The sequence below is a fragment of the Acinonyx jubatus genome, chromosome B1, assembly GCF_027475565.1.
Source record: "Acinonyx jubatus isolate Ajub_Pintada_27869175 chromosome B1, VMU_Ajub_asm_v1.0, whole genome shotgun sequence".
NCBI lineage: Eukaryota > Metazoa > Chordata > Mammalia > Carnivora > Felidae > Acinonyx > Acinonyx jubatus.
In genome coordinates this window covers 192,741,004-192,813,092 of record NC_069382.1, presented here as the reverse complement: position 1 = coordinate 192,813,092, position 72,089 = coordinate 192,741,004, and positions in this window count along the sequence as shown.

Sequence of the window (72,089 nt, the reverse complement as noted above, 5' to 3'; positions counted from 1 at the left end):
TCCTTCCAGCGTGGAAGAAACAGCTCAGAGGGGGCTAGGTCTCTCCTAGGTTTTAAAATCATCATACCGCAACATAGAACCCACCTAGCCCTATCCCCTATGAATCTTTGCCATTAGATCAAATTGTTACAAAGACTTCCCAGATCAGTTTTATTGTTGTCGAGTTTTTACATCCATTATCTCGTGACTCTGGGTAATAGGTAGGATCAGCTGTATTCCTTGTAGTTTACAGAAAAGGAAGCACAAGTTCAGACAACATAAATATCGTGCACAAGGATGAACAGTGGATAAATGTGAAAAAAAAAATAACAATGGAAACCAAGGTTTCCTGAATCTCATCTCAGGATACTTGTCTGACTTCTAGTCTGATGGGACCACTTATGGTAAGATAAACAAAACACTCATAAATAAAGTCTTTACAGCAAATTCCTGATCATTGTGATCCCCCCAGTCTCTGTATTTTCAGTACATGTTTGTCAATCACAAGATGGATTGTAATGCCTCCTGTATTGTTGAATTAAACTATTCTTTACTACCTCATTGTTTAACCTTAATGTATGAATGCCTTATCTCTAGGTGAGGGATATCAGACCCTAGGCTTTGAGCTTTGCTTAGAATCTGGAGTCAGACCAACTCCATGCTCTGTCACGTAATAATAAGCATGCTGGGTCAACTTTCTTAAGGAATCCAAACATGGGATATTTATTTAAAAAAAAATAGAAGAGATAATCATACTCTTATCAGCAGACATTGTGAGTGTTAACTGAAACACAGAGAGCAAAATTACTTAAAATCATTTAGAATACGTAGTAGGTGCTTGAAAGTGACCCATGCCTTTACTATTATAATTAATCCCATAATTATACACTTGAGTTATCCAAAGACCAAAGGATGATAGTGTTCTTTTATACTCTTCTCATGGACTAGCCAGCGTATGCCTAAATTAGGGGCTGTCCAACACACATGTGTTGACCGAGTTCACATAATGTCCAGTATGAGGTGTGGCTGGTCGTGTACTTTTACAAGGCAGTTGGGAATCGAAAGGAGGGACATGTCACAAATCTGTAAGAGGGCAAGTGGAGCAAAAGTTAGAGGGGCTGCCTAAAAATGTTCATCATTTGTAAAAAGAAACCAAAAATGAAAAGTAAAGAAACCTACACAGGCTAACCCAAAAAAGTGGAAAAGTGTTTAAAAGGAACAGCAGACTTCAGAATAATGAAACATGGGCAGGAGCCAAAAGAACATAGATTATAGCTAGAGAATCTCAAAGAATGTGCTCTTTTTCTTTTCTCTCTCTCTCTGTCTTCTCCCCCTCCCGTCTCATTTCCATAGAAAATATAGCAGATTACAGAAGATTAGGAGAGATTTCTAAATTACTTTCTAATTCTTAGACTTTGGGATAATCAACACCATAATTTGGACTTTTTTTGGAGTGGGAGCACCATATCGGTGTCATAACAGCACACTTTTCTGACATGCATCTGAAGAAGTGAAATTCAAATGATTTTTAAACTGGCTCAGTGTCTCATATCATTTTAACCTCAGGAAAATCGACTATTATAGATCCTTTACCTTTGTTTATTATCCGTTCTCATTCTTAATGTGAGCTTCCTATTAACATACGTGGCAAAAATGTACACAATTAGAAAGTAAAAATTGCAGAGGGAAACAAATGATAAAATGCCAGCTGTTATCATCAACATTACGCGGCTCTCGTGATGGAGTCACTGATAGGGAAATGTTATCACAGTTGTAGGCCCTAATTCATCTGAGGGATGGGAATATGAACACGAGTTACTATTAAGTGCATGAGGTGGGAAGGAGAGTTTATCTGTCTCAAGATAAATATATAGGACCACAAATGAGGAAGGTATGCTGCTCTTAACATTTTTTCGGCCCATAAAATATTTCAAGTCCTCAGCAAATGACCTTTAATCTGGAGTTCCCTATGCTGCTTTCCAATTTTTCAATAGTTATATTTATTACAACACGACTGTCTCTTGTATTACTGGTGTTCTTTACAATTTACAAACTCTCTTTACATAGTTACCTCCTTTAATCCTCATAATACCCTGTCAGGATGGCAGGTCAGGGTGACAGTCATGAGGGCTGCTCAAGGGGAGTCTGGCTTTTACTTTCCTTCTGGGCACAAGGCAGTGTTGTATTTCATTGTCAACTTGAAGTCTGGTGAGATCCTATGAGTATTTTTGGCCCGTGAACCAAGAAGTTTGCTTCTCTACATTCTCCTTTCCTTCTGGTAACATTCAGGACAGTAGCTGCTTTGTCAGTGGCACTCTGAGACACCACAGTGATCAGCTCCATCATTACATGTCCCACCATGGACATGCAGCGTGAACAAGAGATGCACATCTAGCATTGTAAGCCACTAAGACTTCGGGATCATTTGTTACTACATCATGACGGGTCTTTTCTGACTGATACAAAATGTATTATTTCCCCCTAGTTTAACAACTATTTTCTAATGCTTGCAGATGTGGCTTACTCACAAACTCGAAGCTAGAATCATTTGAATTAACATTTCCTCTTCTACTACTACGTTGAACAAAATGTGAAAACTGGAAAAAAAAATATTAGGTACCAAAATAACGTGAATTTTCATACGGTACTATCATCATGTGTACTGTTTTCTAAATGTTTTGTGTTACATTTGGCTGGAGGTGGGGAAGCGATTTGAAAAGCATGGAAATCCTTGTGTTACCACTTAATTTTCGCCTCTGCAGTCAGAGTGTAAATACTTCTATGACCTTATTAACTCTGCCATCTTTGGAAGAAGGTGGAAGAGTGCCACATGGGTTTTGACTGTAAGGTGATAATAATGTAGTGGAATTGCGCACGGGTTGGGGGTCCTAAAACTACTTCAGGGCTGCCTCCAATTTTGCCTTCTTAAGGTTCCCTACAACACGAGTTCAAGATGATCAAACTTAGTCTCCTGTCTCCGCATATTACATTAATCAATACAAGAAATCTATTTGAATCCTGAATAGATTCAAATACTCCTGAAATAGAGTGAAAAGAACAGAAAGCTTTATACAGTTATTAAATGTCTGCTAAATTTCTGCCCTTGAACTTATTCACCATTGATCTAAGTAACAAATACTTATGACCCTTTTACAGATGGATACATGGGCCTCCATGACAAAGATGAACTTGTTTTAAGTTTGCACAACGAATCAGGGAGGGAGCAGGAGAATCAACACAGGGGGTCTTGGGCCAAGATCAGTCCCAACTGCTTGTTGCTGCTATGCTATGTGGCTTCCCACTCGATGCAGCTTAGTGCATTGTCACCAATATAATAATAGTAGAATTAGGATTGATATTAGAGACTATCATATTCAACACTCTCAATTTAGAGGCTAGGAAACTCAAGGGAACAGAAGTGAAACGTGATCGTGCGCTTAATGAAAAACAAAATTCAGATAACACAATTAAACTATGAGATTTTGGTCAGAGAAGCTGTTGCCAGTCTATGTATTCCAACTGTGATGTGCAATTAATACAGGAATTGAGGGGCGCCTGGGTGGCTCAGTTGGTTAAGCATCCGACCCTTCATTTTTGGTTCAGGTCATGATCTCATGGTTCGTGGGCTCGAGCCCCGCGTCAGGCCGGGTGCTGACAGTGCAGAGCCTGCTTGAGATTCTCTCTCTCCCTCTCTCTCTGCCCCTCCCCGGCTTGTGGTCTCTCTCTGTCTCTCAAAATAAATAGATAAATAAACTTTAAAAAAATACTAGAATTTAGGGGCTCCTGGGTGGCTCAGTCCATCGAGCATCCGACTTCGGCTCAGGCACGGTCTTGCAGTTGGTGAGTTTGAGTCCCATATCGGGCTCTGGGCTGACAGCTCAGGGCCTGGAGCCTGCTTCAGATTCTGTATCTCCTTCTCTTTACCCCCTCCACCAACTTGTGCTCCCTCTCTCTCCCTCTCTCTCAAAAATAAATATTTTTAAAAACTACTAGAATTTAGAGGCTCACATATGGCCATTAGGGCTGGAGGGGCACAAGTCAGGGGATCCACTGTTAGCAATCTCAGCTTGCTCTGCTTGGGGGCTAGGGATTTCTCACAGGCTCCCCCCATAAGTCACTGAGAATCACAGAAACTTGGAAGAAGGGGCATGGAGCCTGCAGCCTCCTTCTGTGATATCAGATTGGCAACAGACAGTCCAGCACCATGCTGGTCTTTTGTCTGGTGTTCCTTCAACTGTGCTTGCTATGTCCCAGATTTTCTTTCTGGGTAGGCAGGCATGCTCAAAAGGGGTCAGTTATGTGATGATTCCTTGGTATGAGTAAGATTAGTATTACAAAATGATTCCTTTATACAATAGAAAAGCAGGCAAAATGCATCTATTCTGTTCACAATAAGAATGTGGGTGGCCTTTACTGGTGGGTGGGGAAGGGTAACTGGAAAGTCAAGGAAGCTTCTGGGGTCCTGGCAGTGTTGTGTGTGTGTGTGTGTGTGTGTGTGTGTGTGTGTGTGTTTCAACCGAAGATTGTTTAATCTGGGAAAACATATCAGGTTGTATAGTTATTGAGTATATAGTTATTTTTTTAAATATGGATGTCATATGTCAAGAATATGTTTTCAACAATAAGACAGGCATCAATTAGCGTTGGTCGATTATTCAGGTTGACATTTACAAATCTGTGCTTAGGAATTGGCCAGTCTGCGGATAGCTCAGGCTGCCCACAAGAACCAGAAATAATACTTTGTGGCGTGCCTCACAGAGCTTGGCATCCAGGCCAAATAACCTGATTTCCAATCGTAGCTTCACCCGTGGGTCCTGAGTATGAGTGCCCACGGGGTAGTGGAAACGTAGGAAGGCTCTGGAAGTAAGGCTGCTTGGGTCTGGTTTCAAGTCCAGAATGTGTATTCTGGAGCAATGACCACGTCCACTCCCTAATCCACAACTGCTCAGTGTTCAATTAGGCCACAGAAGAATCAAGTGAGATAATGCATCAGAGGAGTTCGGCAGGGTGACCAACATTTAGAAATGATAGTTCAAGAAATGATAGTTCTTCATGCTTCATTCAAAAATGAAGTCTATGTGAGAAATTCAAAGAGTTCACATAGCACAACAAATGGCATATTGACATTTACGGAAGCAGGAGTGTGAGTATCCATTCAGTTTGTATATATAATGAGGATGTACATATACGAGCTTCTGAAGAATGGCATCACTTGAATCTTTGGTGCCTGGGTGGCTCAGTTGGTTAAGCGTCTGACTTTGACTCAGGTCATGATCTTGCAGTTTGTGAGTTGGGGCCCCTACGTCAGGATCTATGCTGACAGCTCAGAGCCTGCTTTGGATTCTGTGTCTCCTTTGCTCTCTGCTCCTCCCCTGCTTGCAATGTCTCTCTCTCTCTCAAAAATAAACATTTAATGAAAGAAAGAAAGAAAGAACAAAAGAAGAAAGAAAGAAAGAAAGAAAGAAAGAAAGAAAGAAAGAAAGAAGAAAGAAAGGAGGAAGAAAGAAAGAAAGAAAGAAAGAAAGAAAGAAAGAAAGAAGAAAGGAGGAAGAAAGAAAGAAAGAAAGAAAGAAAGAAAGAAAGAAAGAAAGAGGAAGAAAGAAAGAAAGAAAGAAAGAAAGAAAGAAAGAAAGAAAGAAGGAAGGAAGAAAGGAAGAAAGAAGGAAGGAAGGAAGAAAGGAAGAAAGAATTTAGGGAGGTAGATATATCAAGGATGTAGAAATAGTTTTTTACATGGTATTTCTTATTTTGGCCTCATATATTCCAAAAATGTAATATTCTATTTACAGTGTAGGTATTTACTATAGTGCAACTGTGTTATATGCTCACAAGGGCAAAGATCACAAAACTGAAAAACAGGAGGTCCCTGTATCCCTTAGTTTTTCTCAATTCATTTTACTTTGAATCTATTTCAACAGATGTTCATCGAGCTTCCCTAATATGCCAGGCCCCACACTGGCCTCTGGGAATGCAGAAGGAAAAAACAAAAAACAAAAAACAAAACTAAAAAAACCACAAGGCCTTTGCTTACCAGCCCTTGCAGATTCTGGCAGACAGGTTGCCACAAGGAAATAGTCAGCAGTCAAAGTGATCACGCACACACTACAGTTAAGCTGAGAACACCTTGAGGATAGGGGACTATCACCCTCCTGTGGAGTCAGGGATGGTTTCTTAGAGATAAAATTTGACCCCGGTCTTAAATGGTAAGTTGGCATTTCCTGGGTAGAAAGGGGAGGAAGCCTTCCAGAGAGAAATAATAGATTCAAGAAAGTACTCACCTTCTGTGAGCGTTTTCTGTGTGTGGTCATAGAGGTAAGAGATGAGACCAGAAACATACTATTTTATCCAGATGATGAAGGAGTTTTCACCTACCTCTCTACCTTTAATCATGCAGAAGACATTTACACGACTTCAGAAACTTTCTGTTCCTGCTTATTTTCTTCGTTGTAATTATCCCCAACTAACAAAATACATATTTTACTTTAAAACAAAGTCTCACTTTTTATCTGTCTGCTCCCACAAAATTAAAATTCCATGAAGGGAGAGATTTTTGTTCATACGTTTCTGGTATGGAGTTTTATTACATTCTAGTGCCTGGAATGGGGTTTGTCTCATCATTAGTTCTTAATAAATATATGGTAAGTGTCCAGATGAGATTTTTGAGGTCTTTCTATTTACCAAACACAGTTCTAGTTTCTGGGAATACACATATGCTTATGACCTTGGGGCTGCCCTCCAGAAGCTTAAACTTTACTCAGCAAACAAGCATGGAAACAGAAAGTACCGATATAAATAGGACAGGGGCTATAATGGTGAATTAAATAAAATGCTATGGGTCACTGAGAATTTTAAAATACCTTTAAGCCTATTTAAAGATATTTAAATCTATTAGGAAAAGGGAGGAAATGCACATTTCTAAGCAAGTAAGGAAGGCTTGACTTTTAATTGCAAAGTTACTAACATTGTGGCTCACAGACCAGTACGGGTCCTTAGCGAGTTAAGTACAGAAATTGAAAAATATATGGGGCGCCTGCGTCGTTCAGTAGGTCAAGCAACCGACTTGGACTCAGGTCATGATCTCTTGGTTCGTGAGTTCGAGTCCCGCGTCGGGCTCTGTGCTGACAGCTTGGAGCCTGGAGCCTGCTTCGGATCCTGCCTCCCTCTCTCTCTCTCTGCCCCCCCTCCGCCCCTCTACTCTTGCTCTGTCTCTCTTTCTCTCAAAAATAAATATTTTTTTAAGAATTAGAAAAAAAAAAAAGAAAAATGTTTACCTTGCCTTAGCCATTTAGCTTATCACCACCACTGGCTTGATCAACACCTGCAAAAGGCCAGCAGGCTTGCTTCTGGAGAATGGGGCCGGGAACTCACTTGTGATATTACTGGTTATGCGCGATAGGACTGGAGATTAAAAGGTACAGGATTTCTTCAAATGCCTGTTCACTGCAGCCAGTCGGAAGTGCACTGCTTTAAAAAATGATGATCCTGGCAGCCTGTCGGCAGCATGTGAGAGTCAGAGTCAGCTCCCCTGGGCAACCCGGAGCACTTGCGGCCAAGAGAGACGTGAATCCAAAAGCGGGCAGCCCCCCGTCGTGCTCACTGCCCATGTGTTCTGCCCCAGTGCAAAACCAAGGTCACTGGAAGATGCTCAACAGTTCTTTGTGTCCAGGGACAGCCGTCCCCATACGAGGCACATACTGAAACTTTAGTGAGTGTTGTGGTGCTGAAATGAGCATATGCCCAAAGATTCACAAGGCTAGGAAGACACTTTGGATGTGTTACATTAATAAAAATAGCTAAGCCTTTTATAGAAATAATCTCTGCATATGCAAACACACACACCACACATTAATATTATTATATTTGCATAGAAAAATACACTGAGCTTCAGAGAGATGCATAGCCTGCCCAAAGTCAAATACCTGGAACGTTATGTGCCTGTGCATTGAACGAGACCTTCTAGCCTCTGTGCCTGGTCTGTTAACTGTTTGTATTGGAAAAAGACGGAGAGTTTTCCCTTTGGTGTGAATGCAAACATTCCTCATTTTCTTCTTACCAAACAAATATAATTTTTTTTTCTATCAAGCCGAGGGTAGCCAAGATGGCAAAGAGAGAGTGATGGCATAAAGACGTTTCGTAAGAAATGTCCACATTACCTAGATGAACCGAGCAAAAAATCAACTTGCTCCTGGTCTCGGACTGTCAAAAATCAGTGGTGCTTTAGAACGACGTCCTTTTGTTGTTGTGTTTGGTGTTATTTATTTGTTATTTTCTTTCTCTTGGCCTTTACAATGTCACAACTGGCTGGTTTTCACCTATTTCAGTGAGGGATCCTTTTGCTTCCTTTGCTTCCTAATCTTGCTCTGTTCCATCCCTCCATGTCAGTGCCCTCCAGGATTTGATTGCTGGGTCATGATTCCTGGATTTAGCAAATACAAATACAGGATGCATGTTTAAATTTGAGTTACAGGAGTGGCTGGGTGGCTCGGTCAATTAAGCAACTGACTCTTAATTTTGGCTCAGGTCATGTTCTCATGGTTTGTGGGTTCCAGCCCAGCATCGGGCTCTGTGCTCACAGCTTCAGATCCTTGCCTCCTTCTCTCTGTCCCTCCCCCCTCTCAAAAATAAATAAATCGTTAAAAAATTTAAAAAGTAAATAAATTTGAGTTATAGATTAAACACACACACACACACACACACACACACACACACACATGCACACACACGCACAGGCACCTGCACACACCCTTAAAAAAAAAAGTATATCTAGTGGAGGGCCTGGGTGGCTCAGTCGGTTGAGCATCTGACCTCGGCTTAGGTCATGATTTCGTGCATTGAACGAGACCTTCTAGCCTCTGTGCCTGGTCACATGAACCTCGGCTTAGGTTCATGGGTTCAAGCCCTGTGTCAGGCTCTGTGCTGACAGCTTGGAGCCTGGAGCCTGCTTTTGATTTTGTGTCTCCCTTTCTCTCTGCCCGTCCCCCACTCGTGCTCTGTCTCACTCTCAAAAATAAATAAACATCTTAAAAAATTTGAAAAAAATTATGTCTCATGAACGTCGGACATACTTATACAAAAAAGAAAACTTATCCTGAGTTCTCTTGTCTTATGTCTCCACATGTCTTTACTAGTTGAACTCCTTGTGTCTTAATTTATTCTTTAAGCAAATAATCTTCAATTTTCCCCTCACATCTTCTCTTTTATATATTCAACTCCCATCTTGACATCTGCACTTCTGAAAATCTCACATTCAACCTACCCTAAATCAAACTTTTCTAATCAAATCCTCCCAGGTACTACCAAAGTCATCTCTTTACAATTTTCCCTAATCAATAAATGGTTCCATCATTTACTTAGATTTTTAAAGCAAAAACATATTACCCATTCTTGATTTTTCTCTTTCCATCAGCCTCCAGTATCTAAATCATAATTAAGTCTTATTGGCTTTAGCATCAAATTATCTCCATTTCTCTCAATCTTCACTTCTGTGTCCCAGCTTCTGCAATTACTCTATCTTTCCCCCTTGACTGCAGTGGCTTACTAAGTGGCCTTCCTTCCACTCTTGCCCTGCAATAATCCATTCTCCACAAATTAGTGAGAGTGATTTTCAAAAGCTTTCTACTGAAGTGTAATGGGAAACCAGCAAAGTCCTTATACCAAAAGGGTGCAGCTCAATGAATCTTCAAAAACTAAACATATTCCTATACCAGCACCCAATTAATCTACCTCCCCAGACGCTTGCTATCCTACCTTCCTGTCACCATTGATAAGCTTCCCTCTGTGTTATTTATATAAAGGGAGTCATACAGCAGATACTCTTGTGTGTTTGCTTTCTTTCATTCCACGTTATGTTTGTGAGCCATCCATATTGTTCATGTAGTCATAGTTCATTTTCATAACTGTGCAAGAACTAGTATTAAATTAATATTCCACAATATTGTATTTTTCTTCATAAGCTTGTGGTATAACTGAAACAAAAAAAAATGACTGTAAGCTGCTTGGTCTTTAGTGGGCACTCAATAGGCAGCAGGGATTACTATCATTGTTCTTGCGTTACAAAAAAAATAAATAAAATGTGATCAATAGAAGTCATCTTGAGAATTTGGCAAACACAACATTTCAGCTGAATCTCATTCCATTTTGACTGGCATTAAAAAAAAAAAGGTGGGCCAGGAGAATGCCATAGATGTAGTAAACTTAATTCTCAAGATGTTTTTGACAGAACTGCTCCTGGCCTTACAGGAGAGCTGAGAAAATATGCATCGGGGAATGATATCAAGAATGGTTTTGTAGCCTTTCAGCCACACTGTTGGATCCTGAATATTGGATCTATGTTTCTTATCATTCTCTCTCCCTATAAATCTGATGAACGATGACTCATTCTCCAAGATTCCATTATGTGATGCTCTCCTCCTTGAAACACTTTGAGACTTCTTTGGTTCTTGAAGATTTAAATCCAAACACGTGGCATGGCCCACCAGACTCTCATTAGCTTGACTCCCACCTTCTATTTTCAGTTTCATTTCTAATGGCACCATACCCTTTTGGATAGCAACAGCCATACCAGACCTCTTCCATTGCCTGAAAATTCCATAGTGTTCATGCTTTCTCACTTTGCACACTTAGATCCCTTTGCTTGTAAAATCTTCCTCATCATCCACCCCAACCTGTCTCATGCCCCCCTAATTCCTATGTTCATCCCTCAAAACTCAACTCGAGAATCTCCTATTTACTTCTGACCACTGATACCTATAGCTAGAACTGACCTCTCATACTTTTGTTTTCTTGCTTTTCTGGTGTATACTATAATCATAGCATCTGTAGTGACCCTCTATGTTCTTGTTGACTTAAATATGTTTCTCCCCAACTAACTTATGAGCTCTCTGAGGTGGAGGTTATGTCTTAATCATTTCTCTATAACAGCAGCTAGCAAAAAGTCTCAGACATAGCAGTTTATCCGTCAATGGCAAATGAGTGAATGGATAAAGGTCAATAGACAGGAAGGCCCTAGAGGTTCATTGCATAGATTTGTTTTAGAAGTTTATATATTTCATTCCATTATTTTTCTGATGCCTTTGGAGAAACCAGAGAAAGCATGAGGTCAAATTTGGGACTGACCAAAAATTTTAAATGACAAAGTAATAGAGAGTAATAGAAAATAGAGAATAGAAATAAAAAGGAGAACCACTTGGTAGTCCTGGTCCACTGACAGAAAAAACAGTATGATTCAGGAAAAAGTTCTGCATTAGGTTCAAAGAGTTCTGTGCATATCTATGGGTTCCAGAATACAAAAGAACAGGACATATGCACACACCTGAGGACTTTCAGGGGACTACAAAATTAACACCAATAAACTGTGGGATACAAACTCTTTCCAAACCATGAATAGGTTATAATAAATGCAATTAAATGATCCAAAGAAGATAAGTGATGCTTGTATCCAATACTGATGGGAATTATTGAAATCACTTGTTTGTTAAAACTCACAGTCGTATTGTTTGATTACAAATTATTTACTCTTACTATACAGCATGGCAGAGATATAGTTTATTCAGCTTTCAATTTTCACTTTGCATCTTAGTCATTTGGGGACATCGGGGGTGTGAAATGTTTTTATTATGCTATATCCATAAAAATGTTTATGCACTGTTCTATTCAGTGAAGAATTGTATTAGCTTTTACTGTGATGGCATGTAGTCACCCCATGATAAATTATGAGATGCTCTCACCCCTTCACTCTCTTCTCACACTCTCAAACCTCAACCATGACTATATTGGTATGATAAAGAAGACCACATACCTGTAAACAAATCTCTTTGTGACATTAAGAATAATAAAAGTGAGGGTCTCCTGACTGTCAGCATGAAAAAACATGTCATGAGTGTTTACAGAAAAGCCCTGTAGATGTCCTTTCCTGGCACGGAAGTTTGTTATCACTGGCTGAAGTTCCTGAATGTTCTCAGTGACCGTTAATTGTTGAATCCTTTGAACACATGTACGTCAAGGTTTCTCTGTGGGAGAGACTTACAGGTACTGAAAATTGGTGATCATATCACCTGAAACACAAAAACAACTCAACCATTGTTCATATTGTTTCAAAGGATTGGGGTAGTTAAGCTTGTATTGATATAACCATAGTAATAATTTAATCAAGACTCAAGGATAGAAGCCAGGAAGACCAAAAGCCTCTCCTTTGCTGTTATTGAAAATTATAGTTATTCCAGGTAACCAGAAATGACAAATAATTGGTCTTGTCTCTCTGCCTCAAAAAAAAAAGATCAATGCCTTTACACATAAATCTGTCTTGTGGCATGCAAATTAGAACTTGAAAGTCATAAATAAATCACAATTAACTTTAACTTATTTTATATAAATACAGATACACCCTGCTCTTAATTTTTTTGCCTCATTTCAAAGGGCCAGTACTCTCTTTTGGCACGTAAATTACTCATGTTAGAATTCATGACATCTAAAGCTACTGGTTCTTTCTCTTTTTTTAATTTTAATTTTGTCCTCTAAAAATCGAGGTGGTCCTGTTGGCTCTTACCAAACATTGTGCCCATTTGATCTTGAAGTTCCGGTTGCTTGCAAAATTTTAAAGTGCTTGTGTGTTCCTGGATGGCATGACCCACACCTGGGGCCACTTTGAGAAAACACATGTTAAACAGCTCTGTGAGAAGTCATTCTTGAAGCTCAGCAGGTGGTTTGCTAATGGGAACAAGGGAAGCTGAAGAGCTGACCCCTTTGCTCTGCTGCTGGCCTCCGTTCATGACTCCCTGGGGCTCCAGTTGAGTGAGCTAAGAAAGAACTCTCCTATTAAAGAGGCATTACACTGTTGCTAGGTTCTCCTTAATAACATTAGAAATTGTCCTCCCTCAGGGGCCTCACCACATAGTTATGTTGAATATGTTTGGAACACCTGCCTTCATTATAGGAAAGGAAAGCAACTCAAAGTATAGTACCCAAAGGATCATGGAGAGCTCACACATTCTCTGGTTTGGCATTTATATCTCAGAGCCCTGACTCTCGGAGTTTGGGACGAGGCAATGGGCATATGCCTGTGGTAACAATACATGTACTCGGATGGTGGAGTTTTGAAAATTTTCCACTGAAACTCCACTCAGCCAATCCTTAGAAATTCTGATCAGAGTTCAAGCGTTTGAGGAATTGGAGGTCTAGCAAAGGCCAAGGGAATGAGAGGAGCCTAGGAATCAGACTCAATTTTAGTCGGGGCAGGCTTCTGGTCCAGACTGACAGTGAAGTAAAGCTATGAATCTGTTGCATGGGCAAGGTGCAGTGGGGGTGGGAGAGACCCTGTAAGTTGGGAGGTACATAATAAAGATTATTCCAAACATATCAGATTCTAGGTTCTAAATAGCAAGAATATTTCCAGATACCTCTTCCTTAAAGTCTGGGAGAATCGACTATAATTTCTGTTCTGGTGGGCAATTATCATGAAACAGAGTAAGGCTGAATTTTCAGGATCTTACAAGTTTTCTTTAGGCTGGCACCTGAGAACAGGGAACTAGCAGGAACTCCTAGGGTTGAAGAACAGTGAGGCTAATTGCGATTTCCCAATGGAGAAGATCAGATTGTCTAACGTCCCGGTCTAAAGTAGCTGAAGGAATATAAACAACGTTGAGTATCGGACGCAATAGGAGAACGGATCTGGAGGGGGCGGATAGGAGGCATCTAACTGAGACTATGAAATGCAGAAGGGGTGCATGGTACCCAGGTGGTGTCTTGGAAAGAGAAGAGAGAAGTATTAGGACCTGCAGGTGTCTCATCCGACCAGAGTGCAGCTGTTTGACTGTGTGTCCAGCACCACAGCCATGCAGGCACTACACTCTGTCACACCTTCTACAATCTCCTCACTGCCTTTGGGACCAGCTGGGATAGGCCTAGTGTTCACGAGAACTAAATAGGTAATAAAAGCAAGACAGACTTCTATGTTCTGCATGGGATGGATTTGGCACTATTTCATTATAAGAAACCTTTGGGGTCCCCGTAAGGCTGAGAACACCGTGGGTATTTTTTATTTAATCTGAGAACGCTGGGGTGCTTCTGCCCTTATTAAGTATCTGGGACAAATGAACGACACCCATGGGTAAAAATAAATTTCTCTAATCATGTGTGTGTTAGGAAAAATCATAATTAAAGCATGTCTTCCATACCTCTGTCTAGCAGCAAAGTTCAAATATGTCCCACAACTCTGACAGGTGAAAAATTGATCATGGTTGCTCTAGACTTCCTTAACAATCACTCAGGTGAAAATAAAAATCTTCCTTGCTTGGCTTTAATGAGCTGGGTACGAATTACATCATAGCTGGAACTTCAGGACTTCATTATGTGTCATCTTTATTTCTTCTTCTTCTACTGTCTGGAAAATTGCTTCATCTCTAGATTTCTGTACCTGTCTGGAATCCATTTGGATGTCCGCCTAGAAGCAAGCTTAGGCTTTCAATTTTATGAGCCAGGCTTCTCAGAGTAGAGAACATATCATTAGCTTCATCCCTCAGTTGGAAGGACCTGGAATACATTTTGCTACCGTAGACATAACAACCCATGTATCCAAAAGTCATTCAGACCTATTGACCCTCATTGCCATTCCATCTACCACATAAAGGGAAAACTTCAACTCTTTCTCGCTACTGACATTGGTAGTTCTAGCCCTTACTCCACATACCTCTTAATTCTTCCATTCTCTGGGCTCATTTCTCTTCCATTTGTTTTGCTTATTGCTTTCTCTTTGGGTTTGGAAGATTAATATTCACTTTCTAGCTAAGATATTGGCTTTCTGTAGACCAACATTCAAGTTTGTTTTTTGGTTACTGATTATTAGGATCTCTTGAGACTTTCCATGTTGGCACAATCTCAAGATCTACTACCCTGAGAATGCCCTTGGGGGGAACACTGTTACCTATTTCTACTTGGGGCTAATAATGAATGACATCTAGAATGATTCTTGCAGCCAAAGAAATCTGATCACCTGTGTACCCGTTGAACTGTACCTAGTCCCTAGTCTGAATTGGGTAAGATCAAGATCATCACTGGAGTCATCTTCAGTTTCCAAGCCTAACACTCTACCTATTGGAACAAGAGTCCCTTCTGCAAAATCACATTCTTACTGCTCAGACTGCTGGCATCTTGTATGTGTCTTATTCTCTTCTTCTGTCAGGAGATTAGATCCGGCTACCCTTTATCCAAGCCACTGACATCTGGACTTGTATAGAATCCCGAGATGTTTCCTTAGCCAGTTTGATTTAATGCAACCCAGCTGATGTAAATATATGCCACAAACCCAACCAAAAATAGCATCGCTTTTATGTCTTTTGTTTTCTTTTCTTTTGTTTTGTTTTGCTGAGTGACAGGTTGGCAGCCATTTAGCACCAGATTGAAGCAACGTAGGGTCCCTGATAGTAAAACCAAGTCTTGTTCCTTGTACCTATCTCTGGATTCTTGCTACTGAGCTCACATATAAGATTCAAGGTGCCCATGTGGACACAACCGTAGCACAGGGGAATTCACAAGTCCATCTTGAAGAAAGATAGTTTTCCAGGACCTTTTGTTCAACTAAGCTGTCCTCGTCCTCTTTTATCCCACATTGTCTTGCGGGAGCAAGTAAGTCTGATGGCAGAGTTTATCCAAACGAGGGCAGTCTCATTATTGGGGAGACTCAAAACTGGATAATCTATACTAGGATTACGAGTAGCAATCTTGTCAAATTGCTTCGCCATCTCCTTACACCGGAGGCCTTACCGCCGAGGGCAGGGAAGCTGTTCCAAAGTGTTAGGCAGTGGCATTATGTCCTCATGGTTAGGTAGGAGGAGGGAGCAGCACAGCAGGAGTGGACATTCTGCTGGGGGGAGGTGTAATGTGGAACACGTGGGTTGAAGCCCACCTCTTCAATTTTCAAGTCCTGTGATACTGTGCCAGGCACTGAACTACCTCTGAGACTAGCTTATTCAATATGAAAGTGGGAGGATTTATACAAAGAGATAATGGATGGCAGTGCTTATAAATAGATAAATATGAACTAGATAAGTATGAAATTTTTACTATCACATAGCATTGTACAAGGTCCTGTGATAGATTCAAGGGTTACGATATATCCTCCCACAGAATATCTTATATCTAATAGGAAAAGGCGTGTAAGTTAAGGGCACACATAGAGCTGGGCTACAGCCGGGCTTTATCCCCTGGGGCTAATGCCACTGACCTCCACTTTCTGCGAAAATACAGATGTATCTAACGAAGTTAGTACAAAACGTGGAAAGCTCAATAGGTTATAAATAAATTGAAGAGATATAAAATGCGTAATATTCACTGTCAGATGTTAGAAGATTGAATGATAAATAAACATTAGTATGTTAGCTCCAGAAAATAATTTATGATAGTCTTTTTCTATATATTTGCAATACTTAAGTTATAGCTCAAACTAAGAAAGACGAATCAATATTATATTTATAATGTAATTTATCCGTAATAAGCAATACAGGATTCCCCCATTATCCAAAAGTAGAGCACTCCTATAAAACCTTCCATAAGCTAAAACGGTTTCAAGCCAAGACTGTCTCCTACTTTCAGAAAGTTCCAGTTACATCACTTCACTCTGATGAGAGACCTACTTTAGCGCCCATTTTCACTAACTGAAGGAAATCTGAAAACGATTTCAGCTTCTAGGAGAAAAGCTGTTACAGGGCAAACTTTTGGAAAGCAGAGAATTCTGTACTTCTCAAGTGTTTACCGTGTCTTCAAAATAAGTCTTGACTTTAAGGGGCTGTTATTACTCCCATTTGCAGATGAGAAAGCAGACAACTAGGTGACATAAAATGCCTGGGATGCAAAGTAACTAATGAGTAGGGACCATGTTCAATTCCTGGCAAGATCGGTCCCAGAGCTCCAGGGATGCTGTCTCTGTGTTGGGACATTATAGTTCAACAGTTATCCAGAGGTCCACGGTCTTTCTACATGTCTTACACATAAGGCATCAAAAGTCCTTTTTTTTCCCCCAGACTTTCTTTTCAGAGGTGTGAGTAAAGTGAGCATCCTTGGAAGTTAAAAATACTATTTTCCTCCAGAGCAAAGGGCATTTGCCTGCACTTTAAAGAGCAGGTATGCCTTCTATCCATTAGAAAAGATTATTTTCCCTACGCTGAGGACCCGTCTGTTGTAATGCCACGCACTGTACGTGCAGATGTCACCCGGCCTCTTCACATCACCTTATAGGAACTGGGTCTCAGGGAACAGATATGAAAAAGCTGATGTTCTGGCCACTGCTGTTGCTGCGAAGAATAAATCATCCCTCACCTTTGATAAAGGAGAATCCTGTCCTCTACTGGCATCGAGAAATGGTGGCTGGCTAACTCAGAGGCTTTGCAGTCCCTGACACTCTCAGAACCATAGTAATAATTACACTGTTGCTGCAATTGTCTTTAGATGTTGGTACATAGATTTCAAAAGGGTTTTTGTACGTTAGGAGTTTGTTTGAAATATCAAGTAATTGCCAGGTGTGTTGCCTTAAAAGAAATCTGTATATGTTAGCTTAGCAGAAGATGCTCTTAAAGTCATTTTGCAATTATTCTGTCATAGGCTACTGCAGTCCTGGTGTCTTGCCTTAATTAATCACCCAGTGGCATTTAATATAAGGTCACTACATGTTATTTTAGATTGGGAGAGGTGACAAAACGTTTGGTACACAGGATGGGAAGGAAGCATATTTTTAACAATGTGTCAAAAAATAACATCACAACATTTCAATGCCAGTTATCTCTGCCCTTAGATCTTCAGACACTATTTAAAGAATATCACGTGCCCTCCACCCAATGGAGCAAGGGTTGGGTGCAGGCCAAGGTTTAACTTGATTTGACAAGGCTATTGACATTTTTAGTCTCTTAGAAGATAGCCAAAACTAACTTAAAGAAGGACTCTGGCTGTTTCATCTTTTTACTGAAATTTTGAAAGGTGACACGGAAGCCTACGTCCTTCAAACACAAATACGCACCACGCGTCTGCGCGAGAAAAAGAACCTTGCGACAACTCACGTGACCGGGTTCGGGGAAGTACCGGTGAGCTTTGACTCATATCCTGGAGACGTCGGCCAGGTTAAATAAGTGCAGTCTACTTATAAGAACCACATCTCCCAGCGGCAAGACAAAAATTGAGCTCATTAGGTAGAAACCTGTTACAACACTCTGGTAAGAAGAAAAGTCATACCTCCCCTTTGTAGAGCCCCTGATAATTTTCAGAACAGATTTGTACATGCTCCTCATTTGCATCATGTGATAGCAATCCCACAACCTCTCATGGTGGTTAGGAGACCAAAGAGTCACACAAGTAATAAGCACTGCTTGGCCTTGGGGATGGTGCCTCGGGGAAGCACTCTGGGGATTCGGCCTCCCCATCTTTTCGATGTCCTACGCTGTATTGTATATATTGATTTACCCTTTCAGAGTCCTCATTACAATTTTGCCATTCACATATGCTCTAAATACTTCACATATATACAGCTCAGCATATGTGGACCCATGAACCAAGGAGGAAGAAGAAAGAGGAGGAGCTTAAGGAGGAAGACAAGACGGAGGAGGATGGCCAAAGAAGAGAGAAGATGAGCAACCGCACATAATACGAGCCATCCCTCTTTATGCCCAAGCGCCAGCATTGTATTTGACATAGCATTCCACTATCGCCCCTCACCAGGTATTATGTATTTTCAGTTCAACTTCCAAAGCCTCTTAGATACACTTTCACTGCCATCGTCTTTAATATCCATCGTTGGGACTGTGACTAACCTCCTGACCAGGTATCCTGCCCTAGCTTGTCCCCATCTAGTCACACATTTCTCCTCCTGCCAGGGTTCTCTTCTCTCACTTACGATTATGCCACTCATTCCTCAACCTTGTGTTTGCTGCTGGGAAACAGCAGAGTAAAGCCCAAGTTAAGCTCTGGGGAGGGCTCGGGATGGTTGGCTGACACGGGAATGGAGGTTTGCAAGGCAGTGTTATAAATGCTGCAATGACAGCCTCAACACACGGCCATGGAGCAGCCCCTTTTGTAGAGGGGAGACAAGGAGGCCACCATGGCTTAAAGGATATTGGAACGGGGTCACTTAAGAGTGAGAAAAGTTGGCCAGAGGGAAAAAGAAGCCTCACGCCAGGGTGAGAGTGCTCTATGCATAGGCCCAGCAGCCAGAAGTGTAGCGTATCCCAAGCACGCGGATGTGCGCGTGGGATGAACTAATAAGGACAGCAAACACTTAGCACTAACAGCTGACACTGACCTCAACATTCTGCATGTATTAACTCATTTAGTCAATGCAACAGTGTATACCACTATTGCCATTTCAGAGGTGAGGAAACAGAAATTAGGAGGCCAAATAAATGACTCAAGGTCACACAGCCTCAAGTGTCAGAGACGGGATTGAAACACTTGGGGCTTGATTCTAGAATCTGGACACTAAGTCCTCGAGCTATAACGTAGCCCAAGAACTGGCAGTGCGGGGTTTTTCATGCTGTAATAAGGATTTAAGGATTTAGCCACAAAAGTGAGAACCGGGTCGCTTTTAGCAAGATACCTCTGGCAGAGGTGTACGTGATAGATACGGGAAGAAAGGCCGAGTGGAGGAAGTCTTATTATAAGGAGGTCAGAGACAAGCAATGATACAGGCTTGACCAGACTCGTTGGTGGAAATGGAACAGAGGGAGCTGATTCAAGGCATTTGTGGAAAACAAAATCAGAACCATCTGGGCATCAAATGGATGTGGGTAATGACGAAAGAGAAGTCAAGAATGGCTTCCAGGTTCTGGCATGTGTGGCATCATGAGTGACGGCAGCCTTTACGCCTCATGAAGAAGAATTCAGCAGGGCACCTGGGTGACTCAGTAGGTTAGACGCTCTGCTCTTGACTTCGGCTCAGGTCATGATCTCATGGTTTGTGAGTGTCAGGAACTCACAGATCCTGAGTTTGAGTCCCACCTCAGGCTCTGTGCTCACAGCATGGAGCCTGCTGGGGATTCTCTGTTTTGCCTCTCTCTTTCTCTCTCTGCTCTTCCTCTGCTCACTCTCTATCTGTCTCTCTCTCTCAAAAAGAAGGCAATCAACACTTAAAGCAAAAGAAAAAGAATTCAGCGAGTCAAGTTTAGGAAGAATAAATGTTGAGAGGTCAGCAGGACATTCCTGTGGAAATTCCCAGAGTGGGTGGGCACTCTATTTATTTATTAAGTAGGTCAGGAATTTTGACATTTATTTTTATGAGAATATTTTCCTGCTTTAAGGACTTGTGCTCCTGCTGGTAAAAGCTGCATGTGTTCACTAAAGTGATGAGGTCCTGCTACCAGTGGCAAAGAGCAAATTCTATGGAACCGGACCGTGGGCGAGTGAGAATCTCAACTCTGCCGCTTACCAGTTTCCTCGTCCAAACAGTAGAGCTGGTTTGAGGAGAGCCAGTCTTCAAATCAGCAGACCTGGGTTCAGAAAACCAGACCGATCACTTTTAGCTGCCATTTCCTATTTTTGAGCCATAATTTCCTCTTTCACTAAATAGACATAGTAACCTATACCTGGTAGTGTTCATTTGGAGATTAAATAAACTAAGACATATGAAAGCCTTAGCCCAGTTAACGGCAGTTAGCAATCACTCTGAAAATGCCATCCAGTAACTGCAAGCCCGCTGAGAAGTAACGTTTGCAAAATATGCGACGCGAGGTGGTTCCTAAACCGCTCTTACTAATTACTAATCATAACGTGGATTGCACTGCAATAAAAACATTCGTCTAGAGATTCCTTCTGTCTGGAAAGTTCTTTCTCTATCACTCCGATATTATGTGTCCTTCAAAGAGGAAGTACTTCCAATGGAACATCTGTGGTCCTTCTTCAGTCTTCCTAGTTGGAAGAATTTGCTTTCTCTTCGGCAGTCCCAGAGCAATTTAATAACACTTTTGTTGCCACAATAGGCTAACTTATAATTATGTATGTGCTTAGAAGAGTCCTCTAATTGATTCTGAGCTCCAAAAATATAAGGGTCATGCCTTATTTATCATTGATTTTCCAACCACAGGGAGGACAGCGCTCAGTAAATGTTAAATTGGATAGGTTGAATTCCTCAGATATAACCAGCTGCTCTAACTTGATCTTACTGAGAAAACTGCTCACAGCATATTAAAAAACAACAGGAATATTGCAGTGGCTTGATTTAGACCACCGTAACAGATGTGTGAGTGAGTCTCACGATGTGCTAGCTGTGTGCACGGGGGGGTATTTTATTTTTCGTAATGCACGCATTTGCATACAGAAAAATTAAGAGTTCCTCTTGTTTATATCCATGCGAGAGAAACAAATGCCTTTTGTTTAGCTCAACTGGCAATATGTTGATGTTTTTCAAGTCTGCATTTATCATTAAGCCAGCCCAAGGAAATTAAAGGTCAATGCCAGCTCTTGGATATAAACACTTATAAAATCTAGAATGTTAATTAGCTACTGTTTGGGAATTGGCATCATTCACCTATAGCAAAGAAAAAGCTGATATGCATTTTATTTTATGCCTTTATTTGCAGCTTGTGTGTAAGAGTACAAATTGTGCCAATTATTTAAGGAGGTACACTGAATGTATTTCTTAAAATTATGTTTGTCATCTAGTGTTCATATCCCACAATATTTTCTTTTTCTTTTAGTTTTTTTTTAAAAAGATCAACCACAATATTACAGTTTGCATTACACTCCTTCTAGATGACCAGCTCCAGTCCTATTTTCCTCTTCCTTACCCATTCATTAAAAAGTTTGTAATTTGCATGTTCCTCTGCACACCCATACGTACACACATACTCTCAGGACCAACTTGGTGTTGTTTGCAGAATACTGGAAGAGTAGATATCAGGACTCATTTTTATCCCAGCTGTGGGAGCGTGGAAATATTTCTTATCCTTTGAACTTGTTTTTCTCACCTGTGAAGTGGGGCAACCATACTTCCAACTCAAGTGATAAAAGGACATCATGAGAGTTGGGAACATATGAGACCCTGTGAAGAGTGCCTGGCATATATTAAGTGCCTAATAAATGTCAGTTCCCTTTTAAACATATTATTCAATAATTTGTATTTTCCTTCGTATCTTTTCTTTCTTTTCTTTCTTTCTTTCTTTCTTTCTTTCTTTCTTTCTTTCTCTCTCTCTCTCTTTCTTTCTCTTTCTTTCTTTCTTTCTTTCTTTCTTTCTTTCTTTCTTTTGTTCTTTTTTAGAGCTATCAGGGGAGGGGCAGAGAGAGAGGGAGAGAAAGAATCCCAAGCAGGATCCAAGCTGTCAGCACAGAGCCCAATGCGGGGTTCGAACTCAGGAACCATGAGATCATGACCTAAGCCTAAACCAAGAGTCATATGCTTAACTGACTGAGCCATCAGGGGCCCCTGATTTTCTTTTTTAAATTCAACTTCAGTTGTAGAATCCTTTCAATGTTAATATTAAGGGAATAAAATAATTAATGCTTTCTTTTTAAGGTACATGTACTATTCTCTCACATAAATACATTGTATTTAGGAGTTTTCAGTTTAAAAAATTATTTTAGAAACGATGTTGCCATGAGCATCATTTTATAGGTTTTCTTGAGCAAGTATGTGATAGCTTCTCTTGGTTAACTATAAAAACGAGAAATCACCAGGATATAAGGAATGCGTGTTTCCATCTAGGGCCAAATCCTTCAAACTGCCAAAGCAGTTCTAATTAGACTTCCACCCACCATGAATGAATTTCTATTCCCCTATATATTGTCATTGGATGATATTATTTTTTAACTGTTGTCAGTCGGAAGCCACAGCACCAGTATATCAATGGTATTTAGTTGTTTTAAGTTGAATGCCCCGTTTATTCTTTAGGTATGGTATGTTTTCATACGTTTATTGGCCCCTTGGATTTTTCTTTTGTGAATTCTCTGCACACATTACACATTTTTCGTTCTATTGTGTGGTAATGATGATGGTTCTGGAGGTAAAATCCTATTTATTTTCTGGGTACCAGCAACCTACAAATGTTCTGTAAGGTCTGGCTTTGCAGCCTCCCCCCTACAAAAAATTACTAATTTTCATTTTCAAGCTGTGCATTGTATTCATTGTCCACTTTCAGAACCAACAGATAAATAAACTGTGAAAGACTAATCTGTGATTACAAAATAGAATGGAAATATGCATGCTGATGATGGAAAATAAACCCTAAGGTTGAGACATTCAAAGAGATGTGGTTGAGCTGATGTCCTCATCCGGAATGTTTAAATTCTGGGGATATCATAGACTGTTGTCGGGATCCAACTGTCCAGTAGAAGCTTGTTACTTGAATTTGCAGATTTAATCAGAGAGGAAGTGCATACAGTGAGATATTAGGAAGAGGAGGAAGGGATACAAGGAAGTAAGATGACATATATAAGAGAAATATTCACCCATTATGATGAAAAGTTAATAGAAAACATTACATGTTAATAATTTGAAAAGCATGTGCCTGTTATTTTGAGATGTGCACTTTGAATGTGGTGGTTTGGAGGAGAGGGTCTTGTTTTTCACTGTTACTTTCTGTATATTGTTGGACATTACACCCATGTGCATGCAATGTTGTTATTTTTAATGTAGCCTACAATACAACACAGAAGACCGAGGAGTCATCACATACCCCCAGATTTAATGAGGTAAATTAGTTTTAAATTTTCGTACAAGTAAACGGAGACAGGGCTGATACTGGCATGAGAGATAAGAGCCAGTTTGCAAAATGACCTTGTAATGAGTCTGTCTTCAGCTGCATTTTGGCCGAGCAGGGGTCATCCTGTTCGAATGGGCACATTTTGTGATATTGTTCATGCAGGACATGCACGATGGACCCCCAAAGGTCTGGAGAAGAGACATCTGCAGACGCTTCTGAGACAGTGTTTGGTTTGGATGCTGTATGAGACCATGAAATAATTGTTTGGAAAAGTTGTCGCCAAATGAGTTTTTGGGGGGGACCACCACCCCCGGATGTGAGTGACTCTCATATATGTGCAGTATGATTTTTATGGATCCAGCAACTCTTTTCAAAAAACTAGGGAGCTAGGTCCGGAGCCCCTGATGAACTAAAAACAATAAACATTTTAGCCATGCTGACATTCCTCCACATTCTCTGATCCCCATCATCTCGATTTCCATTTATCCTTCAAGGAAAAGAAGAAGAAAATAATCTTTGTAAAACTGACATGAGGGATTGTAAGGTGAGTGTTTTGAAACGTACAAGCCAATATACATGTGAGGCAGCAAACCGAATTTCCCTGAAATCTTCTGAATAATCAAACCAAATCACTGTCGATATCCCAGATTTCTTGAAAGACCATATTATTCGAAATAAGTGAATATGATTTTGAGGCCCACGTAATACCCCACCAAAGGTTTATGGAGTTAGATGCTTGCAACTTCCTCTCTACCACCCATCAACCTGTCAATACAATCAGCTTCTGGAAGAAAAGCTCATATTTTCCATAAAAACCTGGGATGGAGTTGCAGAGGAAATGGAATAAGAAAAGGGGAAAGTGAATGAGCGACATCCCCTGCTGTTTCTAGGAAAGCCCTCCCTATTCAACCCAAGTTCACTTTTTTAAGTGAAAACAAACACTTTTCAACACCATTTCTTGCCATAATTTCCTGAATGCCTCTGGCTTGTTTGGGGATGTCTGGCTTGTGAGCCTAACTGATGTGGAGATTGTTCACATCCAGCCATCAGACCACCCAGCCAGGCTTAACAGTCCCTGCCAGGGTATTAATATGACTTCTAATTGCTCTCAGCTGGGAATTTCGCTCACTCAAACAGATGGGCCAGTCACCAGGGAAACCTGGCCATCTGCTGTGTGGCCCAACAGAGCCATCAGAAAAAGCTGGACCAGATCACAGGCTAGGTCAAGGGTTCTGGAACACATAACCTTGTTAGCCCTTGGAGATTATATCTAAATTCCCACACACAATGGGGGGGCGGGGGGGAGGGTGGAATGTAGTATTTATACATTACCTCATAACTCTTATTATGCAGTTCAAAATAGTGAATGATTCTCAAGTAGACTTCAACATGTTAGAATATATTTGCCTGTTTAAAAAATACAAAGAAAAATAAAAGATAGAGGATTTCTAAATTGGTGAGATAAACCTTTCAAAGTCTGTTAAGCAAGCCTCTTTGGTTTATAACCTGTCTTCAATGAGATTTTGTTTTTAAAATATTTTCGCATAGTGCAAACTCTTTTTGTTTGTTTGTTTGTTTTGTTTTCTTTTGTTTGTAATGCAAGTGTTCGATTTACGCTTTGATGGCCAAGGCCTCAAAGAGGCAGCCACTTCCTAGATGGTGACCTGGAATAACTAAATTGTGTCCATAATACTAGAAAAAAAGCCAGGCCACCCCTCCCACCAGTCTTCAACCTCTTAGAGGTCTTGGTTGATTTCAACAATAGGTCTCTTCTCGCACTTTAAACTCCTGCTCTCCTATTTTGTTAAAAAAAGCAAAATTCGACAGACTACATCTGAAGATGTCATTGGCTTTATTCAGCAATTCATGAACTGACCAGCATCCCCTCCAGCAAGGAAAGAGATGTTCCAAGGAAGCTTTTCACCGGCAGCACCAGTAGGGCAAGAAATTATTAGTCAAAGAAAAGGATTGTTACAGTTGAAGAAATCTTCTTTTGGAGGGGGAAGGGAGCAGCAGGTAAGCTTTTTGTTTGTTTTTTGTTATTAATTTTTTTTTATCATGCAGATTATGTCACCAGTGCTGAGCACAGCATTTCAGACTGAAAGAGGTTGAAACGGTAATTAAGTCTTGGTGCGCTGCTCTGAGGGACAAGTGACTCTACCCAGGGCTTGTTGTTTCTCTTCTAACCGTTTTAAATCCGCAAATAAAGACTGAGCCCCCAAAACCCTTGGCTCCCACCCTTGACCCCAGTAAAATCCGAACTCCAAGCTGGCTTCCTCTGTCTCCCTCCCTACCAGCTACCGTGCTGGGTGGCCCCGTGCATGCCATGTAATTTCCAGACCTGTAAGTAAGAAACCTTGTCTTTTTTTTAGTTTCCTAATGGCAATTGCTGAGGACATCTTGCAATCATAAGAACCATGAAGGTGGTCTAACCACATCACTGGTTCTTGATGGGGTTTTTGGAGTGGTGGGGATCCTGAGCCAATGGCCAAGAAAGAATTCTTGAGACATCTTTGGTGCAACAAGGTGATTTTATTAAAGCATGGGGATAGGACCCAGGGGCAGTAAGAGCTGCCCTGGACCTTAAGGAGAGACTGATTATTTACAGGGAGGTTGGGGGAGGTAAAGGCAAGGGGAAGTTTCCAAAGGGATTTTCAAACACTAAAGAAGACTCACTGAATCCTCAAGGCCTACGTATCCTCAGGCTAAGGTTGTTTTTCCCTCTAGCAAAGCAAGACAGTGGGGGAGTTCCTGGAGAAATGTTTTACTCTGTCAGCCTCAAGTGTTTGTCAATGGGCTGCTGATTATGAGGAAATTCAGTTTTATCCCTCATCTCCTTCTACCTTTGTTTCCCACATCAGTTATCAAAAGGCTGAGATGGGCACACAACACTTCTATGGAGGTGCCTAGATCTACTTTGACCCGAGTTCCTTGTGGTTTGTCCCAAGAGCAAGGCTACCTATAGGAAATTAGGAGACTTGGGTCCAGTCTGGCCTTAATTAGCTATGAAATCATTTCCCGTTACTCAGAGACTACATTTCTTGTTACCCAAATTAGGAGCAATTGGTGCATTAACTCTGCAATGGTTTTCTTTTGCTTAATTTGATAGAGATGACATAATACCCTCAAAACATGCTTATGATAGAATAATTCAAATGATTTGATATAACAAATGGTGAAAAGCAAAATATTTCTATGCTTTAATTTCAACTGTGCAAAACTATCTGTGTCCCCTGCCAATGAAACTATTTGCATAATGGGTTAATGGTATATATCAATCAATTTCGGCTAGCTTCTGGAACTAGAGTTGGCATGCCAGGTAAGCAAGGGTATTGCTTGGAAAACTGGCAGAAGCAATAATCAGAGATCCCTATCTGAGGGTAGGACAAACATATATTTATAAGTGTGTAAAGCAAATAATAAAGATGAGCTGTGATTATTAATATTTCGAGTGAAGGAAGGGCATATTATTTCAGTGCAGAAGTTTTAGGAAGAAAAAAAAAAAGGAAAACCAAACCCACTGGATTGATTTGCTTGTAACTTTACATCTTTGCCAATCAAATTAGACTGATTACATTACCACTCTGATGATTTAACATGATGGAATAAAATGCATTATTTCATCCATCATTTCTCTCCCTGTAAATAACACTCTAAAACATATAGACACAACGTTAATCACACTTGATATTGAAGGCAATTTGTATTTAGATATGCCTGAGTACACCACAAAAAATTTATCTTTCATCCAGTGGTATGGATCTGACTGCAGTCCTGGTTTGTAACCTTGAAGGTACAAAAGGTATCTTTCGGATACTCTCTAGGACATGAGAAGTCACAGAAGCCTTTTACTGAACTTGCCTCAGGGTGAAATCACTTCTTACCCTGAACTCTGGCATCTTTGGTTCAAGCCATTGCTTAAATTATCATCAAAGGCTCTACTTTTCTCCCTGTGTTCATCCTTGGTCTTTTAAAAACATTCTTTAAAAAGAATGATCTTTTAAAAACATAGGCCAGGGGCACCTGTGTGGCCCAGGTGGTTAAGCATCCGGCTCAAGTCATGATCTCACGGTTCATGGGTTCAAGCACCACAAATGGGCTTTGCACTGTTCATGGGTTCAAGCACCACAAATGGGCTTTGCACTGACGGTGGGGTGCCTGCTTGGGATTCTCTCTCTGCCTCTCTCTCTGCCTCTCTTCACCTCTCTCCCTCCCAAAATAAATAAACTTAAAAATAAATAAAATAAAATAAAATAAAATAAACCCTACTTGTTAAATAAATAAATAAATAAATAAATAAATAAATAAATAATACAAAATAAAGTAGGGGCGCCTGGGTGGCTCAGTCGGTTAAGCGTCTGACTTCGGCTCAGGTCATGATCTCACGGTCCGTAAGTTTGAGCCCCACATCAGGGTCAGTGCTGACAGCTAAGAGCCCAGAGCCTGCTTCAGATTCTGTGTCTCCTCTCTCTACCCCTGCCCTGCCTGACTCTATCTCTCTCTCTCCCAAATATAAATAAACATTAGTATTTTTTAATAAAATAAAATAAAAACATAGACCAAAGAGCTCTAGGCAAGATTATATGAATTGACTCTCCCACTAAATACAATTAAACATAGAGATAAAACATTTGTTAATCACCATAAAGTCTTAGGAGCTGAAAAGAAAATACGAAAACTGCCAGGCTGAATTTTGGAGAACCCAGGGAGGTACCCAGACTCTCAGAACATCAAAGATACATAAAAGGGGCTTACAAATGTCACATGCTTGAACTGAGAATTGCATGTTTTCCCGGGACAGTGAGAACAGAGTTCCAGGTAAAGGGCCTGTTCAACAGGACCATCTCAAAGCCACTTTTCCCATATTAAGCCAAGAACAAGTCTATCAGTTGTAACTGCACAAACTGTACGTGGCAAAACTTCAAGATGGGGAAGGAACATCCCAGCGCACTGCAGGGTAAACTGTGCCCCTGAAACTGTGCAGTATGAAACAGGCAAAAACCACAGGAAACAGCCTTACTGGGATTCCAAAAGGCTTCCCCCTCAGGATGAAGGCAAACCTGAATGAAACAATGCCATTCTTTCCAGACTGCTGCAGATGAGGTTGCTGTAATGCTGCTCAAAGCAAGAGAAGAAAGAGAAAAATGAAGAGTTATTGTCCCTGAGAAATGGAGTCTGACGACCAGCGTTCGTGAGTATTGCATGAGTATTTCATGTGCATCAGCTGGGTGGGTCCGGAAACATCGAGTTATGACCTCAGTTTGTCCTGATCTCCGAATGGTGTTGTTCCCCAGGGATCTAGCAGAAGCAAACACAGCAGAGGCATTTGGCTGGGGGAGGGCCAGTTTACGCCAGGCTTCATGAAAACTCCAAAAATATTTTTGTGAGAGCAATGGTAGCCAGGTGCATGAAGAAGAACAAATTAATAGCAAGAGCAACAAAACGTGCAGACTTCAGACACTAGAATTTATAGATATGCGTAGTGAAGCCTTAATGGTGTGGTCGATTGATTGCATCATTGGGCCAAATTATTCCCTACCTGCTATTTCCATGTTTTGTTTGTTTGTTTGTGCTGCTCTCCAGTTCCCATCTTAAACAGCGGTCTAGTTCCCTGCCCCTTGAATCTGGGCTGATTCTATGGTTTTGCCTTGGCTAGCGGAATGCATTAGAAAGTGATGGTGTGCCAGTTTCAAAACTGTGCTCTATGATCACCTTTTTTTCCTTACTCTCTATGATCGCCATGGGAATAGACATTACTGAACCGGCTGGAAAATGAGTCACATAGAAACAACGAGACACATCGCACTCAAGACCATCTGAGATCATCTCCAAAGTAGCCAAACCACAAATAAGAAAGCAAGTTCACATCAGACAAGGAAAAAAAAAAAAAAATGCTGAGCCCAGTCTAAAACACTAACACTCAGACATGGGGGCTAAATAAACACCATCGCATCCCAGTTATACATTTCTTGCTTCTCAGTTCCAAGTGTGCCCCTCGAAAACTATTCACAATTCTTTCAAGTATTTATCCTTCACAGGGAAAGCTCTCTAGAGAGGACTTTCCGCAGTGAGAAATGTAAGGAACAATGCCATGCTTCCCCAGTAGAGGCCGATAGAGGGACATTTCAGGAGGAAGAGGCCCGACTTCCCGATTCTGGTGACTTCGTGGCTGGTCACCAGTGGGGGTGTGAGAACGTGTCCAGAACACCCAGTTGTTCACCACCCTCACGGCCCCACCCTGGGCAGGTGATCATTTTATGTGACCCTCCGAACAAGGGACCCTGGGTGCTCCAGGCCTGCTACACTCGACGATGTCCCCGCTCTGTCTTCAGAAGTCCTTCTCTTTTCTGATATCTTAATGATGTTCTATAAATTTTGAAATATGTGTATAAATGAGGGCGTATGTGCTTAATCCATGTAGAATTTATCTTGGGATGTAGTATAAGTTAATAATCTTGTTATAGCATAGGGGAAAGCATATTTATCCATTATTACATATTAAATAAATGACAGTATGTCTTTCCCATGGGTATTTCTAGCAGATTTCAAGTGACCATAAATGTGCTGCGTCTGTCCATGTATATCTATCACTCTGCAAACACCACGGTGCCTCGGAGCTTCAAAGATCTTTGTGTTTGGAAATGCAAGTTTGTTATTTCTGTATTTTCTCCTTTCCTTGAGACTTATCAAAGCTAATTTAAACCTTAGTTTTCAATGTAAACTCTAAACTCCACTTGATAAATTAGATGTCAAAGCATATCAAGACTTATTGGAACTCATTTCAAATGTATCAATGATAGATGGAGAATGACATCTTTGTAAAATTGAGTGTTTCAACATCCTGTGTCACTTCCTTGAAGGGTTCAGTTGCTGCAAGTGTGTGTGTTTGGCCTCGTTTAGATCCCGTGCCATCTCTGGGGCAAAGCAGGCCAGACCACATCACTGGTAGTCCTACCCGAAACCAAATGCTTGTGGCTGGACAGCACTTCCTCAAGAATTTGTTGTGGAAAAAGCAAAAAAAAAAAAAGTTCTTTCTAAAACTCCTTCTCCATCATCCCCTTATCTATCTCCCCCTATACTTCAAAGCTTTTATTTCATCATATAGTCTCCTTAATGTGAATTATGACAACAAGATTTAGTAAACTTGCCAGTACTACTCTTATTATTTATCAACTTCTTGCCATGGTGCAAACACTATGTAAAATGCTTCAAATGCATTCGCTCATTCAGTCTCCCCAAAACATTATGAAATAGGGTTGATGGTCAGCCATACCCAGTAAAACATACCGCCTCATCGTTAAAATATTGAAATGCTTCCGTTACAAGCGGGAAGCGGCTACTTCCCTGGTGTCCTGTCCTTCCCTGCCCAGCCATCCTGTCAGCACCCCTCAGACCTCCCCCAAATCCAGCAAATGAGAGGGACGAATTGCCCCAGCCGGGGGTCCCATTACCTGCACTGTGCCATAACCAGCATCCTTCTCGGGGATCAGTGCCTCTGCTGTACCAGCCATGAATACTTTGAGGGTCAACCTTGGAAAAAGGTACTTCCCCCAATTTACAAACAAGAAAATCCAACTTCAGAAAGATAAAGTATATGCTCATAGTCTGCCGTTTGTAGTATCAGACACAGAATTCAACCCAACCCCATGGAATGAGATACTACAGATCATTAGATAAAGCTTGCAGTTGGCTTTGGAAGCTGAGTTCGCAGCGCCCATCCCACTGTCCTTTGACCCTCACTGCCATCATAAACAACAACAGGAGAAATCTTAGACTGTTGGTTCTGAAGTTTCAAGCATTGGTTTCTTAGACCCTTCATTTTTCGGTGTGTTTAGATACAGCCATAAAATGTCATACACAGTCAAATTATTTATCCATTTCGGCAGCTTTCAAATCCATCTGCTTACTGATGTCTTCTGACACTATAAATCATTTTGTCTAACCTAGGGAAAAACAGGATTCATCAGCTATGTGTCAAAATTCCTTTATGTTTCCATAATCTGTTCCCTGCATGAAATCTATCACCTTTAAAGTCAAAACTGGCTGCATGGAGAGGAAACAAACATTGTCTCAGCACCTAAGAACATCGTTTTCCGATAATTCCGAATGCTTGTTAAACAAAAATCGCAACATTGAAAAGGCTTTGAAACAATTATTTTTTTACTACATTTTACGTCATCCACTGAATGCTTAATAAACCTTAGTGGTAATCCAATACTCGTAAAGATGGTAATAGCGAGATAATTTATATTGGCTGCATTACTACAAACCAAATGTCCAATAATAGAGTAATTATTCCGTGAAAAACAATATATACACTAGATTAAATATTACATGCTTAATTTGAAGTTATGATTTTAGAAACTAAGTAATAGCCCATAAAATTATTATAATGGTAAGTATAAAAACTTGAAGACCAAAACATACGTATATTATTATTTTTGGAAATTTGATTTTTTTTCTTCCCTTTTCTTTTATTTAATGTGTCTGTGACATAGCCATAACCAAATTATTTCTGAATCCTACCAATATCCAATTCTACTTGTGTGTTAATGTCCTTTCCATCCACAAATTATTCTGCATCAATTTAGGGAAAAGCCTAGGTGTGATGTTTGGAAGCTGCACTTGGTGGTGATGGCTGGGATATGTGAGGGTAATTGGTCTATAGTAAAAGAAAATAAAGACACTGTGTAGACAGAAAGTGAGGTTATCTTGCAGCAGTTTTGTGTCTGATGCTCAAATCTATCCCTAAGTCCTATGTAAATCTTGGTCCTTTTCCAAATTTGCTTATGACACCCATATTTAGATTCCAGGAACTGATATTGTGACCTTCTCTATGGAAGCTTAGTGGAAGGCAATGTGTATACGGAAGACTGATGAAGAGAGAAGTAATAACAGGTGGGGCCAGGGATACAGGACGGTCCCATTTTAGGAAGCCTTGTGGTCCTGGTAATCACATAAATATAAATTTAAACACTTACCTTTTCTTTATCATTATAAAATGCATTATAACACTGGCAGTTAGCCTTACAGATTGGTACTTCTATTTTAGAGAGGAACTAGCTAAATGCATATATGAAATCCAGAGAGGTATGTTTATACACTTTGAAGCATAATTGTTATTTCTGGATGAAGCTTTTCCACATATTAGATTATTTTCTTAGGTACTATTTCCTAAGGAGAAAGTCATAACAACTCAGGCAAGAAAGGAAACCAGTCGAGATCAAAAGGGGCAGCGGAAGGGTGAAAAGTCATTTAATTCTGGATAGATGTGAGTGATAGAGCCCGGGGACGGTGTGGAGTGGCTGAATGTGGGGGTGAAAACGGGTCAGAAATAATACCAAAACGTTTGGCCTTACAAATTGGAAGAATGGAGTTTCCCTTGACTGGGATGCGGAGTAGAGGTGTTGATTTGAAAGATATAAGTGGTACAGTTTTATACATGTTAATTTTAGATGCCAACAAACCTATACACCTGTTGTTATGTCCACTCGCCCGTTGCTCTCTGCACCCTCCCCCCAATAAAAAAAAAGTTGATCTGATGCTAATATCACCAGTTCTTTTTTGGATCGGTCTGCTAATCCTCTAGTGTATATTTTATCTTCAGATTATCTCTAGCTTTACTTGTTTGTTTTCCTCTTTGTTATTTGTCAGACTCATTGAAAAGCTTTCTTCTTAAATCCATGTCTCCGGGGTCTGCCCTAAGCCTTCCCACACCTTGTGTGTTCTTCCTGAGAAAAGATGGATCATATTTTCTATGTTGGACTCATTCTTCTTGATGACCAGTCACTGGTTCATTTGAATGTTCAGTATATAGACTTGCTGTTGGACCTCATAAGTCTCTCTGTGAAATGACGTTCATAACCTTCAGATCACAGCTGGATTTGGACTACAAATGAATAGACATTTCCAGGGAGAAAAGAAAAGTAAGATCAGTTGAGTACTTACTACATTTGCCGCTTCATTCTATCTCAGATCGGTAATGTGAAATGGGAACTAGCATTCTTTTTTATACATGAGGGAATTTAGATGTTGAATTGTGAAGCACATTGCTCAAAATCGCACATTTAGAAAGTAACAGACGTAAGTTTAAAGGTCATTTCTCTAAAATCTCTCAATTTGTGCTAGATCAAAATTCTGTACCTGTAGTTTTGGTCATGACTCAACACTTTTACTTTCAAATTGATAATGCAGGTGTTTAATTTGATGTGACTATCTCATATAATATATTTAAGTAGAGAATGGTCAGAGGAACTTATCAAAACTGGTGAGCCTCAGGTATGATACTCTGCTTCATGTAAGGTACCTTGTCAATGCATTCATTCATTCATCATGATAATTTTATTACTGCCATCACACTTGGCAAAATGTATTATAGACACAGATCTTAAATGCCAGCAAGCCTTTTTTACCAAATGTCAGAAACAAAACTCAAATAATTTGAGTAAAAAATATAATTCCCTGGCTTATGTAATTAAACAAAACATAGACGGCTTAGGAAGGTGAGGAAGGAAATAACGTAAGGATCAGGCATATAGCTAGGCTTGAAGCTAAACTCACTAGAACGAATTCCCTCTCTTTCTCTCTCTGCCCTGACCCTGCTAGCACTTTCTCTCTCTCTAAGTAAATAAATAAACTTTATAAATAAATAAACAAACAAACAAATAAATAAATAAATAAATAAAATCCCTGGAATGGAAAGGAATTCTAATTGGCATGTCTTTGTCACATGTTCACCCCTTAGTGAATCAGTATGAGTCTGGTCTGCATGGAGAGGACCGTTACTATGCTAAAGTCATGACTGGAATATGAGGTGGGCGTAAGAGAGGTAAAGCAAGACTATTTCCTTATACGACTAATAATTTAGAAGAGATTAAACAGCTAGGAAGCGGTGAGGCTGAGAGCTCAGATCTTGTAACTTTCAAAACTCATGTCTCTTTGCGGTGTCTGGGCGGCTCAGTGGGTCGAACATCCAACTTCGGCTCAGGTCATAATCTCTCCGTCCGTGAGTTAAGCCCCGCAACGGGCTCTGTGCTGACAGCTCAGAGCCCGGAGCCTGCTTCAGATTCTGTGTCTCCCTCTCTCTGTCCATCCCTTGCTCGTTCTCTGTTGCTCTGTCCCTGTCTCTCTCTCTCAAAAATGAAAATAAAAACATTAAAAAAAATCACTTCTCCTTAAACTTAAGCCTGCTGCCTTTCAGCAAACATCTGGTTGGGGAAAATTATGAGAAAGACAGGTTCTTGATTTTTCACATATTGTAAGTAAATGTGTTTTTCTATCCTTCCCCCATTTTTAAAAATATTTATTTATTTATTTATTTATTTATTTATTTATTTATTTATTTTGAGAGAGACAGACAGAGACAGAGACAGAGAATGAGCAGGGAGGGGCAGAGTGAGAGGAAGAGAGAATCCCAAGCAGGCTCTACACACAGCACAGAGCCTGACGCAGGGCTCATTCCCACAACTGCAAGATCACGACCTGAGCTAGGTAATAAGAATCGGGGGCTTAACAGACTGAGCCACCCGGGCACCCCCATCCTTTCCCCAGTTTTTAAATGAATAACTTGTTGAATCATTATGAGCTCTTCTCACATAAACTTATAAAGCAGAAAGGCAAAAAAAAAAAAAACTGGTCGGATCATGCATTTAGATTTGAGTTTAGAAATATATGCTCATTATACATAAATCATAAACATTTCCATTTAAGGAACAGGTCATGTTAACCAAAGGAAATATAGTTTTAAAATGTTTTACTCTTTTGTTTGAACAACGAGTAGACTTACAAGTCTTTAGGAAAAAAAAATGTATGCCATCAAAGACAAAAAGTTTAGGTTTATTGTTTTTCTATTGATTTTTATAATTGTTATTCTTGTTTTTTTTTTCCTTCAGACACTTACAGAGATAACCATACTAGGTGAAGAGCTCAAAAGATAATAGTGGCTACCTTTGAATAAAAGAGTCTATTAGAACTGGATTTTATAAAAGGAATATCTGTGCAATGTGATATATTCCACCCAGAACATTCCCTTACTGTTGTTTTTCTAATACACTTAAGAGGTGAACTATTTATTCAATCACTTGAGAAAGTAGAGTTAAAAAAACAAAAACAAACTTCCATGCTTAAAAAAGTATGTTTACCTGGGTAATAATATAAACCTAACATGCATCTTGTGATGTAAGACATAATAATTCATGCATCATTTTTAGGGAAGTTAACTTAGGATCCGCATGCTTGACATGATAAACACACAAGCTGATTGAAGAAGATTTTCAAGAGTCCCAGATTGTTTTATTCTTTAAAGTCAAACGTTAATGGAAAATCTGGAGACAACACAGAGGAAACACTGCCCATAAAAGAAGGGAGTAGGATCTTACTACAGGGATTGACATCTGGTTTTGAGGTTATTCCTAAGAACCTCTAATACTCTCCTACCTTCCCTTACAGTTTGGGAAATGTCGGCTTTATGCTCTCTGAAGACCACCTTCAGGTAACACTTTCCTGAGTGTTTAACATGAGCCTGGATAAAGAAAGCAACAGTCCGATTTCCATGAGCATCTGCAAACACATCCAGGACTCAGACTGGTCGGACGTTCTATCTGAGGCTGAGTGAGGTAACAGGATGTGATTCCATCTCACGGCATAAGCATATAAACTAGAATTAACCCTTGGAAGTTCTGATTCCAAAACAATATTATTTCACTATGCCATTGTCTCCTCCTTCTACGGGAAGAGATCTACCTTTGACGACATCTGTCCAATGTTGCAATAACAGGAACTTAGAAGAACCCTATCCCGTCGTAATTTCTCAAAGAATTAGTGGTTATTAATGCTACTTGCTCTACAATAAGGCTGTTCTTTCCATAACTTGCTTTTTACGATAGGTCCTTCCATCTGTTCCTTATGAATGAATTACTGTGAGCCCTTTACTGAGTAATAACCTCATCTGTGCCCCAGGGACACTCCAGATGCATCCCAGAGCTTATGTATGACAGGCCTGGAGGCGTCATGAACAGAGTTTAAACTGCTTTTGCCATGGATAATGGTCATGGTTATGATCACCAAGAAAGATTGTCTTGTGCCTGTGTTCCTTCTCTTCTTTAGATGAACTCTCTATCTTACTTTTCACTGGGCCGGGATGGAAGCTAGATTTGTTGAGACAAATCGTGAAAGAATAGGACAGTAAGGACAAAGAAACAAATTATTAGGAAGAGCTGTCCAATTCTCATTTTCCACTATCTCCAGCATTGTTTTGCTTATAAAATTTAAAAAAAAAACATTAAAACTTAACTATTAAAATATGCTAGAAGGAAGGAAAAAAGAGTCAACTTATACCTGGGCAAAAGCTCATGGACTTTGGTGTCCCATAGATGTGTGTTTCCATTCTGGGTTCTGCTACTTATCAGCTGTGTGGTATTTGATGAGTTACTTAACCTCTCCGTGCCATAATTTTTTCACCTCTAGGCAGGTGGCTTTATCATAACTGTAAGGTGGTAAAAAGAATTAAACAAGATAAGGTAATTATAACTGTGCATGGCATGTAGTAAGGACATAACAAATAATAATATAGCTCCACTTCTTGCCATGGAAAAGCTTTCAAAACACACCTTCCCTTTCATAATGGCACAAAAGATTACATGAAACTCAAAAATGGTAAAGAGGAAACCAAAACCCCACTTTATGTGGATCTGACACCTGACAGAGCTTCCTTTTGCAGAAGATTAGATCCATTTAATGCACTTATAAAATGTCATAGAAGTACTGTCTTACCCAACAAGGGCTGAAGTGATTTACTCCTTTCCTGCTGTGTAAGCCACCCATTCCTTGGGCAGCAGTTGTCAGAAGCTGAAATAGCTCCCGGCCGTCTTCCCAGCCTGACTATTTTGGTGTGAACAGTGCCCACCCATGTTCAGAAGGTATCGCTGCTTTGTCAACTACTTTGATTCCCTTCTCTTCTGGAACAAGCTGCTGTCCCATTCTAGAGAAAATGCTTCAGATGAATGCAAAATCCGTGTTGATGACATCTGGCTTTCCCAAGACAGCAAAGAGCCAAGCTTATATTAACTGTGCATTTGTTTGCATTCTGGCCTAAAGGAAAAATCAAGAACCTTTCCCTAGTCCGTTCAGATAAACGGCATCTTGTGAAAAAGGAAACATGAACTTCTTAACATCCTGCAGCTAGATAATCTTCTAGAAGGCTTATTTTAGGGAAAGGAGAGAAGGGGACATACTTATACCCCAGGAGAGAAGAGTTTCTCTGTAACTCCTCTCTTTCACTTCATTGTTTTACGATGAGCAGAGATGCCCAGAGCTTTGCCCTGTTTGAAGTCAGTCTCACAGATGGCAGTGGAGTCAGCAGGATCTGGCAAGTAGGGTTAGGTAAGGGTCACTGGAAGGAAGACACAGGGCAATTATTCCCAGCAGGGTCAATAAGCAGACACTAAAGACAGTAAAAGTCTCACTCCTAAAGAGCATTATTCTACCAGATGTCCAAGGAAAAGACCACATAGAGATCTAGGCTCAAGTTTGAGCTCAATATAGGTATGTATATATAAATATGTATATATGTATATGTATATATATGTATATGTATATATATACACATGTATGTATGTGTATATATACATATATGTATGTATATGTATATGTGTATATATATGTATATGTTTATATATGTATATATGTGTATATATAAAAATAAAAAAATAAAAATAAAAATAAAAAATAAATATATATATATATATACATATATGTATATATATATATATATATATATATATTTTTTCCATTTCCCCAACCTTATGTCCCTTAGAAAACTTAGAAGATCATGGTAAGTGCCTGGTCAGATTAGACTCTTAGCCTAAAGAGAGAAACCATGAACCATGAAGACGATTTTCATTTCCTTTATTTCTCCTTCTACTGCAAATCCTGCTCCCCATCCCTATAAGGAAACCTAACTAGGGCAGATTACACATGTGGATGATCTCAGCCCTCATCTAAAATCCCACTAAAATGCCATAAAAAGACTTTTAAGAGGCACAGCCAAAAGGGCAAATTGAGAATGGACGTGTGCCTAAGTTCTTGGTCCTTGGAAAAAAAACTCTAAGATGGAGATTTATGTGTCAGAGTTTATAAAGTAGTCTTTGGATTCCAGACCTGAGAGAGGTAAGTTTGGAATAAGGATAGACTGATGTGTGAATGCGTGCGTGTGTGTGTGTGTGTGTGTGTGTGTGTGTGTTAAGTTCATTTATTTATTTTGAGAGAGACAGAGAAAGAGGGGGTGAGCGCATGTGGGAAGGGGCAGAGGGAGAGAATCCCAAGCAGGTTCTGCACCATCATTGCGAAGTCTCAATGTGGGACTCGAACTCAGGAACTGTGAGATTATAGTTGAGCTGAAGTTGTCAACCAACCAAGCCACCTGGGCACCCATGACCTGTGGTTTTAATTGCAAGTAAGAAATTCAGTGAAAACCTCTGGAGTTAAGAAGGCCCTATAAAATGTCCCTAAGGGAGGCGTAGGCATCGGGTCTTTGCAACCATGTATTAACCTGTGACTGGATGCAGGCTGCCACCAGGGACAGGAGTGAACTTGGTGAGGAGCTCCCATAGGCTGAGGGCAACTCCTGGAGAAAAGCTCACCTGTGAGTTGTCTGAATGACACTCAACTCCTGGAAGTCAGGGGAAAAGAGCGTCTGTGATGTCCCACTATAATGATTCAGCAGACAAGAGTCAAGGAGGATATTTCATAAGAAGGAAAGCTGACAGATAGAAGAGCAGAAGCCACAATGCTGAGCCCTAACTGCCCACTGACAGGCAACGTGGAGGATAGAGTAAGGCAAGAAGCTAAAAATAAAGGCTGTAAACAGCCTTTACAATAGATGATAAGACCATCGTGCCAATTTGACACCTGTGAAAGGGAGAGGGGAGAAAGTATGGTTGGGTAGGAAGAGCTTCAACCCATCCAAACAACGCAAATCAGACAAAGTATCAGCCAACCCCGAATTGGACTCTTTCCAAAACACTGCCCAATGGAAGACTCCCACTCTGGGGCAAAAGACACAAGCCCTAAGATTTCGTCATGCTCGCTGACTGGCTGGATTTCCCCAGGAAAAGAGTGTCCCCACCCCACATCACAGTGATCGCACTCCCCACGATCCCAGGGATTTTTCAAGTTCCTTCTTTTAGGAAGATCAGAGCTGTACATCTCTGGGGTCACCACATCTCAGAACATTGAAGGTCACCGGGGTGGCTCAGTCGGTTAAGACTTGAGTCAGGTCTTGGTCTAGGGATTCAGGTTCAAGCCCTGTGTCAGGCTCACCGCATCTGGCATCTCAAAGTCTGGAGCCTGTTTCATATTCTGTGTCTCCCTCTCTCTCTGCCCCTCCCTTGCTCACGTTCTGTCTCTCTCACTAAAAAATAAATAAAACATTTAAAAAATTAAAAAAAAAGAAGTTTGAATACAATGAAGAAATTATTTAATAATTCTGTCAGAGAGGTGGTTACAAACCAGAATTCTATTCTGTCAAACTGTCAATCAAGAATGAGTATAAAAATAAAGAAATTCTCAAATCCTTGATATCTTTTTTTTTAAATGATAATTTCCTCTGCACTCTTGGAAGGTAACCTGAGAATAAGATCCCCTAAGCAAGGATGTGAACCAAGAAGGGGAATTCTTGTGATTTAGGAAACAGGTATTTGACATTAAAAAGATACTGAAAGAAATTCCTGTTTAAACAGATGTACACTGGGTCTCAAGAGAAATTACCGCAAACTGGAAAAGAAGCTGATCTCTCTAAAAAAGAGAGAGAGAGGGGCGCCTGGGTGGCTCAGTCAGTTAAGCGGCCGACTTCGGCTCAGGTCATGATCTCACGGTCCGTGAGTTCGAGCCCCGTGTCGGGCTCTGTGCTGACAGCTCAGAGCCTGGAGCCTGTTTCAGATTCTGTGTCTCCCTCTCTCTGACCCTCCCCCATTCATGCTCTGTCTCAAAAATAAATAAACATTAAAAAAAATTTTAAATAAATAAATAAATAAGAGAGAGAGAAAAGAAGAAACGTCTCACCTTATGTGTTTGTCCCTATATTTAAAAGTTTCACAATTCTGTTACCTATTTGTAGGGAGGATAATTAAAGATGAGTACATAGAAAACCAAACCCCCCATATCAAGGTAATTTGTAATATGACTAAATAAATAATATTCAATGTAGGGAATGATTTATCATAATATAAAAAAGCAAGGCTTAGCTTTGAATGTTTATGTAGTCATAATTTATATATGCTGAGAAATTACTTAATAGATAATTGTTAAATAACCGTTTTCTGTACATAAGGTGGCAAAATGTAAATGGGACTAATGGGCAAAGAGAGCTAAAGTTGTACCTTTCATAACAAATCAATAGATAATGCCTCAAAGCGAAAGAAACAAATACAGTCTAGATATATTACTTAGAAATACCAGAGGAAGAGCTATCTTAAGGGGAAGGAGTTGTCTTTGAGGAATGGAGTTAGGAGGGGGGGTGTTTTAAGACTTTACCGCTACTTGACTTTTTAAAATTAAATTAACTTTGATAATAATGCAACTTGGGGGCCTGGGTGGCTCAGTCAGGTAAGTATCTGACTCCTGATTTCGGCTCAGGTCATGATCTCATGGATCATGAATTTGAGCCCAGCATCAGGCTTTGCTCTGATGGGGTGGAGCCTACTTGGGATTCTCTCTCTCTATCTCGGCCCCTCTCCTGATCACATTCTACCTCTTTCTCTCTCAAAATAAATAAAATAAACATTAAGAAATTTTTGAATAGAAAAAAAGAGTGCAGGGGCGCCTAGGTGGCTCAGTCAGTTGGGCATCTAACATCAGCTCAGTTCATGATCTCCTGGTTCGTGGGTTCAAGCCCCATGTCAGGCTCTGTGCTGACAGCTCAGAGCCCGCATCCTCCTTCGGATTCTGTGTGTCCCTCTCTCTCTCTGCCCTTCCCCCATTCACACTCTGTCTGTGCCTCTCAAAAATGAATAAATCTTGAAAAAAATTAAAAAAAAAAAAAAGAGTGCAGTGTAGCAAAATAACGCAGGAAGAGAAGTCATGAAGACCAGTAACTATGCCATTTGCTTAGGAAGGACCAGAGCTGAGTTCCCTCAAATAACTTCAACATGGTTTTGACAGTAATGCCACCTTATACACGGAAACCACTGCCGATGGCAGAGTGCTTACATACATGTCATGAAATGCACCCTTCTCCCCACGTACCTCCCCTCTGTGCAACTTCTTGACTGATTACTCTCCACTCTGCACAGTGTCCTTCGACTCTTCTTTGCCTGGGAAACTCCTACTCATTTCTCAAGATGATGCTAAAAAGTCATCCTTTCTGTAGAGCCTTCTCTCATACTCCTCCCTTTCGCTGCAGAATTAATCATTCCTTCATTTAAGCCTCCCATAACATATAACCTGTAGCTTTATCATGGCATCCCCATCCTCTTGCACCATTAGTTACCCACTTGTTTGTCTTACCTGATGGACTACAAGCTGCTACTCTTACAATAGTGACATGTTTTATTCATGTTTGTGTTCTTGTTCCTTTTACTGAATTGGGCATCTACAAAGCCAAGCCTCGATTCATATCTGCTAAACTAATTAGTTGGAGCGTCGCTGCATATCAGACAAGAAAGTAGGACAGCCATCATTAGCTTCCTTTGGCAGGTGAGGAAATTGAGTCTGAGAGTGACTGAGCGCCCTGCCCAAGGTCACAGCTAGCAGCTGGGAGGTACTTTTGGTCTTTGACAAAGTTCATCTCTCCTGCACACACATTTCAGAAGAAGGTGACTTATTCCGAAGATAATCTGAAGCTTTCTTCCAAGTCCTTTGGCATATCCATTATGCGTAGTCTCGAGGTTTAGTTAAGAAACAGGACTGGCCCTGGGTGCCTTTGGTCTGTTCTTGGTGATGAAGCAGCGTAACACCCCATTGTAGCAGTGGCCCCAAGGAGCCTTAGGGCACCTGGAAGTTAGTAACTCTCACTTTCCCACCACCAGGTCCCACCGGGCTCCTAGCCTAGGACAAGCTCTGCTGACATTCGGAGGCCCCAGGCACAAGAGTAACAAATGAATGGTGATGTGATTCTCTGGCATTGACTTTTTGGGAGAGGAGAACCACAAGGGCACAGGGTAGAGAAAGGCTAAGGAAAAAAAAATCACAGGTGTTGATATGGAACACATTATACATTATTATGTAGCAATAATGACACGACTCGCAGATGATCTGGGTTTTGCATGTTCTCTTTCTAATGCATAAAGCTCATTTATAAATTGCAGTGCTTTAAATAGAGCAAATACTTTGAAAAATAAAGTTTTCTAAGAGCAGGTGTGATTGCAGCTGTTCAAACACTGGCACTCTGTAAATGTTAATGGAATGATTAGAGGCTTAATAAGAGTAGCAATAAAAAGATTTTTCCTGACACCCATTTAAGTCTTAAACTAGGTAAAGTGCCCATGCCAAATATTCCATGCCAATTAACCCCAAGCGGCTTTATTTTGATTTTTATCAATGCTTCTATGTCTCCTCAACAACAGAAACTCAAGCAATTTGTTCTCAGAACAACATTGTCAAAAAAAAAACAAAAACAGAAAAACTTGCTTTCAAGTCATTTCTTCATCGCCTGTCACTCTAAGCAGAGTGAAAAATTCTTGAGATTCCATCAATATTGTTATTTTCCTGTTCACAATAAAAGTGCCCAGCATGATTTTCTTCATACATTAACCACCCAGAAGATCCCTGGGACAGTTTAATTGGAGAGGAGAGCACTGATGTGGTGAACAGTAGGTAAGAAGTACCATGTTAGATTACTTGCAAAATAAATCTTTATTAAAGGCATCTGTCCCTAGAGTATTCTTCTTCGTGTGTGTGTGTGTGTGTGTGTGTGTGTGTGTGTGTGTGTGTGCTTACACAGATGCATGTGTGCATTATAATGGCAATTTGCCTATAAATTATTTAACACATGTATCGTATAACAATTACCCACATGTCTTCAGGATGCCTATACAATTTTGGAGTTAAGCGAGAAGTCAGGATTAGAGATATTAATGTGGGAGTTTTCAGCATATACAGACGTATTAGCGTATTATGGAGGTTATACAGAAATACGTTAAAATAGTTAAATAGCTAAATTTTTCCGATTTATACATAGTGAAACACCCACGTGCCAAGCATCCTCCCTCATTTCTCCCAATATTGATGAAGATAATCATTCATTTTGCTGTTCATCCTTGTAGGCCCCTTTGTATGCATTAATGAATGTACGTATCTATATAATAGATAATATACAAATATGCAAATCAGTGTACCCTGTTAACTTCATTCAAACTACTATGTTTTCCTTTATTTTTTTCAACATATATTTTTTACCATTTTAAGTAATCACTCCATTTACATTAATCAATCTTTTCTACTGAAAACAGATAGCCACAGCATTTCTCATATTATTAAATATTCTATAAAAGTCTTGTTTTAATCACTTTGGCATATGGTATACCCAATTTCAAATATTTAGTTTTGTAAAATTTTGTTATTATAATAATGTTGTCAAGATATTGGCATCAGCGCTTGCCTACATCTCAGATTAGCTTTTAAGCATTGATTTGAAAAATCTGGAGGCCTTACTTATAGAGAGACCAATGGCTCTTCAGACAGGATGCACCAATTCATAATTCCATTAAAAGTTAGGTGAGTCGTCATCCCTCTTTTCTTCATTCCATTGAATATCATTATTTTTAATCCTTAATCAAATGATTAGTAAAAGAAATTCCTTGTGATAACACACATCATATTCATTAACTTTTTTAGTGTTAAGGCTGAACATTTGGGGTTTATTAATCAACCATCCGAATTTTTTTTTAATTTTTCCAATGTAAAATTGCCAATGCAATTAACCCAGTTTCCTTCGTGTATTTTGTAATTTCCTCTGACCAATGCCGTCCTACTACACCTCCACACATGTCCAGAGATCTACAACTCTGCTTTCTGTAACTACAGATTGGCTCACGTTTTCTTGGAATTATGTAAATGGAACCATACTGCATAATCTCTTTTTTCCCCCATTGTTTCAATTACTCAGAATTATTTTGAGATTCATCCACATTGCAGCAATCAATAAGTCATTCCTTTTAATTACTAAATCGTTTTCCCATGTGTGGGTACGGAGGGATACTTTTCCCCTCTTCACCTGTTAATAGACATTTGGGGTTGTTTCCACTTGAGGCTATGGTGAATAAAGTTGCTATGTCCAAATTTCACTTGGTAAGTTCAATCTTTTTAATTTCAACTATTCTGATATGTGTGTGCTGGCATCTCATTGTAAGTATAGTTTACTTTTTCTAAGAACTGATGATATTGGGCATCTTTTTATACGTTTATTTTCTGGACTTTTATTGAAAAATTATATGTAAAAGGCTTTGCCCATTTTTAATGCATTGTTTAGTGAAACGCTTACTGCGTTTTGAGAATTATTTATACATTATGAATACTACACGGTTAGCAAATATGTTCTCCCCATCTTTCGCTTGCCTTTTCATCCTCTTAACAACGACTTTTGAAGTGCAGAACTTCATAATTTTGGTGAAGTCTACTTTATGAATTTGTTCTTTTATTGATCATGTGTTTGATGTTGTAGCTAAGAAATGTTTGCCTAATCCAAAGTCACAACAGTTTTCTCCTAGGAGGTCTATAGCTCCAGGTTTGCATTTAGGTACACAATAAATTGTATTTGATTTTGGTATGTAATACAAAGCATACACAAAGTTCAAATTTTACTCATGAATGTGTAACTATTATAAGACTATCTGTTGAAAAATCGTGGTTCAAAAGTTCTCTACTGAATTATGTTCATCTTTATCAAAATTCAGTAGCTTGTATATGTATGCTTCTATTTCTGAACTAATATTCCTCTAAACACATACCACATTATCTTGATTGCTATAACTTTATCATACAATTTAAAATAGAGTAGTGTTAGACTTCCAACTTTTATCTTCTTTCTCAAGGTTGTTTCGATCGTTGGAGGACTTTTGCATTTCCATATCCATGTTAGCATCATCTTATCAATTTGTACACATACAAAAGAAAGTCTGCTGGGATTGATCATGGTTGCATTGAGTCTACGCATGAATTTGGGGAGAAGTAATGTCTTCGCTTTATTGAACGTTTTGACCAACGAGCATTGCATTTATTTATCTTTCCATCTATTTCAGTTTTCCTCCCTTTACCTCAATAATGGCCCGTTGTTGTTGTGGAGTGTTCAGGAAATATTAATTAGGTCAGGTTGGTTGATCATAATCTTCAAATGTTTGACATACTTCCTGATTTGCTGTGTAATTGTTCCATCAATCATTAAGAGAGAGGTGTTGAAATCTCTGACTGTAACTGTGGGTTTAACTATTTCTCCTTTAATTTTATTGCTGTCAGCTTAGGTGTTATGGTTCTATTATTAGATACAGAAACATTTAGGATTGTTAGTTTCTCCTGTTGAACTGACCCTGTTATCATAATGAAATGACCTTGTTTAATGAGCATTATTCTTAACTCTGTATTCCTCCTTCAGAGGAAAGAATATATATATTTTTTTATCCTTTGACTTATAACTTGTGTGTTTCTTTTTATTTAAAGTGTATTTTTGTAGAGGCTCCTGGGTGGCTTAGTCGGTTAAGCGTCCAACTTCAACTCAGGTCACGATCTCCCAGTCCGTGAGTTCGAGCCCCGCGTCGGGCTCTGGGCTGACGGCTCAGAGCCTGGAGCCTGCTTCGAATTCTGTGTCTCCCTCTCTCTCTGCCCCTCCCCCATTCATGCTCTGTCTCTCTCTGTCTCAAAAATAAACGTTAAAAATAAATAAATAAAGTGTATTTTTGTAGACAGCATGTAGTTGGGCTGCCCTCTTTTACCAAAACTGTAGATAGAGTTGGTTAAGTTGAAAAAAATATTTTACTTAGACTATTTACATTTTTTTATATAACAATAAAAGCCCTGTATTAACACTGATATTACTTCAGTAATTTAGATTTGTTTACTAGTTATCCTTTTTTTAATATATGAAATTTATTGTCAAATTGGTTTCCATACAACACCCAGTGCTCATCCCAAAAGATGCCCTCTTCAATGCCCATCACTTACCCCCCCTCCCTCCCACCCCCCATATTAAAAACTGAGAATAGACTATTTACATTTAATGCGATTATTGATCTGGTTAGCTTTAAATATTTTATCTTGCTATTTGCTTTCTGCTGATTCCGTCACATCTTTGTTCATTTTGTCTTTTTTCTCTATTTATTACTTCAATAATTTTTTTTAATTGTTTTTCAAGCTTATTTATTTTTGAAAGAGAGAAAGAGCAGGGTAGGGGCAAAGGGAGAGGGAGAGAGAGAATCCCAGGCAGGATCTGCATCATCAGCATGGGGCCCCACGCGGGACTCAAACCCACGAACTGTGAGATCATGACCTGAGCCGAAACCAAGAGTTGGAGGCTTAACCACCTGAGCCACCCAGGCACACCTAACTCAATGATTTTTATAATTCAATTTTATCTATGTTGGCTTATTAGCTGTCTATTTAGTTTATTTAGGTTTGCATCTTTAATTTATTACTCTCTACCTTCAAGTGACACTATATTACTTCACATCTAGTATAAGAGGCCTAATAGGATACTTGAGTCGTCCCCAACACTTGTATCATTATTGCTGTTACATTTATACCATATGTTTATACATATGGTATAACATGGTACTGCATGATTATAGTTATTTGAACAGCCAATTGTTTTTAAATAATTTAAACAAAAATAACACTATTATGTGTTTATTGATGTAGTTACAATTTCTTTTCTCTTTTCCTTGATGTTGCAGTATCATTTATTTCCCTTCCTCCTAAAGAACTTCCTTTAATATTTCCTGGTAGTATGAGTCTGTGGGTGATGAAATTGTTTCACCCATTGTTTATCTAAAAAACATCTTTACTTTTATTTCTGAAGATATCTTCTCAGAGGGGCGCCTGGGTGGCTCAGTTGGTTGAGCGTTCGACTTCAGCTCAGGTCATAATCTCGTGGTCTGTGAGTTCGAGCCCTGCGTGGGGCTCTGTGCTGACAGCTCAGAGCCCGGAACCTACTTCACATTCTGTGTCCCCCTTTCTCTCTCCGCCCCTCCCCCGCTCATGCTCTGTCTCTCTCTGTCAAAAATAAATAAACAAATAAATAAGTAAATAAATAAATAAATAAAATAAAGATATCTTCTCAGGGGGGCGCCTGGGGGGCGCCTGGGTGGTTCAGTCAGATAAGTGTCATGATCTCATGTCACTTCGGCTCAGGTCATGATCTCCCAGTCTATGGGTTCAAGCCCCACGTTGGGCTCTGTGCTAACAGCTCAGAGCCTGGAACCTGTTTAGGATTCTGTGTCTCCCTCTCTCAGTGCCCCTGCCCCGCTCATGCCCGGTCTCTCTCCATCTCTCAAAAATGAATAAACGTTAAAATTTTTTTTAATAAAAAAAATATCTTCTCAGGGTATAGAATTCTAGGCTGACAGATTTGTCTTTCTTTCAGGATTTAAAAGATATCACTCTACTCCTCTGGCTTGCACTGTTTTCAACAAGAAATATTTCATCACCTTTATTGCGGTTGCTGTGAATGTACTTTGCCTATTCTCCCTTTTTTAAGAATTTTTATTTTATCGCTGATTTTGAGTTATTTGATTATGTTTCACATGCTGTAGTTTTCTTTATGTAGTGTGAGTGTGTGTGTGCGTGTGTGTGTGTGTGTGCATGTGCGTGTGTGTGTGAGCCTGTGTATACATGTATGTGCTTGGGTACATTGAGCTTCATGGATCTCAGTAGTTCATAGACTTTATCAAAGTTAGAACATTTTCCATCCTCATTTTTTAAAGAATTTTTTTTTCTTTTTCTTTCTCTTTGGAGACACAAATTACACTACTTTAGGCAGTTACAATTTTTTCTCACAGTTCACAAATTCTCAACTGAATTTTATTGTTTTTTTCTCTTCCCTTAATACATTTAATTTTAGTTTGTATTGTTGTACTTCTAGTTTAGTAATTTTTTCTCTGTATTTTTATTCTGCCAATAATTATACTCAATATATTTTCTTTTCTGTCAAGAATATGGTAATTTTCATCTCTAGAAGTCTGGGTCTTTTGTACATCTTTTATGTCTATACTTATCCTTTAAAAATATAAGCCACGTTGGGCTCTGCACAGACACCATGGATGCTGCTTGGGATTCTGTCTCTCCCTCTCCCTCTGCTCCTCCCCCACTCCTTCTCTCTCTCTCCCTCAGGAAAAAAAAAAAATATATATATATATATATATAATACACTTATAATAATTGTTTCCATGTTCTTGTCTGCTAATATCTGATTTCCATCTGTATTATATCTGTATCAGTTTTTGATTGATTTTTCTCTTCAATATGGTTTATATTTTCCTGCTTGTTATTATGTTTGGTAATCTTTGAATAGATGCCAGAGATTGTGAATTTTATCTTGTATAGTGCTGAGTAGTTTTGAGTTTCTATGAAAATACTTAAGAGATTACATAACTTTTCCTTAACCACATTATCTCTTCTGCAATATAACAATCATTATAAACAATTTCAACTTCCTTTATATTTTTATGCCTTTTTCAGTTAGCAAAAAAAGCTTAATAGAAGTCAGAAAATGAAGTTAAAAGACATAAGCGGGTCTGGCAAGGAATAAACATCTCTCCATAAATTCCACAAAGCAAATATCTTTGTATAGTACATTATATAGAAGGTAGCCGATCACCTTCTTTAAAATGATTAGCTAATAAAATGAAAATCAACTTTTTGAGTGCTTTCTATATGTTGGGAACTATTTTAAGATTTTTGCTTGCCTTATGCCATTTAATATCTACAATAAATTTATGAAGTGAAATACTATTATTACTATTTTACAGATGAGATCATTGAAGTTTGGTCTACTGAGAAGTTGAGTCATGACTTGGGTATAAATCTGGGGGACTCCAATAAGCATGTGCTTGCTCAATATTCTCAATAATAATGGCAGTAACAACAAAAAGAATATTTAACATCATTATCATGGTGAATGCACACTAGACATTTTATATTTTCATAAATATTTGATATCTACATAATACAAATAGCCCAGCAATCATTAGAATTATGGAGCACGTTTCTCTAGTATACTTTGAGATCAACTTTAAAATTAAAAAAAAATTATTATTAAAAATAATTATACATTCTTCCAATAAGAAAAACTGAATTCAATAACATGTGGCTCACATTGTGAATTGAGAGGCTCCTCTGGTATATTTCTGATAATTTTCTTCCTAATTGTTTCCCCCCACTCTTTGTGTATGACATAAGGAATCATAGCAATAAAACATGAGTGGTTTATACTTTTAAGAGGAATCATGGGAAGCATCACAGAAGGACTGACAGTTGGGGTGAGTCTTGAAAGAAGGTAATGTTTTCTAAATCAAGGACAGGAACTATCTTGCTCATTGCTATGTCCTAAGAGTTGGAACAAGACAAGTAGTGTGACTAGGTATTTTCACAAAAGATAAAGTTAAAGGGGACACTGAATATATTTCAAACTGTATGCAAAAGAGCCCACTATAGACTGTAACAGATTCTTCAACAATTTTAGTAAAATCTGAATCTGAGTAACATAAATTACAATGAGGTATAATATTAGTTTTCTGGTGGTTTTTGCAGACAAATGTTACAATAAGGATGATGAAATCTAATTCTCATTTTAATACCAGACAATGATTTTGTTTTTTTTTTAACATTTATTTTTTACTTTTGAGACAGAGAGAGACACAGCATGAACGGGGGAGGGTCAGAGAGAGGGAGACACAGAATCTGTAACAGGCTCCAGGCTCTGAGCTGTCAGCACAGAGCCCGACGCGGGGCTCGAACTCACGGACCGTGAGATCATGACCTGAGCCGAAGTCGGCCGCTTAACCGACTGAGCCACCCAGGCACCCCAGCCAATGATTTTAAATGGGAAGCTAAGCTAGTATTAAGCACTTGGAGCCAGCATTCGTAGAGGAACTTTTCTATCAAATAGGTTTTGGTTGTCGCATCTTTCAGTTTCAAGGCATTTAAAGATGTGAGTCCCTTGGGAGCAGAGATTATGCTTTAGTTAACCCAGTGCACTCAGTACCTGGTAGGGTTCTTGGCACTGAGTGAAAACTCAGTGCATGTTTCACAAACAGTGAATGGATCTGAACTAGTATTTCACAGTGCACTTCGTATGATTAGCCTTCAAGTCACTAACACAGTCCAAAGAACAAAAATTTGACATTCTATGTGAAAGGTACCATGCCAGATACTGGAATCCAGCCAGAAATATGAAGGACATATGGAAAACCCCATTGCAAGAGAAACAATCACAAATACAATAAAACAATAATTCAAGGCGCAATAAATGTGATTGATTCCATACAGATATTGACTAAATTTCCTTTCCCATCTGTTTTACATTATTTTAGCATTTACTGTAACCTCTTTGTGTTTAGAGATGAAAGCAATACATAATTGAATTCCAGAATTATATTTTACACAATATAATTACCTACTAAAAGTTTAACATTGATGTTCTGAATTTCCTTAGAAATTCAACAGTTCGTGATTTATGGCATGGACCCTCCATAAATAAAAAACGTATTTCATCACAGATCATGACAAGAATCTTAGCAAAAGAGAACATGAAATTCCAAATTATTCTGTTGCTACCTTTGGGAGTGGTATTTCTATTCTTTTATAAATCTCGGTAGACGTATTATTAGCTCAACAATTTAAAACCGAAGATGAAAACCAAGATCTATTCCTATTTCACCATGTGAAATTGTCATAGCCATTCTGAGTGTGAATGTCAGCTCCTATATGTCAGTTTCTTCAACTCTAAAAGTCAGTTAATCCCTTGCTTTATCCCAGGCTCATCATTTTCCAGGTCAGGTTGTGTAATGGCTTGATCTGAATTATTGGTCTATTGGCCAAGTGAGAAGATAGAAGTAAGTCCTAAGGGAGATGCACGCTTTTCTGTAAAGCAGAGGCATCTACACTGTCTCTAAATGAATAAGGAGTGCTAGCCATTAATAGAAAGAAGCCGGACATTTCTGCAGACCCAGAAGGATCAGGAGAGTGTTGGGTTTTAAAGTTCTTGAGTGCATTGACTTAGAGTTCCCCACTTTGTCTGCCTCTGTCCCTGATCATGGTAGTGGAATTTCTTGGATTGACAATTTAATCTCTGGAGTGTTGCAACCCTTATAATTAACTCATAGCCCTGGGGCTCCTGGGTGGCTCAGCTGGTTAAGTGTTCGACTCTCCATTGCGGCTCAGGTCATGATCTCATGGTTCATGAGTTCGAGCCCTGCAACGGGCTCTGTGTTGACAGCTCAGAACCTGGGATTCTCGATCTCCCTCTCCCTCTGCCCGTCCCCTGCTCACTCTCTCTGTTTCTCTCAAAATAAATAAATAAACTTAAAAAAAGTAATAATTAAGTTGTAGCTATATGTACATTTTGGCTACAGGAAATTGATATTTATTAATATGTCACCAAGGAGGTCCCTTTACTTCCACATTTTGTTCCAAGTTACTTATTAATCCTCTTTATCCTTTAGTGGTCTTTCTGCAATGCATTGTTATATTCCACAAGGTAAATTAGATCTCTTTGTAATTTCTCTGCAGCCTCTAGAGAGGATTAGCCTCAGGTGACCAGGCAGATATGTTCCTTTCCCATCTCTTACAAGGAGAATCACAAGTATGTCACAGTCACAAGGGACTGTAGGAACAAATACACATGCATGCTCTTGTCCCTCTATGTTATACTAGCCTGAAGAGACCTGGAGAGACTGACATTCTGAAAAATATTATATTGCTCCATTGTATCAACAACATCATAGTAATTAAATTGGATGAACAAACGGCAAGTGTGTTAGAAGCTTTGACAAGATGTATTCACTCCAGGGGCACCTGGGTGGCTCAGTCGGTTAGGCAGCTGTCTCTTGATTTTGGCTCAGGTCACGATCTCCCCTGTTCATGAGTTTGAGCCCCACATCTGACTCTGTGCTGCCAGCACCTGCTTGGGATTCTTTCCCTCTCTCTCTCTCTCTCTCTCTCTCTCTCTCTCTCTCTGATCTTCCCAGGCTCTCTCTCTCTAAATATATAAATAAACTTAAAAAAAAAAGGTTTTTTGCTCTCCAGATGGTAGGAGGAAAATGCAACAAATATTCAGGGTCCTACCATCTCAGTAAGGACAACGAACAAATTGTTAAATCTTCTCTCTCCCACTACCAGGAGAGAAGCCCAGTGCTGGATAAGCGTCTTTGGGTTCCTGAGGCAGGATGTCCACACTCGGGAATGTTGTCCCAAACCACTTGCCCTGTGATGTGGCAGGCTGTGAGCTTTGTATGGGACCCAAAACAGAAAGACTCTGCAGGAGTTCCAGTTTAGAACACAAGCAGCCTTGCCACGTGAGGCATATGACCCTGCAGACCCTGTCCTATTGGAGGTAGTTGTGATTAGAAAAGATGCCGCCTGGAATTTTTGGCAAAGCCCTACAGCAGTGGAGACCTCCAGGGTTCTAAGGTGAGGCCACACCTTTTCAGAGAATCATCCACCATTCGGAAACCAGCTACTGACACCTTGTTAGACATAACCCCTGATCACAGAAGAGCATGTGACAGAGTGACTAGACCAACTGACATCAACAAGGCACTGTCTCAGGCCTGCCTTTTCAATACTGAGTATTGTAATTAAAAATGTATTTGCTACTTTGATAGGCAGATCATAGTAGCCATTTTTATTTAGTAAGAATTTCTTCAATTTTTATTGATCCTGAATATGTACATGTATATATATAATATATATAATATATATACATATATACATATACATATATAATACATATACATATATATACATATACATACATATTATATATAATATATATATACGTATATACGTATATATTATATATAATATATATACATATACATATATACATATATATATGAACATTTGTGTTTCCTTTTTTGGAAACTAATGTTTAATTCTTGTACTAATTTGTCTGGTTTACCGATTTGATATATTAGGAAATTTTTTAAGCTTTATTTACTTATATTGAGAGAGAGAGAGCGCACTAGCAGAGAGAAGGGCAGAGAGAGAAGAGAGACAGAATCCTGTGTTGACAGCATAGAGCCCAACATGGGGTTCAATCTCACAAACCAGGAGATCATGACCTGACCTGAAATCAAGAGTCTAATGCTTAACTGACTGAGCCACCCAGGCACCCTTATATTAAGAATGTTAATATGTATATATACATACAGACAGACATATACATATATATATGTGTATGTATGTATGTAGACATATACATATATATGTATATGTATGTATGTATGTATATATAAAGAATATTTACTTTTTAATATTTAAAATATATTCAATGTTAACAAATATTAACAAAACTAATATCTATGTTCCCTTTCCAACCTCCAGTTTGCCCTTTGACATTCGCTTTTGTTTATAATGAAGCATAGGAAAGTACCCTTGTCAATGTTTAGAAGGTGATTTTATGAACCTTTCCTTTGCGGTTCCTTCCTTTGATGTCAGTGTTTTAGAAAGTCAAGGTATTTAGTAAAACTTTCCATTTTAAGAATAGTGCACACTTTTAAAGATACAAACTTTCAGTTACAAAATAAATAAGTCCAGGGAATGAATTTATAACATGGTGACTATTTAATCATACTGTATTGTCTATTTGAAAGTTGCTAAAAAGAGTATAGCTTAAAAGCTCTCACAACAAGAAAAAAAATTGTAACCATGTGCGGTGAGGGATGTTGATGAGACTTCTTTTGGCGATCATTTTGCAATATATACAAATATCGAATCATTATGATGTACACCTGAATCTAATAAATTGTTATATGTCAATTATATCTCTATAAATCATAGAGGCAAAGAGAAAAAAAAGTAATCCTTGCCATTATAATAAATTTGGAAAATACCTAGTGTTAGGGGGAAAATTCCTCTGTTTTCCCCAAACCGTAAAACCATCCCTAGACATGTTTTAGAGTATTTATGTCCCACATTTGTACTATGCATATTTTCTGCATATTTGAAATAATACCAAGTGTCCAATTTCCCCTCTCATGTTTTTCTTTTAGCATTTTCTCGTGGCATTGATACTGGCTGTGTACTACCCAACTTAAGATCTTCACCATGACTACGGCTTTTATTTTTCCCTGCTATAAATAATGCTACAATAGGCAGCTTTGTATATATGCTGCCTTCATGTAACCAATGAGTTATTTCCATAGAATAGACAGTCTCAGACAAAATGGAATTCTGAGTCGAAAGACACACTTGAGAACCCAATGCATGTTGCCAAATTTCTTTAGCATTATTTCTTCCTACCACAATTATGACCCGTCACACAGTGTCCAGTGGAAGAATTTTCTGCTCTTGGTGGTCATGGTTTGCCCTTTGGGCCATACACACACATATATGCACACACACACAACCAACCCTTGCCTGTGTTTTAAGTGGAAATTATAGTGATGTTTGCCTCCTTTTGGTTATAGTTCAAGGTAAAGAAAAAGTAAATTGTGGCTTATGAGTTATTGATTGGAAGCAGGGTATCATTTGTCAAAGCAGTCATTGGCCTGATATATCAGCAACTGTACAAACACATATGCCCCCATCACAGATTTTCTGCTCATGTTCTGTTATGGAAACACAAAGGCTTATTGATTGCATTCTCAAATTAAAGCTCAGCTCGATGGTTGCAAACATACCATTGCCTATAATACATTTATTTTTGAGACTTGTTTAACTGTAGCAGCAAAGAAAATCAATGTGTGGGGCCCAGCTAGACTGACCTTTAACAAACAAAATAACCTTTGATTTCTTTGTTTTCCCCTCCACTCTTCATGGAATTTTAGTCTTGCTCTTCTAAGGTCTCATGACCTCATGGTACTTAGAAAATTCCACAAAATTAGTATTGGGTAGTTTGGGGTGAGACAGAGGGAGAAAGAGACATTTGTACTGGTTGTCACTTTCTATCTATTTTTTTCTCTTAAACAGTTTTATTCAAGTCACTTTATGGTGATAGCAGTGTCATGGCCGTTTGTATTATGTCCAAACTCACCAAATTGAACTGGTTGTCATTAATGGCCCAGTGCAGCAAACCTTTATGGACTGATGCATCTTGATGCGTCCTTATTTTTCTTTATCTTTCTCTGCTCCCTTTTTCTGGCTTTTCCTTTGATGGAGTTTCTTTTGATGGAGTTAAATATGGTACCTTAGGAACTAATGTCAAATAAAAAATGAAAAGACTCTCAGGTGACACAAAAATAAATGCACATAGAGCTCATCAAAGAAGCTCAGGCTTCTTCAAGAAGAAACACCGTCTGTATTGGTAACATAAACAGCTCTTGCACATGGGATCTATGTCTTTGGTGCCTCTGGAAAACATGTTAATGTCTGTAAAATGCTTGCTCATTGACTGAGTCTCCCTAGTCAAGGCTGTGGGGAAGGGAGGTAGATGCTATAAGAAAGTCGGAGCCTGGAGAACATGTCATGCTGAGGTTTAAGAATACCAGTGTCATGGGGATAGTGAATGTGATGGCATACTTTGGCCTCATTCATTCATTATATATATATATATTTTTCACAGATTTTATGGAGTATAATTGATGTACAAAGAATGACACATGTTTAATGATTACTATTTGATGAGTTTGGACATACATAAACATCCATGATATGATCAACAGAATCAAAACGATAGACATAACCATACTTTTGTTTCCCTGTATCCATTTGTGTGTGTGTGTGTGTGTGTGTGTGTGTGTTAAGAATGCTCAACATGAGATCTGCCCCCAGGACAAAGTTTGAAGCACACAGCACCATACTTGTAACTATAAGAACCATATCGTACAGCAGATTTAGAACACATTCATTCATTCATTCATTCATTCATTATTTCAATTATTTATTCATTTATTTACTGCAGAGATACTGAACACTGACCTCAAGCCTGAGACTGGCTGTCTCTATGCTCAAAGTCCAGCTGCAGAAGCAGACATATGAATAAATAAGAACAATTCACTGAACTAAGTCCTAGAGTTGAGGGATGCCCATAGGATCGCGGGAGCTCTTAGAAAAAAGTGACCTGGGGGCGCCTGGGTATCTCAGTCGGTTGGGCATCCGACTTCAGTTCAGGTCATGATCTCATGGTCTGTGAGTTCGAGCCCCGCGTCCGGCTCTGTGCTGACAGCTCAGAGCCTGGAGCTTGCCTCAGATTCTGTGTCTCCCTCTCTTGCTCTGCTCCTCCCCTGTTCATGCTGTCTGTCTCTCTCTCTCTCTCTCAAGAATAAATAAAACATCTTAAAAAAAGGTGACCAAGTCTAATAGAGCTGAAAAAGATATTCTAGCAGAAAAGTCAAGATTCACTGAACTGAATCTTCACAGCTGTGTAGACGTTGCATTTTCTGAGAAGACGAACAAGACAGGGCAGAGGGAGCACCAGTGTGGCAGGGTGCTCTTGGGGGAGTTCAAAGGTGATCTGGGTGGGGAAAGGGCCACATGGAACGTATGGCTGGAACCAGAATGTGGAAAGTCCTTTAGCCCAGGTAGGAGTTTTGAACTTTTTTTTTCTCTTTTCTTATAGCAGAACACCATGGTCTACATGTTTGCCTGAAAATTGATTCTCAAACGGCAGCCAGTTGGAGTCAGACAACTTACTTTTGCAAGACCTGTAATGAATTCCATTTCACTTACAATCAAATCCAGCTCAAAATGGCTTACAGGACATCGCATACCTCCTCCCTTTCATCCTTGTCATCTCTTAGGGGGTTACCCTCTCATTCACTCTAATCCAACCACATTGACTTCATAATTGTTCCTCAAACACTAGGTAGCCTCCCGCCCCGGGGTCCTTTCTCTGATGTTTCCCTGGCCTGGAAATCCCATCCCTCAAATCCACATCATCTGCTCATCCCCTCTCGGTCGGCCTTTGCTGAAACACCTCCCAGCCTTTGCCAACCACTCTGTTGCATTTTGCATGGTGTCTTCGACCCAGAAGCTCCTTCCCCTTCCCAGCTTTACTTTTTATCATTGAATTTCATCACGATCAGAGATACTGCATGTTTAATTCACCTCTTTGCTATTTCCCTAACTTTTCTGTTTCAAATATAAGGTCCAAAAGAGCAGATACTTTTATCTGCTTGGTTCATTTGGGTGTCCCTGCCTTCTGGTTATTGCTCAATACCTATGAAATGAAAAAAACAGCACTCTTCTCTAAAACATCCTTGCATAAAAAAAAAATTAAGGCTTTATGGGAACTTCCTTTATTCATAAACATGTATCCCAAATGTAGCATATTAATTTTCATATAAAGCACATTAGAATAATATAGTTGCTAACCATCTATAAAGAACACAGTTTGAAATTGTACCCATCCTCTACTGTGTGGCTTAAGGCAGGTTGGTGACTCAATGGACCTCAGCTTCCGCATCTCTGATTTAAGCGGTGGTTGGGGTGGGTAGATTTCCAAATCCTCATTTGCAATTCCATCACTGGGGAGGAGAGAAGTATGAGACAAAGACACAGGGGGATCCCTGAGGTCACTCAGTGATGTCCTCATAGAAATGATCGACAATTTTTGGTACATGAGGTAAAAAAGTGGGGAGAGGAGAGAGAGAAATTAGAAAACTTTTCAAACATTGCTTCCTCTTTGTGGTGCTCACGTACTATGCTCTTACCCCAATGCAGTCAAGCTATTAATATTTGAAGAAAAAAAAAACAAAACAAAACTCATATGTGGCAAGGAGATAGAGACGTGAAGCTATGCCTTAGGCATCACTCAGTCTAAGATTTTGGTGAGAAAGAACCAGGAGAGAAATAGAGAAAAAGGGTTTTCAGACTCAAATGTGGCCCTTGTGCTGAAAGAAGAAATGGTATTTTTAATGAGACTAATATTAATACTGAATTTTTGTTAATATTAATATACAAAATATTCTATTCTTACTGACAGCATGTCGTGTAGAAACTGCTTCTCATGGAAACTAATAGAAAGAGTTGCATGTTAGATAGTAATAAAGGACATTATTTGCCCATATGCTTAAATAGGTCTTGCAATGAGCACAAAGGTACAAGCTAATCAAGTTCCCTGAGATTTAGGATTTAGAATTTATTTTTTCATGGGAAAATTTATTTATTTTGCAAATAAATTACAAATACATTTGTTATGATAACAGAAAATAGACAAGAATGGCTAAAGTTTAAAAATGTAAACATTTTTATTCTATGTTTAGTATCAGAAAGGAATACATTGATACTCTTGTCACTATTCTTAATTTGGTATCTTACCAATGCAGATTCTCTCGTCTCATGTTATAATCCCAAGTGGCATTCTTTCTGCAACAGCAAGAAAGCATTTTTTCCCTTCTGAATTATCTGAAGTTCTTTTTCTAAAAGTTGTTAGTAAAGGGTACTTGCATTTGTCAATTCAAATACAAAACAATCCATTTGTTAAATACTAGATGGCAAAATTGAAAGCCTAAGTAAAACTAAATACTAAAATATATAGCACAGTAAATAGAGATCATTAATGATGATTTCCATAACTGTAATATGCGACTTCAACAGACATTGGAGAGAAAGCGGTGAATGAGCACCATCAATTCAAAGAATAGTTAATATTGGTCAATACACAAGGCAAATTGAATACACACTACAATATTACAGTCCATATAGAAAAGAAATTTGGGAGCATCTGGGTGGCTCAGTTGGTTTAGCATCTGACTTGGGCTCAGGTTATGATCTCATGGTTTGTGAGTTTGAGCCCTGCAGTGGGCTCTTTGCAACAGCCTAGAGCCTGGAGGCTGCTTCAGATTCTGTGTCTCCTTCTCTCTCCACCCCTCCCCTGCTCATGCTCTGTCTCAAAAATAAATAAACATTAAAAATATTAAATAAGAAAAAGAAATTTGGTAGAAAATTCCCCAAATTGGGCAACTGTAGTAAATTCTTTTTTTTTTTTTTAATGTTTGTTTAGGATTTAGAATTTAAGTCAACAATTGACATAAAAACATTTGCTTTCCTCACCTGGACAGAGTGTCCGTCTATAGGTAATAATAGTAATAGCAAAATTAGTAATTGTTGCTCAGAAGTGAGTGCTACTTATATGCCAGGATAAGAAGTAAGTATTTCACTTAGTTAAGTTTAGCGGAGATAGTTTAGCTCAAGTGCTGGCAAATATTTTCTGGAAAGAGCCAGATAGTAAATATTTCAGTTTTGCTGAATATATGTTTGCAGGCCACAGGGTCAGTCTCCTTGCAACTACCCAACCCAGTCATAGATGATATGTAAATAAGTGAGCATAGCTGTGTCCTAATAAAACTTTATTTACAGAAGGTGTCAGTGATTAGATTCGGTTACCGGACGTATGACTTCCATTTGAGTTCATTTGAGAGCTATGATACTTCTAAGGTATTATTCTTTTTTTTTTAATATTTTTTAAAGTTTACTTATTTTTGAGAGAGACAGAGACAGAATGCGAGTGGGTTAGGGGCAGAGAGAGAGGGAGACACAGAATCGGAAGCAGGCTCCAGGCTCTGAGGCATCAGCACAGAGCCCGATGTGGGACTCGAACTCACAGAGCTGTGAGATCATGACCTGAGTCGAAGTCAGACGCTCAACTGACTGAGCCACCCAGGCGCCGTGGTATTATTCTTTTTTAAAAACAAATTCTTTTAAATATTTTATTTATTTTTGAGAGAGAGAGAGAGAGAGAGAGAGAGAGACAGAGAGAGACAGAGTGTGAGCAGGGAAGAGGCAGAGAGAGAGGGAGACACAGAATCTGAAGCAGCCTCCAGGCTCTGAGCTGTCATCCCCAAGCTTGAGGCCAGGCTCAAACCCAAGAACCGTGAGATCATGACCTGAGTTGAAGTTGGATGCTTAACCAACTGAACCACCCAGGTGCCCATCTAAGGTATTACTCTTAACCTCAATTTATTGATTAAGAAACTGGGGCTCAGTTAGGACCCATAACTTACCTGGGATGTTGAAGGGTCAGTGTTCTAATGCTTGTCGATTTGATCTCGATGTAAATGTCATTTTCCTTACGTTGCCTTTTTTGCTTCTTTGTGATAAATAAAGGTACCTTTCTTGCCCTCTCTGTCCTTTCTCACTAGAAGAACCATTGGACTTAGAGAAGACAACTTGTTTCTATTAGCTCCCATACAGCCCCGAATTTCAGTAGGCAACGTGTTTACTGTTTCTCAAGGACGATCCCTGCTCCAGTGCCCAAGAATGTTTGCTGACTCTGCCTCTTCACCCCACCTCTGCTGTTCTGCCTACACTGCAAGCCTGATAGATGAGCCTTATTGTAGTGTCAAACTCAATTTGTCAATGCTATCATCTTTCCTTGTGTAGTTCTGAAAAACAAGGGAGTGGGCTTGGAACCGAGGGCTCATAGAATACTCATCAACCATGATGAAATTCCTTCTTGTTGGAAAGAAACAAAAAATCATGCTGGGAAGCTGGACTTGGGCCAGGTGTGGCAAAGGAAAGAATAAGAAAGGCAATCTTTTCTGGAAGGAATAGTGCTGGGCCGAGGAGTCAAGATTTGCTGATGCAGTAGCTTTCACCTAAGCTGCGTAGGCTTGGGTAGTCCACTTTGGTGTCCTTATCATTGATGATAAGCAACACGATTTCAAAGTGTAACCTTTTTAAGTCCCCAGAGGTCACTTGCTCTCTTCTACACACTGACCGGGATCTTACCAGAATCAGGAACCCTAACAGGTGCACGTATCTGAGGGCAACTTCCCAACCTTGCAGTTCATCTTCATCATCAGCTCCGTCCTGGTCATCATGCTCCCTTTCTCAACAAGAACCAAGAAGGTCACCCCTACCTGGAGCTCCTTGTTCATTGTGGTTTCCACTATGAGAAATGACAGTCTCCCCAATAAGCTGACATCGGCAGTCGCTTACCCTTCTCAGAAAATCTGCCCCCAACCCGAAGGAAAATAGCATTTTCCCTCCTGCGATTTCAGTGGCCTAGGACACAGTATCCACAGCACCACATAACTGGAAGCTTGTGTAAGTTGCAACTGTTCCCTCAAAGAATATCAAGGTCTCTTGTCAAGTTTTACTTGTAAAACAACCTTATGGAAAACTACAAAAAACACTCACATCAGGTACTGCCTTAAATAGAAGAGCAATTTTCTAACATTAACTCCAAAGAATTACATTAACATGCAAGCCTCACCTCACCCAATCTTCACATCCTGTTTTCTTTCAAACCAGGCAATCAGAGCACATTCTGAGGTTGGCACTAATACAAAAAAAGCAAATCTACAGTTCCATTGAGATTAATGTGTTTATTTGTACAACTAAAGGTGTGTGGCCAAATGTCAAAAACTTCAGCTTGGAATGCCATGATTTTTTTTAAAGTAAAAATATAAATTTCATTTTTAATGGCCGCAGTGAAAAGAAAGCCAGTGTTTCACCTCCCTCCCCACCAAGGGCTCCTTTGTAGATTTTGGGGAATGAATTGTTCCACTGTCCGTTTCCACGTTACTGTTTTAGTTTCCTGGAACTGCTCAGGGCCTGATTTTCCACTGGCAGTCAAAACTGCTAAGGCTTGGTGCTTCCTGGAGTACGTAAAACTTTCAGCTCGCAGGAGGCTGAGTGTTGGCTCAGGTAATGGGACTGCATATCTGAAAGCTTGCTTTTGAGGGCCGGTTGTTAATGTGCAATGCTTTATAAAGAATGCTATTATCTGCCTCTAATGAGAGACTCTCCCTTCACCAAATGGAAACACTGGTCTCCAAGCACTCAGATTTTTAAAAACGGTTCTTTTTTTTTTTTTCTTTTTTACATCTCTCTTATCTTGTCATCAGGCCCTTCAGATGTAGAGGGAAGAAGAAAGAAGCAGGAGGCATCCTAATTGAAATTTCAAATTATAAAATATTGGAAGGTATACTGGGTAACAGCATGCTCTTTCCAATTACAAAGAGTTAATTTATGCTTTTTAATGAGAAAACTGACATTTTTCAGTATGTACCATGTGTTCAATGCTTTACATTTTACATTTGTTATCTTTCACCATCCTCATAAGATACGTATTGTTATGCGACCCCCCCCTTACGTGATGAAAAATCAGAGAAGCTAAGTTACTTGTCTAGAGTCACATAGTGTTATGACATGGGGATTAAGAGCAAAACATTCCTAATCGGAACACCAGTGCTGAGACGAGATGGGACGTGTTCAGGGTGGTATGGCCATAGATCACAGCAGTGTTCCAAATTCACCTGCATCCCCTTTTTTTTTTTTTAACGTTTATTTATTTTTGAGACAGAGAGAGACAGAGCATGAATGGGGGAGGGTCAGAGAGAGGGAGACACAGAATCTGAAACAGGGTCCAGGCTCTGAGCTGTCAGCACAGAGCCCGACGCGGGGATGGAACTCACGGACCGCGAGATCATGACCTGAGCTGAAGTCGGCCGCTCAACCACCTGAGCCACCCAGGCGCCCCTGTTCACCTCTATCCCTTGCTTACAGGATTGGAATTTCAGTATTGGACTCTGCACAGTGACATTGGATGTCTCTTTCCACATTAAAAACAAAACAAAACAAATGACACCAACAAACAGAAAAAAAAAAAACTGTTGGTAAGTTATGCTAAGCTATTATAAAATGAAAATATGGTGAACACAATTATTAAAAAAATAATTTAACATGCAACAGAAAAGGTTTGATAAATAAGATATAGGAGAGCTTAAAGTCTAGAGCAAACAGAACCACATTTAAAGACAATGAAGATAGACAAAGTATATAATTAGTCAATGGAGTAACATAAATAAACAATGAACGTAATTGTTTTTTAGCCCATTACTTACCAGTGAGAATTTAAAAAATGCAGTAAGAGGTTATGCTATTTTAATATATTGATGAGGGATAGTAAATGATATTTAGCATCAGAGAAACAAGACACTTTCATAAGCAAATGTAATCGAGCCACAGTCCAATTCTCTCAAAGGGTAAGTTTCTAGTATATTGTTACATATTCATACTAGTAAAACATGGAATATCTAAGTATTTATACGGAAGAAATAACTGGTCATGGAGTAAATTATGCCCCCCCCCCCGCCAATTCACATGTTAAACCCTTAATCTCCAATGTAGTAGTATTTGGATATGGGGTTTTTCTTTTTTTCTTTTTTCTTTCTTGTAATATTATTTGAAAGGGAGAGAGAGAGAGCAGAAGAGAGGGGCAGAGGGAGGAAGAGAGAGACGATCAAGCAGGCTCCACACTTAGTGCAGATCTGGACTTGGGGCTCAATACCATGACCCTGGGATCATGACCTGTGCTGGGACAAGAGTTGGAGGCTATGGGACACCCGGGGGGCTCAGTCGGTTAAGCATCTGACTCCAGCTCAGGTCATGGTCTCACAGTTGGTGAGTTTGAATCCCAAGTCAAGCTTTGTGCTGACAGCTCAGAGCCTGAAGCCTGCTTCAGATTCTCTGTGTGTGTCCCTCTCTCTGCCCCTCCCCTCCCCTTGTCCTCTCTCTCTCTCTCTCTTTCTCTCTCTCTCTCTCTCTCTCTCTCTCTCTCTCTCTCAAAAATAAATAAACATTTTTAAAAAAAGAGTTGGAGGCTAGGCTCAACCAACTGAGCCACCCAGGCACCCCTAGATATCGAGGTTTTAGAAGATAATTAGGTTTATGGGGTGCCTGGATGGCTCAGTCAGTGAAGCGTTTGACTTGGGCTCAGGTCATGATCTTACGGTTCATGGGTTCCAGACACATGTCCAGCTTTGTGCTGATAGCTTGGATCCTGGAGCCTGCTTCAGATTCTGTGTCTCTCTCTCTCTCTCTCTCTCTCTGCCCCTCCCCTACACACACTCTGTCTCTCTCTCTCTCAAAAGTAAATAAACATTCAAGAAATTTTTTTTAAAAAAGAAGTTAATTAGGTTTAGATGAGGGCCTGACCATAAGGCCCTCATGATGAGATTAACATCCTTACAAGAAAGGGAAGAGATCTCACAGCTCTCTCTGCCATACGAGGACACAGCAAGAAGGTAGCTGGCCATCTACGAGCCAGTGAGAGCTCTCCCCAGGAATCAGCCAACACTTCAGTGTTGGACTTCCAGCCCCCAGAGCTGTGAGAAATGAATGTCTGTTGTTTAAACTCCCCAGTCTCTGGAAATGTGTTATCGCAGCCTGAGCTGCCTAAAACAACTGGCCAAAAAAATCAGAATGTAAGAATGTGGATGTTTATAAAACATCATTTATATATGTTAAGCTCTTAAAAACAATTGACATATCATACGACAGGGAATTAATCAACTGATTAATGGCGAATCCAAAAAATAAAATCATCTTCATTCATTTGAGGATGTGGTTTGTTATTGTATTTATTGACTTGGAAAATGGTCTACGTGTTCTTAATAAAAACGAACATTACGAGAGACTGTATCTTGTATGACAAGTAACATATTTACCTAGCCTTAGCTGATAATTAAACTATCTTTGTAAGCAGTGTTTTTTTGTTTTGTTCTGCTTTTTGAAAATTTTATTTTAGAGAGAGAGACAGAGGGGCAGAGGGAGAGAGAGTGATACAGACAGAATCCCAAGCAGGCCCCACGTTCTGTGCGGAGCCCAATGCAGGGATCAATCCCAGGACCCTGGGATCACAAGCTGAGAGGAAATCAGAGTCAAATGCTTAACTGACTGAGCCACCCAGGTGCCCCTTTGTTATTCCTTATATAAAGATAAGAAAATAAGCATGAAAACTTTAGGGACTTGCAAAACATCTCTCAACCATTATGTGGCAGAAGCTGGATTTGAACCCAGTGCTGTTTGATCTCACAAGAGTAATTGAAGCCACTGGGCACCAGCTGTTTTTAATTGTACACCTACCTGATACGTGTATGTGATACTATGCATACACAAAAATTGCATACAGGCTCATAAACATTAGTTAACTATAACCATGATTTAAATAATGAACAGAATTCTTTTTTAGGAAAGATCAGTCGCAAGCATCTTTCAAGTCTGTTTGACACTCTCGAAATTCTCTTAGTTCACTTTTTACAGAAAATTATATCATGATTTTAAATGTGTCGTAACTAAAAAAAACCATAAATAGAAAATAAATAAATAAATGTGTCGTAACTAAATATGAGCTTGTATTAGAAAGAAGAGAAACATTAGTTCTACCAGCTTCTTTGTTGGAATTTCTAAGCCATTTGTTCATCACGTGACGATTAGTTTGCATGAACTAGATCATACCAACTGAAAATCCACTTAGCTGGGCCAGCATAAACTTCCTGAAGCCAAGATAAGCAGAATGAATGCCAACAAGAGAAGAGATATATGCAAACTCTAGTTTTTACTATCTCTCTACTATGCCTTGTATATTACATTGGCATTTAATTTAGTCACATTTCAGGAGATTTAATAACGAGAGTCTCCCTTTCCAGTCTGAATCAGAAAAAGAAACAGAACAAAGAAGTAAGAAGTCTACTCTACTCCTTGTCTTTGTTTCTCTGCATAAAGTGTCTCTCTGGTTTTTCTGGATGTTTTAAGATTTCCCTTCATTGGGGGCGCCTGGGTGGCTCAGTCGGTTAAGTGTCCGACTTCAGCCCAGGTCATGATCTTGCAGTTTGTGAGTCCATGCCCTTTGTCGGGCTCTGTGCTGACAGCTCAGAGCCTGGAACCTGCTTCAGATTCTGTCTTCCTCTCTCTCTCCCCATCCCCCTTCCGGAAATTAAGATTACAAAATTAAAAAAAAAAAGATTTCTCTTTATCACTTATGTTAACCATTATTTCTTCAAAAATATTTTTGTTCTCTCTCTTGTATTCCAACTGAATGTATTACCACATCACTTAATATTGTCTTGCAGGTCACAATTACGTATATGAATTTTTATATAAATTATATAATTATACAATTATATACTATATAATTATGTATATATAATTATGTATATAATTATATATAATGATGTATACATAATTGTAATTATATACAATTATGTCTGTATAATTATGTACAATTATGAAATTACATATTTGATTATATATAGATGAATATATGCAATTGTGTGTATACATATATACATACATATACATATTACGCATAGATATACATATATACCAATGTACATATATATCTTACTACATATATGCATATGTGTATGTGTAGATATATACATATATATCTATGTACATATATATCTATGTATAGTATGTATACGTATTATATGTATTATGTATGTGTATGCATATACACTATATACTAATATATATCTATGTGTATATATTATATACATATATATATATATATATATACACAGAGTATATTAGTGTATTATTCAGGGTCTCCAGAAAACATTAATATATATAATATATAATATATAATATATAACATACTATATATACTATATAGTATACTATATAGTATACTACATTATACTATATAGTATATAGTATATTGTATAGTATATATAGTACATAGCATACTGTATAGTATATATGATATAATATATAATAAGATATTTATATATAATAAATATATGAGGATATACACACACACACACACACACACACATACACAAATATATGGATAGAGACAAAGAGAGATAGATTAACTGTAAGGGATTGGCTTAGATGATAATAGAGGCCAAGAAGTCCCAAGACCTGCAAGTGGAGACCCAGGAGAGTGGAAGGTCTAAGTTCTGAAAGCTGGCAACCCAAGAAAAGCTGATGTTTCGCTTTGCATACAAAGGTAGGAGGAAACTGATATTCCAGTTCAACCAGTCAGGTAGGAGGAGCTCAGGGAAGATCAGTCTTCTTGTTCTGTTCAGGCTTTCAACTGATTGGATGGAAGACAATAATCTGCTTTACTCAGTCTACCAACTCAGATATTAAGTCATCCCCAAACACTCTTACAGACACAGCCAGAGTAACGTGTGACCAAATATCAGGCAGCCATAGCCCACCTAAGCTGAGAAATAAAATTAACAATCATATGCATACATATATATTATACTATATGAGCTACTTTATATTCACTCATATAGGATCTATGTTCTCTATTTCATTTTAGATAATTTCTATTGCTGTGTCTTTAAGTTTGTTGATCTTTTCTTCATGAGTGTCTAAACTATTATTAACCCTATTCAGGGTATTTTTTATTTCAGACATTATGTTTTTAATGTCTATAGGTTCTCTTGTTTTATATATATAGTGTGTGTGTATATATATACACACACACACACACACACACTCTATATATATAGTATATTGTATATATTGTATATATAATATAATATAATTAATATAATATATTGTGTACAATATATATAATATAATAAACTATATATAATATGTATATATATTCCATTTTTCAAGCCATTACTATATTTTCAATACCTATTAAAATACCTGGAGCGTATTATAGTGTCTGTTTTAATGTCCCTTTTCCATTAATTATATGATCTCCATTATTTCAAGATCTGTTTCTACTGAAGAAAATTTTTCCCATGGGTCATATTTTCCTGCTTTCTCGTAATCTAGGGATTTTTAATTGAATGCTGGGGTTTGTGAATGCTATATTCTTGATTGCTAGATTTCAACACCTTAAAGAGTGTCAGGCTTTTGTTTTTAGTTGTTTTTTTTTTTAATTTATTTTGAGAGAGAGACAGAGAGAGCATGGGGGGCGGGGAGGCAGAAAGAGAGAGAAAGAGAATCCCAAGCAGGCTCTGCACTGTCAGTATGGAGCCCAGTGTGGGACCCGAACTCACGAACTGTGAGATCATGACCTGTACCACCATGACCTGAGCTGAAATAAAGAGTCAGATGCTTAACCAACTGAGCCACCCAGCGCCCCAAAAGAGTTAGGCTTTATCTGGCTGGCAGTTTAGTTACTTTTGTGCTGGTTTAATAATTTAAGGATTTTTTAAAGCAAAAAGAAAATGACTACTCTTTATTTTATAGAAAGACTCCCAAGTTTCTAAAAAAATTACAAGTTTCTTTAAATTATCTGATTCTCTTGTGCTTTTAAATCAAGATTTGATTTAGTGTATTTATTCTCTAAAGTAAGATATAATGGTAATTTACTGAAAAATGGCTTGCTGCATCCTACTGAAGTGATTTTTATCATAGTCCTTGCCGAAGAAGCTTCATAGAAGAATGTAAATGGAGATTTGATCTAATGCTTGGTAAACTGGTCTTGTTAAACAGATATTTAAATATGATATATTCAATTCCTAGAAAATAAAAATTACTTTATGGCTATGCCACAATGGGTGATTCTATGATGAAATAAATGTTGAGCATAATAAGTCAGAGTAAGCATTAGATTTTAAAAAGTATGAAGACTGTTTTTTAAAGGGTTTTTTCGGAAGGAATGAAATTAAGGTAGTATGTATTATAGGAAAACATTGTATTTACCTCCACTGCACATTTTCTCCTTTGTCTTTAGTGATTATTCTGTGTATTCAACAAGTTATCTCCCAGAGGGATCTCTAATAATGCCCAATTCTGTGTGATCGTAGAACTATTTGACAGTTCCCCAGGAATGTTTTTTCCTTTGGGTTATTATCAGCTTTGTGGGATGTCACTCCATTCATGGGCAGGTTGGTATTCAGCTGAGGACTCAAGAAAACGGGATGCTGGGGTGGCTCAGTCAATTTAAGCACCCAACTCTTGATTTCGGTTCAGGTCATGATCTCGCAGTTCATGTGATGAGCCCTGCGTCCAGCTCTGTACTGACAGCACAGGGCCTGCTTGGGATTCTCTCCGCCGCCCCCCCCCCCCCGCCCCGTCCCTCCCCCTGTTCACACTCTCTCACTCTCTCTCTCAAAATAAATTAATACACATGAAAAAAATAGACTCAAGAGGACCCCTGTAAAGACATCTAGGACTCTTCCACATGTCCTGCATGAGAAGGTCTGTGTATTCTAGCTGCTGTGGTTTTCCTTATCCTTCTCTCTCCCTCTTCTACTCAGTAAAACTGCTGATCCCTGCTTGGCTTCCCCTGACGGCACTTCATTCTGTAATTTCCTCTAGTCAGAAAGCTGGGACGATCACAGGGCTCACCCCGTTTGTTTTGTTTTGTTTTCAGACATCAGGGTTTTGTTTTTGTCTTTGTTTTTGTTTTTTCTGCTGCCTGTTGCCCAACATGGTTAAAATGTTAGAATGTTCCTATATTTTAGCCATTTATTTTTAGCTTATATGGCACGACAGTAATTCTGCACTTTTTCTTTTCATCACGGTCACAAAACGAAATTAAAAATTCATTCCATATCCTAGTTTCCATCCTGAATGATGTCCAGTCACGTTGAGCAGTACATCGTCCTGGTGACTCTGCAATGAGATTAAATGCCGTTAAGACACTCAAAATGCCAACCATATGAAGATGCCCCCACATTGAATTTAAACTGTGTCCCATAATTCCAGGAAGAAATTAAAGTCCCAAAATTAAAAATTAAACAACTTTGCAAGTTAAAGTCCAAAGGCATTAAAGCTTAAAGTAAAATTCTTCTTCCTTGTGAATTAAAGTTCAAGAAAATTCAAGTCTAAAATTCATCCTTTGCAACTTCTTATTTGGCTCAGTTTCAACAAGACACTCTTGATGTCTGGTTGGGTCAGGATCCCTTTCATAGCACCCAGCAGACTCTTTGTCTCTCTATCTCTGTGTTTCTGTCTCTCTTTGTCCCCGTCTCTGTCTCTCTATCCCTCTCTCTCTCTCCCTCTCACTTGGCTTCATCTGTATCTCACTTTTTAAAGAGTTTAAATATATTCACCCTATCGCAGCACCAGTGATCATGTGAGTTATATCATGACTCAGAGAATATCATGTGAGTTATTACTATCCTCTTGCAAGGTTTAAGAATATGAAATAATAGTACCTCCAGTCACCAGGTACATTGAGTAGTTTTGTCTACTATCTTGTGTCTATTTAAAAATATATCTATATCCGTATTTATAACTGGGTCTATACTTATCCCTCTTATTTTCCATTTCTCCTTTTATCTTTGAAAACAATTTCTGATGCACAGATTCCTTCTAGCAATATAATGTCCACTCTTTCCTGATTAGCCATTTTAAGTCCTTTGGTTCAGTGCCACTTTCTCCCACTTTCTGTGGAGTTTGTCCTAGCCATGCTTTTACCCTCATGAAGAATTATTAAATCTAGAGCTGACTGGAGACCATTTGAATTTTTTTAATGTTTTTATTTATTTTTAAGACAGAGAGAGGCAGAGCATGAGCAGGGGAGAGGCAGAGAGAGAGCGAGACACAGAATCCAAAGCGGGATTCAGGCTCCGAGCTGTCAGCACAGAGCCCAATGCGGGGCTTGAACTCACAGACTTTGAGATCATGACCTGAGCTGAAGTCGGATGCTCAACCGACTGAGCCACCCAGGCGTCCTTGGAGACCATTTGAAAAGGATGAATCTGTGGCGTCAGATTCAGGTTTTGTGGGGTCTGAAGTTTGTACAACTCATAATATTCACTTACAAATAAAATAAAGTGGAATTTCAATGATAAAACCAACTATGCCCTCTGGTCCTGTTCCCGTGTGTAGTGCCTGGGGTGCATCGGCACAGAGACAGCAGGGATATTCCTGGAATCACGGCCTATGCCAGGATGGCTAACACTATGGCCCTTCAGGAAGGTGACTATATCCACAAACATCTATCTTACCCAACTCAAAATAAATGTGCCCCCACTTTAACTTCCTTTTAATTGGATCCCCCAAACAATGTCATGGCAACTCCCATCCCACCCATCAATTGGGGAAGAGATATGAAGGGGGAGTCAGGGTCTAAACACCAATGGTCATAACTGACTGTGGTTAAAATATCTTACTTTTGCCAACTTTAAAAAGCACAGGACCTATGAACACATTTGCTGGGGAGCCTCACAGGGTTTTGGGGGGAAACTACACAAAGGGGACCCTAAAGCCTACGCTTTATCGGTTTCACCATAACGCCACTTATGGAGAGGTGTGTTCATGAATCCAAGGGTAGCCCCCGGTCCTAACAGAATGGAATTTGGAGCCCCTAATCTAACACCACATAACTGCTCTCAGTACAAACACTGTGAAATCAGAGCTGCGCTACCTTTGTCTAGTTCATGAGTAAGTCATGTGCCATTTGTTAGAGAATATCTGAAAGGCCAAGAAGGCTCTTTCTCTTATGGTGAGATGTTTGCCTTGGCCAATCATTCTTGAGAAAAGCTGCATTGTCATAGTTTAAGATCAAGTCATAGAAATTTGGCCTACCTTCCTGCTGAGGTTATTTGTAGCCTGACCTGATTTGTGGCAATGGTCCACAGAGCAAGCCTCCACTGGGGCCATTATTAAGGACAGTGTGTGACTGGGGCTTCCACAGCAACCTGC